The 72,089-nt window shown below is 40.9% G+C and overlaps 1 protein-coding gene across 1 annotated transcript; it reads right to left on the bottom strand.

Annotated features, from left to right (window-relative positions):
• Positions 1-30,448: 30,448 nt before the first annotated feature.
• On the bottom strand, positions 30,449-67,607 carry Mtpn (myotrophin). Its single transcript, XM_051151735.1, has 4 exons — positions 67,406-67,607; positions 51,424-51,537; positions 50,541-50,624; positions 30,449-31,798 (listed from the first exon to the last, which is right to left on the bottom strand). The coding sequence occupies exons 1-4, from the start codon at positions 67,475-67,477 to the stop codon at positions 31,712-31,714; spliced, it is 357 nt and encodes a 118-aa protein (XP_051007692.1). The 5' UTR covers positions 67,478-67,607; the 3' UTR covers positions 30,449-31,711.
• Positions 67,608-72,089: the final 4,482 nt, after the last annotated feature.

Raw genomic sequence — 72,089 nt, 5'->3', positions numbered from 1 at the left:
CACTGTGAAGCTGTGGAGTGCCCCAGAGATGCAATGCTGTCTGCAGGCAGCTCTTATGGGGATCCCAGCTCAGGTGTGTCACATGACTCCGCTGTGCTGTGTTTCCCTGCACTTCCCGCCTTTCCCTTTAGGCACAGGACCTGAAAGATCAGCCCGCCAATTGGAACGAGCCTTCTAGTGGGAAGGGTTTCTTCTTGAGGATTTATATCCTGCTCCCCAATCAGCTAGCTGCAAGACTGAGCATTGACAGGGTGGGTCACCTTCAGATGAGTGGGAAGAAGTGACTTCCGGGGGGCAAAGCTGTAGTTCTTCAGTTGTCTGACAGCAGCTGGAGGAAGCAGATGTGTCACTTATTTACTGTGGTGGTGACGTTCAGCAGGTTCAGAGTGTATAGAGCTAGAAATCATTTTTATTGTATCACCGTGGACTAAATACCCAGCAAGATAAGGCTGCATAGTGCCATGTCTGGATATACTGTTCAGGTGATGGGATACATTTGAGTTTCAGAGGGAGGGTGTCAAATCAATTTTTACTCCTGACCCCAGACAATCCTCTTGCAAAGAACCCTGAGTGGAGAGATTTATAGCTGGTGTTCAGAGACTATGCAAGTCTGTCACAAGCTTGCTTTCACATTATAGAGGGGCTTTGTTGTTGGTTTTTTTTTTTTTTTTTCTGAGACAGGGTCTCTTAGTGTAGCCTTGGTTGTCCTGGACTCACTTTGTTGTAGACCAGGCTGGCCTCCAACTCATAGAGGCTGGCCTCTGCCTCCTGGGTGTTGGGATTAAAGGCGTGTGCCACCACGCCTGGCTATAGAGGGGCTTTAAGGGTTAAATATTCCTTTTCCAGCTCCATCTAGGACAGGAGCCTACCATAGAGGTCCTCTGAAAGACTCTATCCAGCAGGGGATAGAAGCTGAGTCTCACAGCCAAACTTTGGGTAGAGGGCAAGGCATCTATGGAAGAGTTGGGGCGGGGGATAGAAGAGGGGACAAGAGCACCACAAGAAGACCAACAGAGCCAACAAATCTGGGCCCAGGAGGGCCAGTGGAGACTGATGCACCAAACAAGGACCATGCATCGAGAGGACATAGCCCCCCTGCTCAGATGTAGCTGATAGGCAGCTCAGTCTTTATAGGGGTTCCCTAGGAAGGGAGTCAGGGGCTGTCTCTGCCATGGACTCTGTTGCCTGCTCTTTGATCACTTCCCTCTGGCTGCAGAGGAAGAGGATGCAGGCAGTCCTGATGAGACTTGGTGGGTTGGGGTCAGATGATAGGGGAGAAGGGCTCCCCTTCTCTAAGGACTAGGGGAGGGGCATGGAAGGGAAGGAGGGAGGGAGGGTGGGACCAGGAGGAGATGAGAGAAGGGGCTATGAATAATTAAAAAGTAAATTTACATTTAAAAAAGTTAAAATTTCTGAAAGGGACCTGGGACAGCCAGAAGAAAGACACCAAGCACCTGCCACAGATGCCACTATGATGGACGAATGTGTGATAGAGGCATGGGAAAGATGGACTGTGTGGTAGAGAGATGGAAGAGAAAGCACAGCTGACGGGTTCATGTACTGTGGAGAAATGTGGAACTAGAGACTCAACAGCAGTGAGAAACAGGCAGATATGAGGAGGCCTTGGTGAAGTTCAGACCCAGAGCTGCCACTAAGAGCCATGTCTGGGTTCATAGTCCTGCTATAGTTGGGGTCTGTGTTGATGTTTGTGGCTTGAGTCACCACCAAAGGCCAAGCACATATATGTGGTCTGGGCTGCCGCCAGAGGCCATGTGGGTATCTGAGAGCTATTATGTCACCAGGGAACATACTGATCTTAGTGGCCTTCACAGCCACCTAAGGCTGTGGGGATATATGGGCCCAGGATACTGCTGGGGGCCATGCCTGGGTCTGTAGTCCTGTAGCAGCTGGGGTCTGTGTTGATTGATGTCCCAGCTCTGAGTTACCATCAAAGGCTATGCAGATGTCCCTGGTTTGGAATGTTACCTGAGGCATTGTGCTGAGCTGGCCCCACCTCTCATCTAGGAGCACAGTTGACCTGACCTTGATAGGGGTGGTAGTGTGGGTGTTATCGAGGTGGTAGAGTGGCATGGGAAAGGGAGAGATGCCCTCCTTGACTCAACTGTCACCACCTGCAGCAGGCCAGAGAGCTGTCTTCAAGGACAGGAGATCAAGAGAGCTGGTCCTGCCCTTCGCTGGCTGTAGCACTTGGGAGAGCCATGGGTTTGCACCTTGCCTGAGCAGTACAGTAGTGCTGACCTTGGTGGTAGGGGGTGGAGGTGAGCCAGCCCTGAGGGTGTGAGCAGGGAGAGCTGTCCCTATCCCTCATCTGTCATGGAGTGGCATGAGGGAGAGAGAGATGACACTGCCTTCCGTGAGCTGGTCCCTCCCCTCACTTGAGAGAGCAAGTCCTGTACCTTCCTTGGGAAGCACAGTTGAGCTGGCCCTGGTGGCAGAGGGCCAGGTGAGCTGCCCTGAGAAGATGAAAGCAGGAGATCAGCCTATTGCCTGCTGAGGCACTGGGTGAGCTAGCAGGGGCAGTGCTGGTGAGGGTACAGGAGAAATGTCAGGCTGACCAACTCACCTATCTTCCAGGCCTAGATCCAGTGCTTTGTGTTGGCCCACCCCAACAACCACCCCATCTAATGATCTAGAGTGTGCGATCTGGTCCTACAGATCCAAGGCTGCAGGATCTCCATGACACAGGGCAACAGCAGGCTATCTGAGAGGAGTTCCCATGAGGAACCAGTGTAGATATGTGTGCATCTATACGGCATGAGTAACAGAAGCCAGAGGCCTAGAAGCAGACTAATGACTCATTGTAAGGAGCATTTCAAGTAAATGTGTGGGGACAAAAGGTATATATACTGTGGCACACTGTGACACACTATGGCTTCTACAAGATTTAAAAAATATTCTGATTTTCTTTTCATGGGGAGGCTGTAAGGGCAGAGGGTAGAAATGAAGGGATTGGGAGGCATGGTGTGAAATTCACAAAGAATCAATAAAAAGGAAAAAAAATAAAAGGTTAAACTTTCTATGAACTAGCAATATAAGAAGAAAATCATATTTACTAAGTATATTCTACTTTGGGTCAGCTCAGAAAAACTAGCATTGCTTATGAACAACATCTTATAAACTCTGGGGCTCAAAATCCAGGCCGAGGTAAACATGGACAAAAGGAAAAGATAGTCTCTATCTTTAGTGCCCTTTGCTCTGTTCTAATGTGCAAAACTGGCATCTAGCCACAAAAGCAAATCAGCTAGCATTTTCTGTAAGCTCCAGCCAGTAAATTTGCTAGGCTTTCTGAGCCTTTGGGTCTCTATTCTTTTAAAAAATTCCCAGCGTTAGTGGAGAGCCAAAGCAGCCATGGGCACTGTGTTAATTAGCCCTCTTTCTTCCTTCTTTGTTACAACGATGGCCTACGCAAGGAGGACAGACAGCTTTATATATTTAAAACACTTCTTTAGTCACAGTCCATGAAGCTGAAAGTCCAAGGCGGAGTTTGGTCTCTTGGGAGGCCTGGGGATTGATGACATCATGACAAGAGCATACGCAGGCACAAGTTCACTTCCAAAGACGGAAGCCAGAGCGCAAGACTGGGACCGATCAGTTTTATTCTTGTAAGAAATCATTCCCTTGAGAACTGACAGGGTGGGGGTCCCCTGTCGTTAATCCTTCTGTGGGCAAAGTTCTCAAAGATCTAAAGACGTCCTTTCTCACAGCACCGCCCTGGGGGCCAAATTGCTAGCCCACAGAGAACAAACTGGAAGGCATTCAAACTCTGGCAAACTGTGTAAACGAAGGACATGCTCTGCTCTGATAAAGCTTACTTCCATGCGTAGATGTTGGACTGACTTGGCCAGAGCTTTTTTTTTACTTCTGTTCCAGGGTTTTATCCATTTGCTGCCATCTGCTGAGGGCATAGAAAGTATAGGTTAGCCTTTAGGTAATGGTTCTCTGGGTTTGTAACATTTATAACGCTCTTAAATCCATTTCCTGCTGTTATAAAAAAAATGTCTGAAGCTAGGTGACTTATAAAGGATAGAGGTTTACTTAGCTTATGTTTCTGGAGGTTGGTGGTAGAGTAAATGGGAAAGGGAGCAAGGTGGGTGGTAGGTTAGACCATGTTTGAAGAACCCATGAGATTCAGCACAGAGTGATAACTGTGGCTAAGATCCATTGCCCTAGTGTAATATCAGGACACACCCAACCATATGAAATGAGGCAGGCAGACCTGGAGGAACCCCTTGTAGAATCGGGTCTATCTTCAGGTTTTCTTATTCTCTCCCTCCTGTGAGAGGCCACAAAGTCCATTCTTTTCCCATTAATAGGAAGCTGGCAACATGTGTGTGAAAGTTCCGCTCCAGAGGTTCCATTATTCAGTGCCCATGGCTTTTGTTGGTGGCTGGTTTCATGGATGCCCATTGTGTAGTTTCTGTCAAAATTATGCATACCCGGTGTGGTACCAAGCTACACTGTTTACAGAGTTAGCACACGCTAAGCCACTGACATCACTTGGGGAACCTATTGGCTCCCATTAAAAAAAAAATAAAAGTGGCCATTCTTGCATTAAAAATCTTGAACTGATGAGTGCCTATTTTATCGGGAAACTTGAGGTCATTCTATTTCACTGATAATGTCACCTATGCCATCCCAACATTTCTTCTCTGACTCAGGGAATGCAGCATCCCTTTTGCTGATGGAGGCCCTGGCTCCCATCTTCTGCATCCCTGCCCCCCTTTCTATCACCCCATCACTTAATCTCTTTTCTCTTGTTTTCAACCTGCCTTAGCAGAAACACTGCCAGTGTCTTATCATTAAAGACCTCGTCGCACAGAATATTCCGGTGCCCTCTTGATATCCTTTCTCCTTCTAGGCTCATTCAGACTTATGTTTATTAGCCATCCCTTCCCTTCCAATTCAGTCTTTGTTCTATTGCATTTGACTTCTAGTCACACAGAAGGTGAGATGCTTATAAACGCCGGATGGCCAAATGCAATGGGCCATGTTCTCTTCTTTCATTTCCTTGACCCATCTGCTGAACTGAGCTCCACAAATCACTTCTGTCCTTCCCCCTGGCTTCCATGACACAGAAAGATAAATGACCTGGGTCCTATCATCCCCTTTGCGGGCTCTGCTTTCTTCATTCTCCATCTTTTTCTTGGTGTTCCCCAAGACGGGTTGCATCCTTTTCTTCTATTTGTACATATTCGACTCTGAGCTCTCCCTCCAGCATGGATGTTTCTCCCAAGTCCCACATCCATGTATTCACTCACCCCCTTGGGAGCTCCAGAGGGGCCTCTCTGGTTTATCACATCTATGCCCACCTATCGTTTTCTCCTCTTGGGATTCCCTGACTCAGGCGTTGTCATTCACTGGTATCTATGTGGTCATTGTCATCGTTCTCTCTATGTAAGATGGAAGCCATCCAGTCATTTTAACTTCACACAGGCTGTCTATTTCCAATCTCCAAGCACTATTTTACCCCCAAAGCATTTCTCTAACTCCGTGGCCAGTGTTCTATTGGTGGTGTCCCCTGTGCATTCTGGGAAGGTTTCCAGAGCATCTGACAATTCTCCCTGCGCCCATCTTACCTCCAACAAACCCATTAAACCAACAACATTTATGGAACATTTATATGTTCTAGGGGTGGGGATATAGTGATAAACAAAAGAAAGCCTCTAATAAACCTTCAGTGTTTCAAAGACAAGACTGAAGGTGAAGGTGACTGGTGACCTGAATTTGGGGGGAAATTGTCTGAGCAGGAACATGAGAAAAAGCCAGGCCCTGGAAGGCTTGAAGAGTATCCTGAGTAGGGAGAAGACCAGTAGAGTGGCTCTGGGATGTCTCTGTCCAGTGTGTTGGAAGAATGTCCAAGAGACTGATACAGCTGGAAGGTGTCAGGAGAAGGGGAGTGAGTGAGGCTTCCGGTGCTCCAGGGTCAGGTTGGACTATATAGGTCGTGGAATGGACTTGGGATTTTACAGTGTGACGAAGAGTGAATGGAGGATTTTTGTGAGGCTATTCCCTCCATGTGTATCTATAAACGCTGGAGTTGTATAGATCCCATGCTGTTCATAATTTTATCTCCACACTTTGTATCTTGACACCAACTACATAGCCTCATCTGAGAGTTTGTTAGACATATATAGAATGTCTTGGCAACCTGTCACAGATCACATAGTGATCTGAGATACAGTCTTGGAAGCAAGACTGGTGAGAGAGCCATTTGTTCCTTATAACCCTGCAGATGGCAAACAGTAGGCACTCACTGAACACGGAATTCTATAGAACCAATCATCGCTCCTTTGTTCTGTCTGTCTGTCTGTCTGTCTGTCTGTCTGTCTGTCTCTCTCCTTCTCCTCCTCTCCTTCCCTACATACATACACACACACACACACACACACACACACACACACACACACACATACACACACACACAGAGTTTGTGTATTTTCTCAAACAAATCCAAGTGACAAAATCACTTTCACTGGGCTGTTTTGAAGGCGTCTCCCACTACAAAACTGTGAGCACCTAATTAAGCGACATAGAGCACATTTACTTCAAATGTGGGAACTGAGGACACCAGTGGCTTCAGAACAGAGTAGATCAAATGTACTTTTTGTAAGAATTCTCTCTTCATTTCTTGTAAAGTCACGCATACAATGTAACACCTAACTTTTCTTTGAATAGGTAATACTTTGTTTAATTAAGTATTAAGAACAAACTAAGAATCAAAGGCAGGTCCTCTGTTCAATGTGAGCTATTAGCAAACAATGCATTCATGGCCATGAGCTCATTATCGCCCCTCTGTTAGTTTTTGAGGTGTTTTCAATTTTTCCAGCAAGGATCCATTAGCTCCAAATTCCTCAGCACTGCTGTATCACTCTCATAAATATGAACAAGCTACTGTATCTAAGCTGCCACATACCACAAAGTGAGGCCGAGTCCTTTACTTTCCCAGTTCCTGAGAGCTGGGGTGTGATGAAGGTTTGGGGATCTCAGGTGCAGATATTGGGATGCCTTCCTAGTTATCATGATGAGTGAGTGCCCCTCAGACATGGGGATCCACACTAAAGCCGGAGGACACCCATGCCTGGACGTGTCTCTGTCAGCCTCTGTCATGCTCAGGCTACCTAGGCTGCTCGAATTCCTTTGATTTTGATCGTTCAAGAGTCCAGATGTGTAATATGGCCCATCCTCCAGAGTCAATGCTTCCATTGCTAGGGACGGAGGACTTTCTACTGAGCCCAGCTGCCCTTTCTTCCCCAGAAACCTCAAGCGATGTAAGAAGTTACTCTCTTTTCAGTGAAGTGTTTGGACCTCCGTCTTCTCACAGTGGAGATGGAACCTAGGGTTCACACGTGCTAGGCAAAGGTGCCACCTCAGAGCTCTATCTCCAGCCTGGATCTGGAAAATTCTCGAGGGATCTGCTTTTCAGTTTGAGGGAATTTCAGCCAAGTGCAGATGTTCACATTAGTGTGTTTGTTTGTTTCTTTATTTTACATCCTGATTGCAGCTCCCTCATCCCTCGTCTCTACCCAGTCCCACTCTGTTCCCTTGGGGCAGGAGTGTGGGTTCCTTTTTTTCTGAGACAAAGGCAGATGCTCAGTTTTTAGCATGAGTAAACTCATCCCTGGGATGACGGAGTAATAGAGTTGTTCCCTCTGGCTGTTGCAGTTCTTCTTGTAGCATCTGTATGGAGCATTGCAGAACAGTGGCCTGAACACAGGCAACCGAATCTCTCCTCCTTCTGTATAGGGCACGGGGACATTCTTTTCTCCACTCTTGGTCAAATGTTTTCTCCAGGTGAATTTCTAGTGTCTGTTCCCCACAGTTTTAGACTCCCTGTTTCTGCCTTTCTTACTCTTTTATTGGGGAGGATTACAAAGCACGTTAGAGTTGGGGGTGATGGCTCATGCATGTACCCCCAATTTGAATAGGTAGCACAGAATATCCCAACTGTGGTCTGAGAAGATAGCTCCATGGTGGAGAATTTGCTGAGTGTGGGGCAGCTCTATGTTCAGTTCCCAGCATGAGGCTAAGTGAAATTTCCCATTACTCTATGGAACAGATCCACCTCCTGCACCCCTCCAGATTTCAAGGAAGGAGGACGTGTTGTCCTGAGCAGGATGCTCCTCAGCAAGACAGAATACTTACCTCTAGACGGTGGGCAGATTCTGGAGTTTTAAGGGGCTAGTATGCAAGTGACAGGTCTTAATTCAAACTGCCAGGGTACCCTGAACATGGCAGACATGCATGAGGACATGGCCCCAGTCACCTTTCTTTTACCAGCTGACCTGGCTGATCTGTCCTCAAGCTCTTATATGGATCTCCATTGGCTGAGGGAGAGGTGCTTGGAATGCTCATGTCAGAGAGTTAAATGAATTTGAGGTCAGCCTTGGCTATGCAGTGTGTTCTGCTTAGCCTGGGCTACAGTGTGACATCAGTCTCAAAAAACAAAACAAGCAAATTGGCTCAAGTTATCTATAAAACTCCAAGTACTCAGTAACAAATGGGGGTATGCTGGTCAACCCTTAACCAGTGCTGATGAGTAACATCTGCTAGTTTCCATGGTGTAACTAATTGCACCACAGCTAATTTCAAGTTCTTAACAAGATAGGATTTTCTTCCCCAAATTCCTGGAAATCTAGCGGTCAGCTTCTGGGAGCTGGTGTGAGCTGGCTTCAGAGGGCTTTGGGAGCAGGCACCCCTGTATGCTTTTGAGAGAGGAGCAAGTCATCTTGGCTCTGTGCCTGGCTGTTGGGATGTCACTGCAAATATCAGACAAGTGTTACAAGGGTGGCATTGGGATGTGCAGCCCAGTACCGAAAACAAGGATGATCCCATTTATCAGGATGTCTGACAACTCTTCGGGGCCTTTTGCCAGCAAAGTCATCATTCGCTTATGCTTATAGAAGGGCACACAGTGACACTCGGAAATTGGACTGCCAATAGGAACTGTCACACGTGGAGAAACAGACTCCTTTCCCACACAATGGATGGAGAACCCTTCAGGAATGGACTGGGGCTTGATAATGGTGTTCAGTGTAGTCTTGTGTTCATTTGCTGGAGCCAAGCTTTGATTCTGGATGGGTGCCTCTTTTCTCTAGGCAGATAGTCATCTCCTGTTGTTATTTCTGGGGAATCAAACTTTAATTTTTGTACTTTTGTAAAAGAGAGAAAAATCTTTTAGTTCCCAAGGCATGTTCAGAGATAAACTCGTATTTCATTCTTATTTAACCATAATTGAAAGCATAATGGAAGGTTGTGGGTTCAGTTCTGCAGCAGCAAATGGGCTTCCCGGAGAATAAACTCACCCCCTGGCCATGGGCTGAGTGCGCCTTAACAACAAGACTTTCTCAGGTAGAAAGGGAGCCCTCAACAAATTCTGTCTTGTAATGGGCACATGTGTCTCCAATGGGGTGGTCGAGGTACCCCTCAACTCAGCTGATGCTGTGACAACACAGAGCTTGTTGTACAGGTCACAGGACCTACTGTGAGGGCTTGGTGATGGGCAGGAGATCTGGCCAAACTCATAATCCAGCTGTAGTGGATGTAAACATGTTTTTTTTTTGTCTTGATCCCAAGTGTGGGATGTAAAATAGACTTGTATAAGGGTATGTGGTGTTTTTCTGCTGAAAACAAACTTGAGAGAACAGGTGATGTTTGTCCACTGGAAAAGAAACAAGAGGTGGGGATTTTTGGTTTTGGCTGTTCACCCCACTTCGAGATGCTCCTAGAGAGAACCGCTCCAGCGAAAGCTTCGAGGTTCTGGGTTCTGGCTGCTGTGGTCACAGTCACTTTTGTTGAGTTGGTGGCTTGCTGTTTAACGGGTCTGCTGGAATCCTCCTGACTATGCCAGTGGAATCGCTACAAGGAACTGAGTCTAGAAACGTCTACTTTGCCTGTTTCTTTACTATCTCAGATAGATGGGTTGAAAGGGAGGTATATACATTTAAAAAAAAAAAACAAAAAAAAAAAAAAACAACAACAAATAAAGTAGGTTTTAAAAAGTTCAAAGCCTACATCCAGCAGTTCCAGGAGAGCTTTGGGTAGACATTAGGTTCATGTTCAAGGCTTCCTGGAAACCTAGTGGATGACTAATCAGCCACATCTGGGCTGATTGGAAGGAAAGGGTTAGGGACCAAGTGGAACTGAGGGCAAATCTGAATTAAAGCTCAAGCTTCCCTTTGCTGTGAGTTACTTGCTTCTGTCCACAGCTTTGGAGGTCACCTTACTCAGTACACTCTGTTTCACTATTGATAACACCTCTGGTGAGCCAGCCATGGGGGGAGCAGCTGCTGTGATGTTTGGCAGGAACTTGGAGGATGCTTTTGTTTATCTCAAAACCAGCTGAAAATACTGACCTTTCACTTGGACATTGCCAGGTGTCCCATGGGTGACCATTTGACCACAGAGGGCTGGAAACTCTACCCTCACATCACATGAATTCCGTCACTATTCTGAACGTTTCCCTATGAAGAGCCATGAAGTTTGATTTCTCATGTTGAGGCCGTCAACTCCTTGACTTACTCCTGCCTGCAGTCACCTTGCTTCAAACTACCTTTATGCTTTGTCCCATAAATACCTCTAAACCCTCCCTAGGGAGGCAGGTTTGAGACCCGGGGCTTCCACCTCCTTGTATTTGGCTGCTTCACGAATAAACTTTCCTTTATGAAAACTCATCCCCTTAGTGGCTTGTGTACTGTGCACTGGTGTGGACTTCCCTCGGTAAATGAGACTTAGAAGTAGGAAATTGAATGTAGCCTCAAGCATCAGTCTCACAGATGAATGCTGTTGAGCTCAGGGGAATTTACCAAGACAAGATGAACAAGGCTGGAGTATTTCATTTTCTTAGTGGATAGACATACAAGCCCTCCAGGGATTTAGAACAAGTATGATATGTCATCTCTATCATCTATCTATGCATGTTTCTGTACCCCATCTACACACACACACACACACACACACACACACACACACACACACACACACACACACACAATTTATTACCAAAAGTAGTTCATGTGAATATTAAGATGGAGAAGTCCCATGATTTATTGCCTGCTGGCTAGACACTCATGGAAGCCAATGGATAATTTAATCTAAGTCTGAAGGCCTGGTAACCAGGGGAGATGAGAGTATAAATTCAAGATTAAGAGATAGAGGAGATGGAGTGAGATGCCCAGCTCAAGCAGTGAGGCCGGGGGTGGGCAGAAAGAGATAAACTCCTTCTTTGCCTTTTGGCTTCTTTGGGCCCTTGATGGGTTGAGTGACACTTACCAACATGGTGGAGGACCATCTGCCTCATGTAGATCATGCATTCAAATGCCAGTCTCCTCTAGAAACATCTTCATAGACATGGCCCCAAATAATATGTAACCTGAGCACTCCATGACCTGGTTGAGTTGACATACCCCTTTCACCCTTGCAAATGAAACATATCCATCCTATTTATGAAGCATGAGTAGAAATTATAGGAATAATCTGGGAGGAAATCACATTGATAGGGACCTTCCCAAAAGACGAAGATGACAGCTTATCTGTAAAGAAATGTTTTAGCGAGAAAGAGAGATATAACCAAGTGGAACCCAAGTTAGGATGCAGTTTATTATCACTATGTATACATGTGGTTAAAATTTGGAAGAGGATCTAGAGAAAGTATAAATAAAAGTAACCTGGTAGGCCTGTGAGTAAGTGTTCTACTAGCCTTTCTTTCCTGATTTTGTAGTATTGTGAAAAGACATTCATGGCAGGTATCTTTTTTATATAAGCTGGAATTACCCTGGAGAAATTGAAATCTGATTAAAAAGAAGAAGAAGAAGAAGAAGAAGAAGAAGAAGAAGAAGAAGAAGAAGAAGAAGAAGAAGAAGAAGAAGAAGAAGAAGTCCAATGCCAGGGGTGTCAGGAGAGCTGGGAAACCACTATCAAGAGAAGTTGAGTGCTCATGCACCCCAGAGCCGTTTGCTGTCAGAGGATTGATGTGTGAGGGATCTTTATGTTATTCCCATCTTATAGACAGTTTCCTAGTTCATGGCACTAGTTGGGATTGAAACATGGCTGGTGGATGGCCAACAGAAGCAGAAACACACAGAGTCATGAAGTTGGCCAACTTTAGTGAGGGCCTCAGGTCTCCTCAGGGCATGTTTCTCCATTCCTGAAGCTGACCCCATAGCCCACCAGCAGCCACATGATGCCACAAGGTACAGCAACTAGATCCACCCACCCCTACCCAGAGCCTACTCCAGGGAGATAACCTTGCTGAGGAGACTTTTGCAGCCCAAGGTCTCCCTCCTTAGTGTAGGGAGCACATTCAGAACCCCTTCTGGGAATGGGAAGGGATTGTGCCGATAGCATGGCGGCAGCCACCCCCTGGCTTCACCACCCAGTCATTCTTCCATGCCCAGTTCAGTGCTCTTCATCCTAAGCCTTCCTTTCCCAGATGGGGACATTGCTGTTGTCTCCGTGACTTCAATTGCACTGTGGGGATGCCTGATTTGACACACTTCTCTGAGGTAAGAGCTTTTTCTAGAGTTTGAGGGCCTGGTCTCTTCCCACACGACTTACGTGTGTAGTGGTGAATTCATGTCACCTCTTAGGAAAATAGGCTTAGACTGAGTAGAGTTGCCCCACTCACCAGCTCTCTGAGTAAACAAACTACCAGTATCCAATCATAGTGTTAGGGAGAGGATGGCTGCTGAAAGGCTTCTGGTCTGCTGCCTCACTAAATCTTGGTTTCCTCCTGTACTTGAAACCATTAGTGAGAAGATACACATTTGGTGTCCCTGTATTGCTTCCCACCTCTAGCCTCCACTTAATCTCACTGCTCACTAGGGCACAGAGCTGCTAAGATGGACATTGCTCACCCCTGCCTGGGGAGCTGAGAGTGAGGGCTGGGGAGTAGGAGAGAATGGAAGACTACTGTTCCTAAGGCTGAAGTTCTGCTATGTTATTTTAAGGGACTTAGAAGGATGAGTGAGTTTCTCTGACAAACTTTCTCAGGGACAGCCCAAGAAAGGGGGTCTAACCATCGCCAGAGTAAGGTAAATATCCCAAAGAGTAAGTTTCATTTTCCTAGAGTAGTGGTTGAGAGAAGTTATTGACACAAAATAAACTCCAGAGTAATACTTGACTGGGCTATTTCTTAGATATGTGATGTTGGACAAAGGAAGTCACTGTCCCATGCTAAGCCCAGTTCCATCTGTGCACAAGAGACCAGCAGCAGTGGTGCTCACATCAGTGAGTGATTAGCAGTACTGGGCCTTACTTAGTGTTATTTATTCCCAGCCATGATGAGCAATCTTAGCTGTCAACTTTATTGGGGTTCAGAGTCACTTAGGAGACACACTTCTGGGCGTGTCTGTGAGGACATTTCCAGAGATGTTTAACTGAGGAAGAAGAGCCGCCCTGAATGTAGCTGCACAATTCTACTGACTGCAGTCTCAGTTTGAATAGGGAGAAAGGATAAAGCCAGCTGAGCACCAGCATCCACATCTCTTGGAATCATTACTGTTGACTCAATATGATCAGCAGCCATCTCACACTCCTGCTACCACATCTTCCCCATCACAATGGACTGTATCTCGCTCAAACTGTAAGCCAAAACAAACTCTTCATCCCTAAGTTACTTCTTGTCACATATTTGGTCACAAGTAATGAGTGCATCACAGTTTATTGTTCATGTCAACAATTTTATCTATTTAGTATGCTGCTTCCTTCTCTCCACTAAATCATGTCTGTGTTCTACTTTAATGCTCATATCTATCTTCTAGAAAGTAGAGCTCATCAGTCTTTGTATAATGCATGGCCCAAGTCAGTATTGTCTAGATACATGTGTATGTGCATAGCAAATACAAGTTCATGACTATAGAAAGCAATAGTAACAATACGCTCATAAACAACATCTACAGAGGATTCTAGGTCTGTGTGATCTGGCTGGAATACAAACACACCTTTAATCCAGGAGACAGAGGCAAATGGATCTGAGTTCAAGGCCAGCCTCGTATAGAGCAAGTATCAGGTAAAGAAAAGTGTAGGTCCAGGCACGGTGGTACACGCCTTTAATCCCAAACAAAAGTAAAGGTAGTTTGTAGAAGGAAGCATCCATGTTTGGAAATAATATCTAATTGAGTGGCAGAAAAGGTGATGAATCAGAGATTTGACAGAATAGGATATGTCCAAGTCTCATGAGAAGAGAGAGGAAAGGGAAGCTACTTAAGATTCAATTTTACAGAGAAAGACGTTAATAGAGAGATGGATTGCCAGAGAAAGACATCAGGTGAAGATGCAACAAGCCAGAAAATGAGAAGAAGGCAGGAGATTAGAGAAGACTGTTGAGTTAGTTTGAGGCCAAGCAGAGAAACTCTGGGGAGGGGGGAGGGAGAGAGAGAGAGAGAGAGAGAGAGAGAGAGAGAGAGAGAGAGAGAGAGAGAGAGAGAGAGAGAGATATTCTAGGCCTAGATTAGATTGTTTGAGGCTAGAAGCATCTAGGACTAGGCATATGCCAGCAGAAGGAGGTAGTAAGCTTCCCAGACAACAATTGAGCCAGGAGAATAAAAGATACCTTTACACAGTGTTTTCTATATAGAGGCATGGGACACTTCTTCATTCCTAAGACTTGCTAACATTGGGACATGGTCTATGTGTATTCTATCATTGAAGAGTTTCCAAGACAAGGAGCTGACAGAGAGTGAAGGCCCCAGGCTGTTGGTGGTGTGCTGGGGCGGCGTTATATAATGCTGACTCACACCAACAATTAGTCCTTTCAAGTCATTTTCTCTCCTTTTTGATTACATCAGAAAGCATATCAGATTGTGCTGGTCTTTATCTCTGGTCTAGCCTCCAAGCTTTGAGACACCAGTGGAATTCAGTGAAACGTGGTATCATTGCTTTATTCATTGATTTTATTCTGTTTATCCCAGGTGATAGCTTATTTTTCACAATGATTTTTATTAGCAATTTGAAGATAAAAAGTGACTCAGTTTCATGTGGATATTAGCTTTTAACTCTTTGGTAATTGGGCTACAATCTGTACAACCACAGACAATAGGCATAAAGTAAGGGACTGGGGTCTGTTTCTATGCCAGTACCATGCAGTTTTAATTACGATTGCTCTGTAGTACAGCTTGAAAAAAAAATCAGAGATGGTGATACCTCCAGAAGTTCTTTTATTGTTTTAGCTATTGTAATGTTTTTATTTTCCCATATGAAATTGAGAATTGTTTTTTCAAGGTCTGTAAAGAATTGTGTTGGAATACTGATAGGAATTGCATTGAATCTGTAGAGTCTTTTTGGTAAGATGGCCATTTTTACTGTGTTAATCCCACTGATCCATGAGCATGGGAGATCTTTTCATCTTCTGATATCTTCTTCAATTTCTTTCTTCAGAGACTTGAAGTTTTTTTCATACATCTTTCACTTGCTTGGTTAGAGTCACAACAAGATATTTTATATTATTTGTGGCTGTTGTGAAGGTTATAGTTTCCTCAATTTCTTTCTTAGTCCATTTATCATTTGTACACAGAAGGAGTACTGAGTTGAGTTAATTTTGTATCCAGCCATTTTGCTGAAGATGTTTATCAGCTGTAGGAGTTCTCTGGTAAAATTTCAGAGGTCATTTATGTATTCTATCATATAATCTGCAAAAAAGCAATATTTTGCCTTCTTTCTTCCCAGTTTGTGTCCCTTTGATCTCCTTTAGTCGTCTTATTATTCTAGCTAGGACTTCAAGCGCTACATTGAACAGATATGGAGTGGCCAGACTTATCTCCGATTTCAGTGGAATTTCTTTACGTTTCTCTACATTTAGTTTGATGTTGGCTATTGGCTTGTGGTATATTTCCTTTATTGTGTTTAGGTATATGCCTTGTGTCCCTGATCTCTCCAAGACTTTTATCATGAAGGGGTGCTGGATCTTGTCAAAGGCTTTTTAAACATCTAATGAGATGATCATGTGTTTTTTTTTTTTTTTCCTTTCCGTTTGTTTATAAGGTGGATTACATTGATGGACTTCCATATATTGAACCATCCTTGCATGCCTGGGATGAAGCCTACTTGGTCATGGTGGATGATGTTTTTGATGTGTTCTTGGATTTGGTTTTGCAAGTATTTTATTGAGTATTTTTGTATCAGTGGTCATAATGGAAATAGAACTGAAATTCTCCTTGTTGGGCCTTTGTGTGGTTTAGGTATAAGAGTGACTGTGCATTCACAGAAAGAGTTTGGCAATGTTCCTTCTGTTTCTATTTTGTGGAATAGTTTGAGAAGTGGTGGAATTAGCTTTTCTTTGAAAGCATGGTAGAATTCTGTGCTGAAACCATCTTGGCCTGGGCTTTATTTGGATGAGAGACTTTTAATGACTACTTGTATTTCCTCAGTGGTTATAGGACTATTTAACTTATTTACCCAATCTTGATTTAACTTTGGTAAGTGGAATTTGGTAAGTAGTAAATTGTCCATTCCATTTAGATTTTCCAATTTTGTATAAGACCTAATGATTCTTTGGGTTTCCTCAGTGTCTGTTGCTACATCTCCCTCTTCATTTCTGATTTTGTTAATTTGGATATTGTCTCTCTGCTTTTTAATTAATGTGGCTAAGGGTTTGTCTTATCATATTGATTATCGCAAAGAATCAGATCTTGGTCTCCTTGATTCTTTGTATTGTTCTTTTTGTTTCTAATTTTTTTTTTCAGCCCTGAGTTTGACTATTCCCTGCCATCTACTCCTCTTAGGTATGTTTGCTTCTTTTTGTTTTGAGAGCTTTCAGATGTGCTGTTTAGTTGCTAGTATGAGAACTCTTCAATTTTTTTCTGAAGACAGTGATATGAACTTTCCTCTTAGCATTGCTTTCATTGCGTCCCATAAGTTTGGGTAAGTTGTACCTTCATTTTCTAGGAAGTCTTTCTTTATTTCCTTTCTGACCTAGTAGTCATTGAGTAGAGAGTTGTTCAGTTTCCATGTGTTTGTAAGCTTTCTGCTGTTTTTGTTGTTGTTGAAGTCCAGCTTTAATCCATGGTGGTCTGATAAGATATAATGTATTATTTCAATTTTCTTATGTTGGTTGAGGCTTGCTTTGTGATCAACTATGCGGTCAATTTTGGAGAAGATTCTGTGAGGTTCTGAGAAGATATATTCCTTTGTGTTTTGGTGTAAAGTTCTGTAGATCAAATGTAGTCCATTTGACCCATGACATCTGTTATCATTTCTCGCTGAGTTGTTGGCTAAAGATGCTCAATTGAAATCCCCCCCAAACTCAGGCTATTGCCAGGGCTACTGGCTGCCAAGGCTACTGGTTGCTCTCCATAAATTGACAGTAGATCTCTATTGCTGAAGACAAAAACCTACATAATTTACTGAGTAAGGAGAAGTTGAGCTGCCTACCTAGAACCTTTATGCCTACTGACGAGCGTTCATGGTGCTGGAGTGCACTCTGCACATTACTAAAGGAGAAAAGCAAACACCAACCCAGCTACAAACCCTTCAATCTGCAGTGGTGACCTGCCTTCATTATATGCTGGTGCAATAGTGGCAGGAAGGTTGTGGGAGTAACCAACCACAGTCTGATTAGATTTAAGGCTTACTTTATGAAATAGAACCCATGCTTGACATTCCCCAGGTGGCTCAGAACTTGAGACTAGATAGACCAGGGACAGAGGGAAAAACCAAATACTACTGTTCTTTTAAAGGAATATAGCAATAAAATGACTCCTAATGACATTCTGCTACACTCTTGATCAGCTATGATCAGAGAAAGCTTCTTCCTATAGTAGATGGGAACAAATATAGAGACCTATAATTGGATCATGTGTAGAGTGTGAGAGACTTTGGAACACTTAGTCCTAAAGGGGATGTTACTATCAAATCCCTCTCCTCAGGGCTCAGGGAACTGTGGAGAAGAGAAGGTTGAAAGATTGTAAGAGCCAGTGGGGATGGATGATACCAAAGAAACAAGACCTTCCAGGCACAGCAGGGCTGACATACATATTACTCACGGAGGCTGTGGCAGCATGCACGGGGCCTGCAGGGGTCTAAGCCACATAGGTTCCCAGTGCTGAGAGGGGAAGTGGACACATCCTAATCCAGAAGCTATCTTCAACTGATGACCGATCAAAAAGGAAAAATTAATTTTCTCTAACTGAGTCTCACTGGGCATACAAACCACAAAACAAACTCAATGGTATTTTTGTTGTTGCTTTGTTTTGTTGGTCTCATAATGCTTTGACTGAGCATTTTAAAAACCTTACAGGTGTTTTGCTTGTATGCGTTCCAATTTTCTGTTATTATGGAATTTCTGTGTGTGAGAGTATGTATATGTTTGTATGTATCTCTTGTGCTTTTTCTTTGGCTCTTTCCCCCTACCCCTGTTTTGTCTTAAGTCCTATTCTGGATTTCCTTTTTCTTTTTAGTTTCCTGCTTGTTTTCTAATGATAGAGAAAAAGGAAGCATGTGGAGTTTGGGTGGGTGGGGAAGTGGGGAGGAATTGGGAGGAGTTGAGGGAGGGAAATGTGATCAGAATATATTATATGAAAAAATTTTCAATTATGAAATCTAACACCATGATTTTTGACAACTGCCTATGATGTATAACTTAATGAGTGCAAATGCGATAATTCTTTTTTCCTCTATAGATTTATAGAAGAATTCAAAGTATTTCCACATCTTAAAAAATATAATACACGTGAAAGGCAAGATTAGATAGATATAGAAATGAGTGAGACAACTTTAGGGAGATAATTTTTCTTGTAGTTTTAGGGAAAAATGTTGGCTTAGCAAAAACATAAAATTCAGACTATTTTAGTACGATGTTAGAGAAAGCGACCATCAGTCAATCTGCTATTAAAGAGTATGTGAGTGTCTAATTTGCTGCTCACTATAATTGTTATTATTTCATTATTATTATTGTTGTTGTTGTTATTTTTGTGGGTGCTGTTTTCTCTCATATCTGTGGCACGTCCTGTCCACATCCTAGTTCTCTTCAGCTTCACTACTTTTCTTCACTATTTCTCACCTTGGTCTTCCTTTATATTTCCTGGGTGACCTTTTTCAAATTTTAGCATTTGTATGTATCTCTTGTACTGTTTACTTTGGTTTCTGTAAGATTGTTTTCTATAGAGCTCAATTTTTTTTTGTTCTAGGTATGTTTATTTTTCTGTTTGTTTCGAGAAAATTCTTATTTCATAGGTGCAATGCTTTATATTTCTTAGGACATACTTTTCTATTTATTTACTTATTTATTTTGGTTTTATAAAACTTTCCCATGTTTGGATGGTCTTTGTTTCCTATGCAGTTTTCATCCTTTATTCTGCTTGTGTTTTGTCTTTCATTAAAAATGTATTTCTTGAGTGGCTGTTGAGCCCTGGTTTTTACTAGGGGATTTGTAAGGAAGTAAAGAGTGATTAGAATATCCAATGGATTGAAGAGGGATTCAGAACCCTCATGCTATGGTGGGTAATCGGCACTGTCAGCTTGAATAGAGCTTGGGAGTGTCTGCAGGGGCATTTCCAGGAAGGATTAAGTAGGCTGGAAGGTCTATGCTGATGTGGCTGGATCTGCCTCTAGGCCTGTGGGCCATGGCTGAATAGAAGAAAAAGAAAAAAGCCCTGTGAGTGCCAGTCTTCCCCTTTCTCTGCTTCCTGTGCTTCTGGGAAGTGAGGCACCTCAGACTGCTGCTCCTGCTGCCAGGTGGATTTTATCTCCCTCAATCATAAGTCGCAATACACCTTTCTTTCTGCCATGCACTGAGAAAAATTCACAATGGCCAGAAGTGGAAATGAGTCTGTCAACTGATGACTAGATAATAAAAATATAGTATCTACATAAAGTCTTTTGAAGTCATAAAAAGAATGAGTTCTGATAGATGCTACAAGATGGATAGAATAGAAACATACTAAGCAAAATAAGCCAGGCACAAAAGGACAGGTATCTCATGACCCCACTTACCTTGTGTAGGAAGCGAAAGAAAGCAGAGTAGGGATTATTGGGGCTATTTGCAGAGTTAGAGTTTCGGTTGAGGGTGACAAAGATAGTGGCAACAGGTAGTGATAATAATGGTTGCAGAAATTTGTAAGTGTAGTTCATGTCAGTGAAGCATACACTTAAAAATGATCCAGATAACATATTTTATGCTGTATAGCCACATAGGTAAAAACAAACACAATAAAAGACCAGGGAAGCCCTGGTCAACTGTCAATTCTGTTTAGACTGTTTGCTAAAGGAGCCCAGGCTGCAGACTTTTGTACTGAGAGCGCCCACTCAGTGAAGGCTCCTCTAGGCCTGCCTGAAGCCCACAGGCTTGGGTGTATTTCCAAGTTTCTGTGGAACCTGTCAGTCTCAGTAAGGCTAATACTCCTCGCCTGGTAGTCCCAGCTCAAGAGACTTCTGCTACTTTCTCCAGATTCACCTCCAGGCTGCCTCCGGGGAGGAGGAGGCTCCTCCAGGCTTTAGCTTTCTAATCTGACCTCCGTCAACTCTTCTTAGCTTTGGACCATTTTCCACTTTACTGATTCCTACAGTGTTCTGATCTCTTGGGAGACAATGAAGTGAAAAAAAATGGCTACAGCTTTGAAATCATGTCTTATGGATCTGTAGCTTTATGTTTTTTGTTTAATGAAATAATTTCTTTAGCTCCTGACTTATTTATGAGCACATTAAGCTTGAAACAAATTCTAGTTATCTTTTTAGAAGTTTTCTTTGTTACTTGTGTCATAGCCAAATATATCATCTTGTTATATATATCTCTTGAATTTCATAATCCTCACCTGTGATCAGTGGCATGTCCAACTGTGTAGTTGAAAAAGGCATGGTGAAACTATTATTCCCTTATTACATAAGCAGGTTATCAAAAGCAAGAGAAAAAAATTTAAATTACATAAAGTATACACAAATTACATAAATATACACATGAACTTTCTCTCAGTTAAATTTGCTCTTTGATATATGTATATATAAAATTCTGTTTAGTCTGACTACCCTTACTATCTCCTTCCCGCCACTCCCCACTTCTACAGATCCCCTTTCCACGTTCATGCCTTTTTTGTTTTGTTGTGAGAGCCACAGCTCGTCAAGAGGACTGATTGGATGGTAATGGATTTAGCATTTATCAGAGTCTCGTGGGCTCACAATCTGATACACAACTGAAGACAATGACTCTTCCTCCCCAGTCTGTCAGGAGTTGATCAGGGAAAGACAGAATCCCATGAACACTTCCTTGTCTATGATTGGGCGTTGACAGGTCCAATTGTGTGCAGGCCTTCTACAAGGCACTGCAGGTGCTGAGACTATGTTAACAATGGCTGTATCATTCCCTGATTCATCTTCTGCATGGTTCTCTGAGCCTTAAAGGGGGTTGTATAATGTCTTTAGAACTGCGCACTCACCTGCCACTCTCAGCATCCTGAGCAGGCGTGAGTTTCTGTATTCACTTCTATGCACTGAAAAGAGAGGCTTCTCTGAATAAGTCTGAGTTACATATGGGTCTAGACATAATCAGAAAGCAGTTTGCTACCATGTCAGTTTAGCTAATCAACAATGAGTTCCCTTCTATGGCCTGCAAATTCCTCAGCCATGGGTTTTGACCACATTCACAGTACCAAGTGTGAACTCCCTCTTGTGGAGTTGGCCTGAAGTCCAACTAGAGTGACTGGTTAACCTCATAACACGTGTGCCACTACTGCCCCATTGGGTACTTGCCTGTCATGATAAAGGTCCTAGGATCTCCAGTGTCAATGTTTTTGTTCTTTGCTTTCAACTGTCATAATCTCTGAAATTGTTGTCTCCTAGAAACTTGTGTGACAAGAAAAAAAAAGTCACCCAACTACATTCCAGCTATTATCTCAGAGATGGACTATTAGGTCTGGGAAGTTGTTTCTTCCTTGGATTATATGATGTAACTACCCACAAGTGACAGAGGCTCAGAGTGGCCACAGGTTAGCAGCCATGACTCAGAGACCAAAAACGGACTTTGGAGAGGACGCAGATGGTCATCAGCAGCTGTTAGAGATTACACATTTCCTTAAAGCTGAGCCTATCTTCCATGCCTTCTTTTTGCATTCCCAAGTACATTCCTCTGCCTTCACTTTTGGGAAGGCAAAGTGCATTGCGTATTTTGGGTCAGAAAGTTGTTAAGGACAGAATATTGGGAAAAAAAAATGTCCACCCTTAGTTTGAGCCACCACAGACCTCAAGATACTCTTGTAAAAATGTGTCTCTATAAACTGTCCCGGATTTGACCCACTCCTATGATTTGTGCCACTAATTGAGCTCTACTGTACTCTTCTCCCTTGCCTTAATAATTTATTCATTTCCCTCCTCCCCCGTAGTGTGTGTGTGTGTGTGTGTATGCAAGTGTGCACCAGAGAAGAGGATAATGACGATTCAGCTCTCCCCTTCACATGGGCTCGGGGGATTAAACTCAGGGTCCCCAGTTTGGTGGCATGTACCTTTAACTGCAAAGCTATCTTACTGGCCCATATTGACTATGCTCGCTTCTGACAATACCTATTACATCTCTTGGCTTTAAACAGATGCTTTATTGTGTATTTTTTTTAAAAATGTAAATGTGCATGTGTGAGAATGTGCTGAGGTCTGAGGATAACTTGTGGGTGTTGGTCTCTCCTCCCATCATTTGGGTCCTGGGGATTGAACTCAGGCCCTCAGCCTTGGTGTTATTTTGCCACCCACTGAGGCATCTTGCTAGCCTTTCAGCTTCAAGCTTAGACTTTCTTATGCTTTACCTCTTCCCTCTCTCCTCTGTTCAGTAAACGGTCAGAGTTGTCTCTTCAGGGTTAAGGCCAAAGAAATACCCGAGTGCTGAAGAATGCCAGGGGAGGCGGGTTAGGGAGAGGAAAAAAAAAAAAAAAAAAAAAAAAAAAAAAAAGGTATTGGAAAGGAGCTGGAAGAATAGCCATCTTCTGGGACCATTGCCGACTTAGGTACACCAGTCATTGTGGGTGCTGTAATCACGGAGAACTTACCTGATAAACTAAAATCATCTGCCCTGTTAAGGTAGAAGCTATTTAAAAAGCAACCTGCACAGCTGTCATATTTGAAGACTTGGCCTGTTTGATTCCATTGGTTCTTTGAAATCATCAGGCACCTCTGTGAATAGGACCACGCTTCCTTAGTTGGCCTTTGCAGCAGCAAATCGTGTCTAGGAGAGGCTGGCAGAGTTCTCAGCACTGACAACCTCCTGGGGTAATGAGAGCAGCTCACCATCATTTATTTATGCCTTCAAAGGACTCTGGAAGCCCAGGTAACACTGGGCGGAAGAAGGAGCCTGTCATGTATTAGTAAACAGGAAGGCTGATCGTGGGAGGTGGGTTCTCTTTCCAGAGGGATCACCAAGGACTAATGGGCTCCCTGGAGCTTCAGGCCCGGCCTCTTCTAATGACTTATTAGTAAGGTTACGAAGGAAGAAAACTGTATTTTCCCCTCTTTTGCTACTTTTGTCTGGGGAAACTAAAGGCATTTCACTAGTAGCTTGTTTCAGAGAAGGCAGAGATACTGTCTACCTGGGATGGACCCAGCACACACAATTGGGTACTGGATTCTTAAAGTAACTAGTATTTATTGAGCACCTGTGAAATGCCAGACACCATGCTAGGCATGGAGGACACACAAAAAAACTCGAGGACAGCGGTGGTCCCTGAAGTGTGCAGTTCAGTCTTCCCAGGTCCGGAGAAAAAGTTTGAAGGATACTATAGCAACTCACTTACAAGGGCTTTTAGAGAATTTGTGTGCACCCTGGAGACTGAAAATGTCAAAGACAAGTTTCAGATGGCTTATGGGCAGGCAGAAATAAATAGCGGGGACAATAGCAGGAACATAAGTGCTGAAACCTGGGTGGATTAATACATAGGAATTTATTTCCCGGTGCCGGAGGCTGGGAGTCAGAAATCAGGATATAGGCAGGGCTGGGTCCCTCCGAGACTCCAGCCTAGAATCCTTCCCTGGCTCTTCACTTGTGGTGCTGCCAACCCTTGACTTTGACAGACAGCTGTGTCACCTCAGTGTCTGCCTCCATCTTTACTTGCCAATAGTCTGTCTCCATGCCTTCATGTTGTCTTAGAGTAAGCCCCCCCGCCCCCCCGGCTGTTTACAAATACGGTCACATTCTGAGGTCTTGGAAACAGGGACTTCAATTTCTTTTCTTGAGGACCCAACTGAACTGTAATGGCTGAGCTGGTAAAAGCAGGGTGCTTGTGAGTCTGAATGGAAGATTTCTTGGAGGAGGAAAGACTTCCCACTGGGAGTTTGGGATAGTACCATGTCCTACACCAGGGACGGCAGCATAAATGGAGCATTCAGCTTGACACTGGTGGCTTTTTGTGGAAAATGACCAAAAAGGAACTATGACAGTAGTCAAGATGAAATACAGGTTTTAAATTTAGGTGGTTACAACAATAGCCAACATAAATTAAGCTAATGAGTACTTTATTGGAAAGAAAAGTGTTTAGTGTTTAGGTGGCTGGGTGGTGAAGATTTCCAAGACATATAAAGCAGTTGAAGGTAAGGCCCAGAACTTGAGTGAGATGTGATCTAGGGGACCTTCCCTGGAAATGATGGAAGTACCTTAGGAGTCAGTCAGATGGTCTAAAATCCTTGTTTCTGGGACACTGTTCCCAATCAAACTCCTTTAGACCTCTTATTTAAGCCTAAAAGCAAAATGCTTTTAGATTTCTGAAAATCTAGTAAACTGCCTTCTCAAAACTGATCATTATACATGGCATTTAAATAATTTTCTATTTCATGCTCCAAACATGATTATCAAGGTTCTCAGAACTTTCTTCTGGCTCAAGGATAGGTACTCTTAGCATTTTTGATCCCCTTAATTAATACATACAGTTGAAGCTGAGTATCTCTCGAGCTGCTGGATTATCCATGGAGACGTAGAAGATCTAATTATACTTTCCTAGACTCACTGAGCATCATTGTGGGAGGGAAGCAGGGCTGAGCAAAGAGAACCTTGTAGGTTTCATTGGATGGATGTTTATGGATACAAGAACTTGGAACTGGTGCCAGAATTTCCTCTGAGTCTGATAACAGGAAGTGGTGCGCTATAGTTGTGGGCTTAGTTTGAAGGCACATGGTCCAGAATCCTGTACGTGAAATCTGCTTCTACAATTAGCTCAGAGGCTTATTAAGAAAACATACGGCCTCCTTCATAAGCAGGCAACTTCAAAGAGAAAGAGTGGAGCCAAAGCATAAATGCAATTTTTAGGGAAAAAAAAAAAATCCGAAGGGTTGAATTCACAGCATGACAACGCTCTAAACATAGTATGTTAGGAAGCACCAGGCAAACTTTAACGCTGATAGTTCTGGCAAGAGAAAACTTCCTTTTGTTCAATATTAACTTAGCAGGCATGTAAAGACATACCTTTAACTTACTAGTAAAAATAGTGAGCATCTTGAGAGAATATGCCCCAGCAAATGAAGTTGTTCTGGATGAGGATTAGATTAAAATAAAAAAGTTCCAGTTTAAGCAGCTAGACTTCCTTTTAACTTGGAACTTGATATTTTGCTTTCTTTGTACCGTTGGATATGGAGGAATTTAAATATTTAAAAGATAATCTACTTGCATGAGAAACAGTTGTCCTGTTTCTCTCTGCACTCTTGAGGCATGACACTGTCTTGGTGGCTGTCCACATTTCCACTGGGATTTTTATTGATTATTGAGAAGAATTCTACTATGAATTCTACTAAGAATTATACTACTAAGACCTTCTACTATGAGAAGAATTACTTACACGGAACATTTAAAGTTATAGAAGATGAAATGAACTGCAGGATTTATTCAAAGGTACAGTCACAAGAGGGACAAAAAGATGAAAAGCAATTCTCCATGCCCTCTGTGTTTTGGGGAAGAAATACTGAAAAACACCGCCTCCTTGGCATTTCCGTTTTGCTAAGCAAGCATGGTCCTGCTCCCAAGTCTAGTGAAGTAATGCCATCCCTAAAGAATGCTGTTGGGTTTCTGTCTGATCCCATTAGGATCATCTACTAGAGCGCTCTAGAGCAGAACTCACCCACCCCCCTCCTTCCCCCAGGCTGAAGTAGGTCACTCCCCTGGAGGGTCACTTGTCACATACTCCACTCTCAGTATGATTCAGGTCTCAGTACTACTTTCAAGTCTACTGACCAGCAAGTCACAAGCCACAGCAGCACTGACTCAGAGGCTTGCTGTGCAGATGAACGCCGACTGTTATCAGATACCTGGACGAGGATATGTAGTACACAACACGCCTTGAGATTTGTCAGTTCAAGAACTAGGAATATCCATTAGCCAGAAGCTGTCTGTGTTATTTTCCTTTGGACACTGTCCTTGCTGTCGCAGCAGCTGAGCCTGTAGTTGCTAAGGTGGATGGATGGGTCCCTTGTCCTGCTGTGTCCTTCCCAGTTGTGCTTCAACATATTTCAGAACAGCACAGAGTGACCTGTATTTGACCTGGTAGTCAGCATTTCAATGAAGCAGCGTGACTGTGTTACCTGTGTATTTTCATCTCACCCATGTAGGTTTGTACTAGTTTTACTTTGGGCTCCTTGGTCAAAGGTCAGGGACACTGGCTCTCAGGTAGTTTCATGATTCAAGCAGCATGCCTTTTCTTCAAAACTCTCACAAGTTGTGGTGTAATGGTTTGACAGCTTTAACTGAGGACAGGGTAAATGTCTGCCATGGTCAAGCACTATTAAAAGTGCAGGCAAACTTTCTTCTTTATTAGCAACTGTACTTTAATGAAGTAAAAAAAGAACATGAAAAGGGCTGATGTGTGCTAATCCAGGGACGATCACTAGGTGAGAGTGACACTGTCAAGTCAAAAGGAAGAGGCCATTCTGCAGTGCAGATGAAGGAAGACATTGCATCCTGGAGCGCCTGAACCAAGGGGCTGAGCCAGAGGAGGTGCACCCACTGCAGTGGCTTCCACTTTATATGCTGCAGGGCAGGACTCAGCCTTGTGCTCTCCTGCTGGGCTGGTGGATATACAGGTCTGCTGCTAGATCCATCTCTCCTGGAACCTGAAGGTAGGAAGTATGACAATGGTTCATGATCTTTCCCAAGCATTCCTGTATATTACCCATTTGGGATTTGTGAAATTAAAAAAGGAAGGGAGGGGCTTGGGTAAGGCACTTATCTTAGGAATTCAACTGTGGAGAGTAAAACTCTTGGCTGATCAGGTATAGCAATACTGTCCAGAACAACTAGTATGCCATACATTATTAAAAAAAAAAATAATTAAAAACATGAAGGCTCACTCTCAGCAGCACTGCACCCTTAGGTTCACAGTTAAGCCTTACACCAAAGCCCGATGCTCAAGCTCATCCTAAGATTTTTCTTGGGTCCAGAATTTCATTTTACAATGAACATCTATTTTGTTACCTCTGGGGAACCATGTCTGATGATTATCCTATTTAATGATTTCTCTCTTTATGGCTATTTTCAAGGTTCTTTCCCTTCAGTGTACATCAAAATCCCCCAGAGGTATAGCCCAGAAGTTGATTCAATAGGTGCCACATTCAAAGACCACAGGTCTTGCAGACAGATGGCCAAGTCAGAGCACTGTGCTTTAGTGTATAATGGGAAAATTCTATGTGGCTACTCTCTAAAGACAAAAGAGATTAGGTGTTAAGTTCACTCTTCTTTGCAGGCATGCCTTCTACCCACATCTGTTTGCTCTTCAAGTATTATATAGAGGAGCTTTTTCCCTTTATAGTATATTTAATCAGACAGAAGCCTCTTCTTAATAGACTTTATTTTTTAAATTTATTTTTATTTTATATGCATTGGTGTTTTGCCTTTATGTCTACGTGAGGGTGTTGGGTCCTCTGGAACTGGAGTTACAGACAGTTGTGAGCCATCCTGTGGGTGATGGGAATTGAACCCAGGTCCTCTGGAAGAGAGCAGCCAGTGCTCTTAACCGCTGTGCCATTTCTCCAGCCTCCTAGGCTTTGATTCTTAAAATGAGAATTTTATCTGAAAAAATTTCTGTGAACATCCACCTTCACCTAAAGCCACAGCAGCTAGCTACCTGCTTATACTTTAGCCAAAAACAGGGTTTGCTGTATCTTAGCACTGAATGGATACCTTAAAAAAGTTTTCTGGTATTAACAGGGTTACAACAGAATCAAACCAATTTCATATATAATCTGGTTCAGTTTTGAGATTAAAAGATCATTCACCCAGAAAAGTACACTCTAAAATCTAGGTCTCCAAGACACAGGCAGCGATCTGAGCAAAGACGGCCCATGATCCTATTCTCTTCAATGCCATTCACAACTCTGATGCAGTTAGGACAGTTCCTGGACCCATACACAGCAACAATGTATCAGAAGACTAGTACTGAAGTTTTTAAAAAGCCTCTCCATGAGTAGCACAATCTTTTTCCATTCCCTGTTTCTTTCTCCACTTATTTCTTCTAGAAGTGGGATAAAATCAGATTAAAAGCTCAAGTCGGCCAAGGTTTTCATATAGTTGAATAAAGTCTGGAAAGGAAGGAGACAGTGACTAGGGGATAAACACGTTGCTGACATGTTATCTATAGCACAATTCAAGTTTATTCCATTTGTTCTTGCAACACGAAACTTAAACACAGTATTAGTTAGCATTCGGATGTACATGAATTAGGATACTTATGAGAAACCCAACTGTGTCAAAGGGACACACTGTGGAAACATGAACTCAAATATACCAAAAATGCACAAAGCACTAGTCTTCCTCCATACTGCTTAGAAAGATTGATTGTTTCTCCATTTACAAAATAGAATCAGGACAAATTAATTTTTAGAGTTTTGCATGCAAACACTGCAATTGCTTATTTATGTAGGAGGGCGCTCTTGCCAGCTTCTTCTATACACAACCAACTATACAATATTACATGAGGAAAACAGCGGCTCAGCTGAAGGTAAAAAAATTAAGTACACATAAATTGAAGCTCCTTTATCTGGGGAAAGAAAGAAATGACTAGAAGGCTGTTTGTTTGAGCTTCCACATGCAGCAGTCACTGCCTTTCTTCTGTGCTCAGCTGGTTCTACAAAGGTGAGCTGTGCACAGAACTACACAGGATATGCAAGTGCTGTGTTAGAACTCAAATTTACATATGCCGGCATGAAGCTGTGGGGGCGGGGGTTGATAGTACACTAACCATCAACAGGCAAGATGCCTGTTTTTACTTGATAGAGTGCATATGAAATGATAGATTTAATATAAAACTATAGAACATGCAGGGTTTTGCTTTCTGAGATGTTCAGTGGAGAACAAAACTTAACCTTTATTAATGCGTGTAGTACCAAAAGCAGACATTTTAGCTTCATTTATTAAAAAATATTAACATTAAGTGTCATGAATTTCTCTGCTAAGTGGTTCAGAAATACATTATAAATAACCTAGGCTTTTTTTTTGTTTGCTTGTTTTTTGTTTTTGTTTTTTTCAAAGAAACTGTAAACCATCCTGGTCAGTCTATCCTAGTCTATGTTTATATGCTATTTTCTTAGGCAATCACTTCATAGCTATGGTTACAAAATGGCCAACAAAGGGGGCGGGGAGGCAAAATAGCCTCTACTGCATTACAAGGAACACCAGGGTAAACTGTACAAGAATCTATGGTTTCGGTACCATAATGACTATAGAAAGCAGACTCTAGTTTAGGAATGATAACACAATGTACTCTCTGCAATAGCCAACTGTAACAGAACACTTTGAAAGAAAAGTGAAAATCGTGTAAAGGGCAAAATCCAAGCCTTTAAAATAGCAGTATGCCAAGAGGTGAAAACAAAGGTCTCAAAACACCCTGTTGCATTATATTTATAGTTACAGACTGATCGAGCACCCTCCACTTCCGATCAGGATGTACAACGCTATATAGCCTTTTGGCCTTTTGGCTAAAATCAAGTGTAGGATATCCAACTCTAGTAGGCTGCACTAAGACAGCAGAGTTAGCCAAATATATCAAAGTATTTAAATTACTGTTTTGTGATTGTTTTTCTTGGACATAGAAAAATCACAGAATCAGGCTAGTTGAAAGTGAAAAAGCCACAGGATAAAAAAGAGTTCAGGGGAGAACACACACCCACACCCACACACGCACGCACATGCACACATGCGCACACACACACCAACCAATTATCAACTGATCAATTGTTATTAGCCAGGCTGACTGTTCTTGGTAATAGTTTGACCCTAGTATAGCTTGCTACATTGCCTTAAAAAATTCTTTGTTAGTTTTATTATCCATATGTGAATATATGTCCCTTATCCCACCCACTTTTAAAAATTTGAGGTACATTCAATTATTGCATGACTGCCTAAGAACGACTGTAATAGTTTTTGCAAGCCTGTGCAGATGGCAAGTCAAAAGTCAAATAAATCTTTTTTTTTCCTCAAAGAAATCTTAATACTTTAAATGTAGGCTATTGAATTTAAGGTTGTATGTTTTAATTCATTTTATTGTTCATGAAAAAAAAATTAGAGATAAGTCGAGATTTTCTGCAGGCCCTAAGAACACCCACCATTTTAGGGCACTGTATTCTCAGAACACAGAATGTATTTTGATTCGCACATGTATGCAATGCATGACTGTTAAGAGAAATAAAAACACTATGCAGGTGGGGTGATGTTGGCCCAGCAAGAATCTATCAACAGCTCAGGAAAACCTGGTAACAAGAACATTTTTTAAGGGATGAGGTTCCATCTGTCCAAACAGTACATCTCACCCCAGTGATAGCTTTGGTGCACTACAAAATCAGCATCCATGGTGGGTCTCAGAGAGGCATTACAAAGAATAGTCTTCATTCTCCAAACACAACTAAGGCCGATTCACTCAAACAACAAATGAAGAAAATCCATAGTACTAAGATAACTGTTCTCTCCTTATAAGATACTAACACGCTTATGGCTATGATTTTATTTTTAAATCTCCTTTACTACCACAAGGAGTCTCAAAAGTGTTTCAATGTTATATAAATGTCTGAGTCTAAAGGAGAAAAAAAGAAGTAAGCATACTGGAATGGTTCCTCCTTTAGGCTCCTACAATTTAACATTTTATAAATAAAACTAGTCAGTTTTATCTAAAGAGACATGAAACTGATGTGAAAGGGGAGAGAAAATCCTAAGTTTAGTCATCCAGCAATTTAGGGGTGTGCCACTGCTTACCCTATCTGAGCTTTCACATAAAGATTAAAGTCATTCAATATAGATTTTGGTCACTAACCACAGGCAGAGCTCTTAACTAGCCAGGGACCTCCAGGAGAGTGCATTCTTAAGGCAGAAGGCTGTAGCTAATTGCTTATCTCAGCACCCTAAGTTGACATAACAGCAGCCACTATTGCTCACAGCTAGGGCTACCAAATAGAGTCGGCCTTGTATAGTGAGACCTTCAACACACTCATCAATGAATTAGCTGGGGAGCTGAGAAGGTCCAATGATCCCAGTACACTGTATTTTTTGCTCTCCTTTGGGTATACACTGTCTATTTTACTGGAGATGGAAAAGAGGCTGGTTTGATCAGGAATGCCAGTACAAACCTGATCACATTCCCTGCTGTTCCTCCAAAACATGTTTTCCCCCCGGTAGTCTGATTTGTTATGAATTTCTCTCTCCCCTCACCCCTCTTAAAGTATTTAGCTGAAGAAGCTGGCAGATAGAAAGTGACAGACAGACAGGCAGCAGTGTGAGGCCACAGGAGAGTCATTCTTCCCAAGTTATCAGTCCATCCATCCGTCACTGGAGAAGAGCTTTGATTGCCTGGTTGTCAGTGGCTTCCAGGGCGGTCAGTCCATCTGGGCCTTTCACAGTCTTATCAGCACCCTGGAAAAGAGAAGAGAGCCTTCATTAACTGGCCTCGCACCAGGGCACAACAAGTGCCGGAAGGGGCTGTGTAACATAGGCCTCTTACACTCTGATCCCTGGAACCCATGTTCAGGGACTGAAGCAAGTCTGCAAAGTTGTGCTGCCCTTCACACTGTGCTATGATATGCACATGCGCACACTCACATATACATAATAATAAGATTAAAACATTTTAAATACAGTATTATTTTTCAGGTATTACAAATAATAAGAGACAAAACAACTGTCTTAGTTACTGTTTTACTGCTGTGAAGAAACACCATGACAAGGCAACTTAATTGGGGGCTCGCTCGCAGCCTCAGTCAGTGGCCATCACGGTGAGGAGCATGACAGCAGCATGATGCTGGAGCAGGAGCTGAGAGCTCACATTTGATCCGTAAGCCCCAAGTGTAGACATGAGACTGGGAATGGTATGGGCTTTGGAAACTTCAAAGCCCAACTGTAGTGACACATGGCCTCTAACAAGGTCACATCTCCTAACCCTTCCCAAAACAGTTCTACCAACCAGGGACACCAAGTATCAAATATGAATCTCCAGTGACACATCTCAAGCCCACATCTCCTCATTCTTCTCAGAACAGTTCCACTAGGCAGGAACCAAACATCAAATATGAGCCTGTGGGGCGAGCGCTCTAGTTTAAACTACACCACAAAAACACTGAAAATAGTGGATCAGCTTTTGCTTATCATATCTGTCCAATTAACAAAGTTTCAAAACAGTAATATTCCTTGGCTTCTGGGAGAGGGAAAGACTGTTTTTTAGGGTCTGGTTCCTGGCAGGTCAGCTACTTCCCAGTGGATGGCCTCACATCTAGGAATATACAGTCAGCACAGTTAGCTTCTGTGGGATGAATGCACACACACCCACACCCACACCCACACACACACGGACACACCCCCCCACCCCACGAGTGGGGAGGAGCTCTAGGGAGGAGTGGGGTAACCACAGGGAGTAAAGCTGAAGGGCCCTGCTCATCAGAGCCCCAGCTGTGCAGCTCCACTTCTCAGGGTCTCCACCATTCTCTCACCAGCCCAACATCTTTTCAAAAAGTTTCCTTTAGAGTGAATTTCTGATATGCCAACATTTAGCTGATGAAATACTTATAATTCTATAGGCTAGATAAAACTAATGTTAGTATTTTAAGTGAAATAAAAGATAATCCTATATAACATAATAAATAATGAACCAATTTGTCAACATGGGTGAGAATATTAAGGAAAGTGGTTTTTGATGCCTATGAAGTTACTGGAGAATTTGGGTGTATCTGGCCCCATCCCTTTCTTAAGGAAACAGGTCGTTTTTGTGCACTCATTTTTAGTTATGTGATAATTTCCATAGCTTTAGGTAATACATTCCTGTTATTATTTGAGTTACTAGCTTTGATTTCCTGATACAGAGATGAATCTTAGCTTACCAACATCACCTCCCTCAGACCCCTGCTTTCTTATGCTTAGGGCATCATTTAGTGCACGTCACTACTACTATCCTTAGCTGTCGTATTGTTCAAAACTGCAGCTCTGTGCAGCCCTTACAAATAGAAGGAACTGCAGGTAGTAAAGTACAGTGATATATCTACGCTTACAGCCTGGGCCTTCCCAGTCTTATTCATCCATCTGCAAACAACAAACTTTTGAACCTATTTGTTACTGTTAGGGTAAACTGTTAGGGTAAAATGGCAGATGGATTTGTCCTGAAGGTTACAGGGTCTTTGTTCTGTCCTCCTCCCATGAGTACTTTTGTGTTCCTTTGGCCGAAAGGTGGTGTGTACCTGCCTCCAGCTTGCTAGGTTAGGGGTGAAGGTGGCAGTGGCGGGGCGGGGCTTGGGAACGGCACACACACTCTGTGCACATCTCACGTAGTCTAAAGTTAGTAGGACATACAGCCATAGTGCCTGAAAGAGGAGTGAACTATGAGGACTGGTTGTGTGATCATGTATAGGACTAAACCCTTAGGTTTTCTCTCAAAAAAGGGAAGAAAAGTAGACATAGCACACAACTGGCAACTGACATAAGCTTCTCTAAAAATACTTTGGAATAAGGTAGTAATGTTCTCTAAGTGCTGAGTTCACTGGGTGTGAGGACAGTCAGATTCCTAACTCAATACACCCATTCTCAGGACAGGGCCTCCACGGTCTCTGCTGTTTGGTCTGCCCCTCCTTCCTCTTTTTCCAGCTCCCTCCACCCTCTCTGGCTGTTCTATATATATTCCCCATTCTTTACAGATTGCCACAGCACTTGCTCACATGCTTTTCATCCTTTATTCCTACACGGAACAGTTTTATCCTAAACTCGCCTGTCATTGTTTTCTACAAGTTTACTCCTTTTCAGTGTTTTCTCTCATGGCGACGAACACAGCAGGAAATGTGAGCACACTATGAAGCCTTTCTTGTTGGCCTTCCATGTAAGCAGTTACTAAGTCTGTACCGTCTTAACACTGCCCACCCACCCTTGCTCCTCCACTGCAATCATTATTTCCAGGATCTTCTCAATATTGAGATGCAACAGTTTCCTAATAGGTTTTCCGTGTTTATCATGCAATTCAGACTACACACATCTATCTTCCTCAGACACAATGCTGACAACCTTCTTCACCGTCCTAAGAAGATTGAGTGGCATCCTCAATACATGAGAATGACGACAAACAACAAAAAGCCACACGCAGTCTTCTTACTGTCTGCTTAATTTTCATCAACTTGACACACCTAGAGTCACCTAGGCAGAGGTGCCGTCTTGGATTTGAGTGCCTGTGGCTATGTCTACGAGAGATTATCTTGTGGGTGGTGCCATCCCTAGGCAGCTGGGGCCCGAGTTGATACTGAGCACGAGCCAGAGACAGACAGAAAGCAATGTTCCTCCAGTTTCTGCTTCAGCTCTTCCCTTTGAACCTGCCCTGACATTTCACGGTGATGGACAGTGACCTGGACGTATAAGCTGAATAAACCTTTCCTCCCTTATGCTGTGTTTGGTCATAGTGTTTATCACAGTAACAAAAATCAAACGAGAATATTACTTATATCTTCTTTCTTGCTAAAAACTTTCTACTTCACATTATAGCTTCTAGAAAACCCAGTGTAGCCCCTGGTGTCGCCATCTTGTACCTGCAACTTCTTTCATTGATGCTTCTGCCTCGAATTCTGCCTCAATTTCCTTTTATACTGTTTTAAATTAATTAATTTTTAATTTTATGTGCATTGGTGCTTTGCCGGAATATCTATCTGTGTGAGGGTGTCAGACCATTGTGAGCTGCCATATGGGTGCTGGGAATGTGAACCTGGGTCCTCTGGAAGAGCAGCAGTCAGTGCTCTTAACTGCTAAGCCATCTCTCCAGCCCTCCCTTTTATACTGTTAAGAAGACACTCTCTGAGCTTCTGAGCTCCTGCTGACTGACTGTAGAGTTATGTTAGTGTTACATGGCTTTTAATGCTACCCTTTACTGAGCACACCATTCCTTGGACTACAAGAGTACTTGACTTCTTTTCTCAGTTCAAGAGTTTACAAATCAACTCTTGCCTAAGCAATCAATCAATCAAAAAAAAAAAAAATCACAACACTTGCTGTTATATGTTTTCCTTTCCCCTTCCTTGAATGCCTACCTTAAATTTTAAACCTCACTTTCCCTCCCTATCTATCTGCTTTGAAATTTATCTATGAAGTATCACAAATCTTTCAAATTCAACATCTAAATAAAACTGACATCCATCCTTACAAACTTGCTCCTTTACCACAGTAAATATGTTAGCAGGAGCCAATCCTATTAGTCTTGCATTCTCAAGGCCTTGCAGAAGGCCCCCAACAGGATGACGTTGATGAATCTTCAAAGTAATATTTAATCATGCTATGCTTATTCTGCTTAAGAGAAGCATATATTTTCTACCCTAATAATGAAACGTTTTAACATCACAAAACCGTTTTCTTTCTGAAATACTTGTTACTATCTGGAATTAAAATTTCTGCCTTTATAAAATGAGGTCTCTGAAGCCAGAGAATGTACTTTACTTTGTTCTCCTATATATTCCTGGTGTTTAAATGAAAATAAGTATATTTTCCTTTATTTGATATTAACCAATTGAAAATGCAAAGGGACAAGAAATTACTTGCTCTTCTACTCAATTAACTCATATTCAGTTATTACATTCTATAAAGTCTTTCTGAATCGCCCAGGCAGTTGGCTCCTGCTTTTGTTTGTTGATAGCATGCTGTTCATTATACTGAGCCAAACACTGTATCCTGGCTCTCTTGAAGGCCAGTGGAACTTCTTTGTGTATACTTTTCCTTTACACATAGAGGTTGAAAAGAAATGGAATTCTAAGGCTCCCTTGAAGCTAGAGGTGGCCATCTGGTACAACTTCAGCTTCCCACATGCATCGCCTTCTTTCTTCAGTAAAAGCCCAGAACAACACTCTCAACCCTTTTCTCCGTTTCCTTTCCAAACACAGATAGTCCTTGCAGGTGCACTGCTCATTCTGCACCGATAACGACCATGGGGATGGCAAGGTGCACATGGTGGGCTGATGATTACACACACCCCCCCCCACACACACACACGCACACACACAGACACGCACACACACAGACACACACACACACGCACGCACGCACACACACAGACACACACGCACATGCACACACACACACGCACACACGCACACACGCACAGACACACACACACGCACACACACACGCACGCGCACACACACGCGCACACACACGCACACACACACACGCGCGCACACACACACGCACACACACACACATGCACACACACACGCACACACACAGACACACACACACACACGCACACACACACACACACACACAGACACACACACACACAGACACACACACAGACACACACAGCGTGTGTATGCTATGCTACTCACTGAGCTACATCATCAATACTCAAGAAACATTTCCAAGGCAATTCATAAGTTAACTCAACAAATATTGATTTGATCTTTAACTAAGTGCCAGATAGAGCTTTGCTAATTAAAACTTCCAGCCACTCACTCATTTATAAGTAGATGATGGCTGTTTTGATGCCATGGTGGCAGAGGTGAGTAGTTTAAAGACTATACAGCCGAAGAAGTCTCTCTAGCCCTTTCATAGAAAATATTTGCTATGTTGTAGGGCACTGAGGAGAGAGAAATGATTTCTCCTATGTCAAAATCCAACTGACAACGAAAAGGATCAAATGTATAAATATATCAGGGGAGCAAATACTGTTCTAAAAACAGAACAATCAGTACTTTCTCTGATCCTCAGAGTATTCCACATCATGAAGACTACTAACTGGGTGCATCTGTTCACTAATTTACTGGTATAATGCTGTGGATCCAGGTCTTCAATGTATGTCTCTGAATTTCACAGCTAAGAGTGAGTCTCCATCTGCACTACACTGCCTGTAGCAATATACCCACTGTGTAATGGAGAATGGCACACACTAACTACAGTACTGGTTGAAAGCTTTAATTTACCCGGTGGGCTAAGTGTTGCTGCTACTGTCTGTCTCAGGTGTTCCTTTTCTTCCTACCCAATCAACTCTAACAAATTCTTAACCTTTTAAATTTGGTGTGTGTGTGTGTGTGTGTATATGAATACATGCGTGTGCAGATGCCAGAGGTCATTGTTGTATGTCTTCCTTAACTGTGTCCTACTTGTCTTTTATTTTTTGAGACATGATCTCTCACTAAACCTGGAGCTCACCAAATGGCTAGTATGGCTGGCTAGTGAGCTCTACAGATCCTCTTATGTCCATCTCCCCAGTAGCTGAGACTACAGCTGAGCACTGGTATGGTTTTCGTGTGGGTACTGGGAATCTGAACTCAGGCCTTTTATGTTTTTACTGATGTCTCCCCCTCCAGCTCCAACTTCACTTAGCTTTTAAGAGTCAAGTACTTCAAAAGCATTCCAAGCAGCTACCACAACTTATGCCTATAAGAGCCCCCACCCCGAGCAATACACAGTAGAGCAATGTTGTACAACCTTCCATTTTATATTCTTTCTTATTGGGATACAGTGACCAGCTGTAGATATAATGTAGCTATAATGGTGTACATTTGTGCTCTGTTACTTCTTGATAAATTAGATGTTAATGTCTCTAATGCAAACTTTTTGTTAGAAGAACAAAAATATTTGAAGGTTTTACATATTTTTTTCATGAAAATAAGATGGGATAAATAAAAATGCACTTTTAAATTGTTTTCTCCAAGGACCATTCAGTATTGAGCTCTTCTAGTAGCTGAAACATTTTAAGTTTTAGATAAAGGTGTATTGACCCTTGAAACAAAGTTCTTTGATGAAGCACATTTGAGGAACCCTTCATTCCTGCAACAGCAAGTCTTCTCTATTCTGATAAGTCTATCCATCCTGACTAGTCTTAGTATTTACTGACAATGCTTCTGATGAGCAGGACAACCAGGACTGCACAGCAACCTTAAAGACCAAACTGAGTTCTACAAAACACCAGCGCTGCTGATTCCCAGGTGAGTGGGATCCACACTGTATGGAGCATGGGTGAGTCCGACCCGACTACCCAGCTAACCTACAGAAAAATCCCGGGGGACAACCCACATTAGCTGCCATCTTGAGAAAGACTGTAAGACATCCTTGCAGCTTTGGGCTCTCTTGCCCGTCTGCTGCTTACTAGATCTGGGAGAAAGAGGAGACAGGCAGAGAGAGTGCTAGCACCAGCCACAGTCCACATTAGCTGCCATCCTGAGAAAGAATGTGGGGTACTCCAGCAGCTTTGGACTCTGGTCCCCCTCAGCCACCCAGCTGCTTACCAGCCTGGCCCATCTAGGGTACAAAACAGATAGACAGAGCTGAGTCTGGCGTGGGCCAAGACTGATATTTGCTGCCATCTCAAGAAGGTCTGGGAGGGGAACCCAAGCACTTCGGGCTTGGATCTCTTGCAGGCCCCAAGCTGTATCCTGGCCTAGCCCACCTGGAACACAGAGCAGATAGGCAGAGGCCTGTCATCTCAGAAAGGACTGTAGGGAACTTGAGTGGCTTTGGGCTTGGAAATCTATCAACCCACTCCTCTTCTGCCTGACCCAACTGAGATAACAGACAGGGAACCCAGCTGAGCTGGTAACACCCACCATCTTGAGGAGGTGAAAACCTAAATGAAATGGACAATTTTCTTGAGAGCTACCAACTACCAAACTGAATCAAGATTAGGTAAACAAATTGAGGCAGTCATCAAAAGGGTGGCAAAAGCAGCAGCAGCAGTCGTCGCCACCCAGGACCAGATGGATTTAGCGCAGAATTCTACTAGACCTTCAGAGAAGAGCTAATACTAATTCTCTTCAAACTATTCCACAAAATAGAATCAGAAGGAACATTACTAAACTCATTCTATGAGGCTACAGTCACCTTGATACCTAAACTACAGAAAGACTCAACAAAGAAAAGAATTTCAGATAAATTTCTCTTATGAACATTGCTGCGAAAATATTCAATAAAATACTCGCAACCCGAATTCAAGAATACATCAATCACTATCATTCACCATGACCAAGTAGGCTTCATCCCAGGCATACAGGCATGGTCAACATACAGAAATTAATCAATGTAATTCATCATATAAACAAACTGAAAGAAAAAACCCCCACATGATCATCTCCTTAGATGCCGAAAAAGGATTTGACAAACTCCAATACCCATTCATGTTAAAAGTCCTGGAGAGAGCAGGGATACAAGGCACACACCTAAACATAACAAAGGCAGTATACAGCAAACCTACAGCAACATCATACTAAATGGAGAGAAACTTAAATCAATTCTACTGAAATCAGAGACAAGACAAGGCTGTCCATTCTCTCCCATATCTCTTCAATATAGTTGAAGTCGTAGCTAGAGCAATAAGACAACTAAAGGAGATCAAATTGGAAAGGAAGAACTCAAAGTATCACTCACTATTCACAGATGATATGATAGTATATATAAGCGACCCCAAAAATTCTACCAAGGAACTCCTTCAGCTGATAACACCTTCAGCAAAGTGCCTAAATACAAAATCAACTAAAAAAAGTCAGTTGCCCTTCTGTATACAAATTGCAAACAGGCTGAGAAAGAAGTCAGAGAAACTACACCCTTCACAATAGTCTCAAATAATATAAAGTATCTTGGTGTATTCTTTAACCAAGAAAATGAAAGACCTGTGTGAAAAAAACCTTGAAATCTCTGAAGAAAGAATTTGAAGATTTCAGAAGACGAAAAGATCTCCCATGCTCATGGATGAAGAGAACCAATATACCAAAAATGGCAATCTTACCAAAAGCAATCTACACATTCAATGAAATTCCCATCAAAATACCCAAACAATTCTTTACTGACTTTGAAAGAGCAATTCTCAAACTTCATATGGAGAAACAAAAAAACCCAGGGTAGCTAAAACAATCCTGTACAATAAAAGATCTTTTGGAGGAATCTCCATTTCGGATCTCAAGCTGTACTATAGAGCAATAGTAATTAAAACAGCATGGTACCGGCATAGAAATAGGCTGGTTGATCAATAGAATTGCATCAAAGACTCAGAAATAAAGCCACATACCTATAGACATCTGATTTTTGACAAAGAAGCCATGTCCATAAAAATGGAAAAAAGATAGCATCTTCAACAAACGGTGCTGGTCTAACTGCATGGCTACATGTAGAAAAATGCCAACAGATCCATATTTATCACTCTGCACAAAACCGAAGTCCAAATGGATTAAAGGACCTCAACATAAAACCAGAGACACTAAATCTGCTAGAAGAAAAAGTGGGGAAGAACCCTGAGCTCATTGGCACAGGAGACAACGTCCTGAACAGAACACCAGCAGCTCAGGCTCTAAGATCAACCATTAATAAATGGGACCTCATGAAACTGGAAAGCTTCTGTAAGGCGAAGGACACTGTCAACAGAACAAAACCACAGCCTACAGATTGGAAAAGATCTTTGCCAACCCTACATGCCACAAATGGCTAATATCTAAAATATATAATGAACTCAAGAAATTAACCACCACCAAACCAAATAACCCAATTAAAAAATGGGGTACAAAGCTAAACAGACAATTCTCAACAGAGGAATATCGAATGGCTGAGAAACACTTAAGGAAATGCTCAACATCCTTAGTTATTGGGGAAATGCAAATCAAAATTACTCAGATTCCATCTTACACCTATCCGCATGGCTGAGATAAAAAAACTCAGGTGACAGCACATGCTGGCGAGGATGTAGAGAAAGGGGAACATTCCTCCATTGCTGGTGGAAGTGCAAGCTTGTAAAACCACTTTGGAAATCAATCTGGTGCTTTCTATGGAAAGTGGAAATGATTCTACCTCAAGACTCAGCCATACCACTCCTGGGCATATACCCAGAATGATGCTCTACCATAGAAAAAGGACATTTGCTCAACTATGTTCACAGCAGCTTTACTTGTAATAGCCAGAATCTGGAAACAACCTAGATGTCCCTCAACTGAAGAATGGATAAAGAAACTGTGGTACATTTACACAATGGAATACTATTCAGCTATTAAAAACAAAGAAACCTTGAAATCTGCAGGCAAATGGATGGAACTAGAAAACATCATCCTGAGTGAGGTAACCCAGACCCAGAAAGACATGCATGGCATATACTTACTCATTAGCAGATATTAGTCACATAATACAGGATAACCACAACACAATACAGAGACTGATGCACCAACCATGGACCATATATGATGTGGACCTAGACCCTCTTCTCAGAATAGTCTCCTTGTTGGGTCCCACAATATGGAGAGTAGGGACTACTTCGGACATTGACTCTGGCCACCAAACTTTGATCATTTCCCCCTGGCAGGGCCATAGAGGAAGAGGCCACAGGTAGTACAGATGAGACTTGATACGCTGAGGCCAGAAGTTAGGGGAGGAAGGCTCCTATTTCTGAGGACTAAGGGAGGGAGGGAAAGGAGATGAAGGAGGGAGCTGGGGGGATCAGGATATGAAGAATTTAAACTGCAGAACAAGCAGGTAATTTATATTGCTAATCCTACTATATGGGAATTGCTCTGAGACTGGCTAAGACCCGAATGTCTAGGCATAGACAATGGTTCTTGTTGGCTACAGAATCCATATGAATTATTATTAGATCCTATTCTTTGTATGGCATGTATGAAGATTTACAGATATATTTTTTCTGCTCATACAAAGAGCAGAGAACCAGCCTCAATTGTTCTGTGCATCATCATGCACACCTTATACATTTAAAATTTTAAGACTGTATAATGCTTGTGAAAAATATGTTTTCAGAACAAAAGAACTGGACACTGACACTGGATCAGACCTGACAGGATGCATTCCTCTCAGCATGCTGACACTGACATCCTGCATCCTTCATGTTCCAGCACCAAGTACTTCTGTTGCTGCTCCTTATCAGAACAATACAGCTCCCAGGACAGCTCTGAAGAAAACTTCTGATTCCAATTGGTCCAGCATTTCAGACTGTCTCACACATTGCTCTAATTAAGCCTGGAATTTCTTAACATTTAGAAACTGGACCACAAATGCTATTCCTAGATTGTTTAACCATTTTCCCCAAATTTATTTGGACCCCTACAAAGGTATGATTCATCCCAAATCAGCCAGAAGAAACCTTAAAGGAACGATGCTCCATTTTCTTTAAGGGGAGTTGGGTAGGTTTTTGGTTGCTTTCTTGGGCTATAGAGGGTTATTTTCAATGGGAGTTAGTTATCAGTTATCATTGGTCTTATTTAGAGAGAAAACAAGGTTGGACTCAAGGATGTCTCTCTTTTCCTTTCCTTCCATTCTTAGGTTTGGAGATTGGGTTGAAAAGAAAGAACAGGGTAATACAGAAATATATAGTCAAGATAGTACAAAAAGTAGATTAGTGAATCTACTCCTTAACTTAATGCCTCAATTGTTACTCACAAGGTTATTTTTAATTCACTGGTATAGAATTTTGTATATGGATGCAAAATCAGTTGAATTTTATATACAGTGGTGTGGAATTCCAGTGTAAGATTATTCTTCACACACATTATATCTACTTCTACTCTACTATGTGGTGCTGTACCCATACAGCTCAATTGTAAGGCAAGGGTTACTCCCCATACTTTGAGAGCGCTATTGCAGGCTGTTTAGGATAAGTACGTTATACAAGTTAATTGTTAGTTGATCAAGTCATGGTCATATCAATCACAAGAATATACATCCTAGGTGTAACAGATAGATAGGATTCTATAGAAAGATAAGGTCTTCAAAAACCTCAGAGACATACAGAATATGACATCTAAAGATGTCTTTTGTTATTTCAAAGATACATTACACTGACCCTACCTCAAAGAAGATTATGAGCATCAAAGAACCTCCTAATGGAGATGGCTTCAAATGTAGCAAACCAACTATTAGACAAAATGTCCCCATTTCTGCTACAGACAGAATACTGCCTAAAAATGGACAAGCTTGGATGTAGGCAGAGTTGATGGCCAAACCCTGCCAAGACAGGGTAAGCAAGTCCTCAGTAGTTCCTACCTCACAAAAATGTCTGTCAGATAATATTGGGCCAGAAGGCTGAAGATGATGCTCCAACGTTATAGAGAGTTTTGGGTGACTGCTCAGGTAGCAAACTATCTCCATCATCTTCTCATTTGGGAAGCTGCTTACTTGTACCCCCTGTATACTCAGGTAATTATTTTTACTCCTTCTCAAGTCTCTGATGGGGTTGAAGACCAGATAGTTTAGTTTTATAATTAAGTTTAGTTGTTAAGATGTTTTTAGGTCTAGATAGATGTTTTAAGTCGATAAAGATGAGATATGATATTGATTTACATTCAGAATTTTAGATGCACCAAAATAGAAAAGATGTTCTCTTCAAGGCTGCCAAAACCCAAAAATGTAACATTTATAATAATTCCTGATTGTTTCATGGTTCTTCTTGCTATAAGTAGTTTATTGTATGTATGTGTAATACAAATGAATATGTAAAAGATAAAAAACCATTTAATAAAAAAAATAAGTTAAGACAAGCTTTGCCATTTTACTATAAAACCAGCAGAAAGTGAACTAAGATACCTTCTTACCAGCTGTGTGAACTTGGGCAAGTTTCCATACTCTTCTATGTAGTTTTCCCAACAGTAAAATATGCCCTTTCCATCATTCCTAGTTAGTAGGGCTGTTGGGATACATTAAGTGACCTCATCTATTTTATTTTATGTTTTGAGGCAGGGTTTTCTGTGTAGCCTTGGCTGGCCTTGTATACCAAGCTGGCTTTGAACTCAGAGATCCACCTCCCTTTTCCTCCCCCAGTGCTGAGATTATAGGCTTGTGCAACTGTGCCTGGAGACCTAATCTGTTTTAAACACTCAAAACAGAATTTGCACATTGAGAATGTTACTTAGCTGTGAGTTACTTTATCCTCTTATGGACTGTACGAGGTGAGCACTGGACCCAAACGGATCACTGTGAGTTCAAGGCCAGCCTGGTCTATAAGCAAGTCTAGGACCACCAAGGCTACATAGGGAAACCTTGTCTCAAAAAACCAAAACCAAAACCAAAACAAACAAAACAAAAAAACAAAAACAAAAAATGAGATGTTAAGGAACTTGTTCAAACCAGGAAGTGAAACTGAGAAGAAATAGGTGTTACAGTACACAGTACATGCATGTCACCAGCAGAAACCATCTACCATAATACTGTACTCTAGTTTGAAAGAAATAAATGGATGAAAATAGTAAATTTATAGTGGTACATTTGTATATAACATTTACAAACCCATCAGAACAGCTCTTCGGTCCTTACAGGGTAAACTGGTTAACTAAAGGATGTTGCTAGTTTCTTTATGGTGCAATCTCTTCTTAAAATGAGGCAATTGAGAAGGGCATGTTGAATTCTTTAAGTAGCCCTAAAATTATTTGAAACCAAACTTATGTACTGAGCTAAAGTTAGTGAATAATTTGAGTAAAAATGACCCTCCCTTTGAGCTCACCTTATTTGCTTGTCTACAAGGGCAGATTTTAGTCCTATCTTGTATCTTATGTATCTAATTTTCATTCCAAGTTACAAAATATACCAGACACTTTCCTGGTGACTCAACTGTGCAGGAACTTGAAATTGACTTTAAGTTTCATGCCCAAGGGGCTGCTTGCTCAAAAGAGAGAAAAAGAAGAAGAAAAAAGTAGAGAGCATGTTTATTAAAAACATCAATGGTTAGAACTGAAAAATCCTAGACTAAGGTGACCAAGATTCAGAAAGACAAACAGGAAAATTCATTCTCTCTCCAATAGAGATCCTAACTCATAATTTTGTTATATTTATGTGAGAGTGAGGATGTACAGAGGCCCAGAAACTAGAAAGGGACACAAGACAGAAAAATGAGGCTTTAAATCCCGAGGGTTGAGGGGAGTATGATAGTTGTCATGTGGTAGTGGAAGCAGAGAACACTGGGGTTCAAGGGTTTAAGGGGGGACAAGGCACATGGTGAGGAAGACGTGAGGGGTGGGGAGATGCTTCACTGAATGAGTACACATGAAAACACCGTAAGGAAACCTACTACATCTGTAAGCTCATTTTGAAAAAATCCAACCCTGCTAACAGAGAGGATGGTTTTGTTTATTTTCTTAGCCGAACAATTAAAAAAAAATCTTAAAAAATCAAACAGCTTACAGAGTGATCCAAAACAGTGGTGAACCACTGAAATTACAGCTGCAGAGTAATGGGTTGTTATTTCTCTCCCTGCCCCCTCCTTCCATGCTTATAAGAAGACTTCTTAAGAAGTTAAGTTCTTTGCCATAGTATGAGAAACGAAAACAAAGTTTCTTTGGACTTCTTCCTGGAAGATAAAGCCTTCAAATTCAAAATATAATTAAGTAACAGAATGATAGTTTATAAAAACAAATTAAAAAAAAAAAATTAAAAAAAAAAAAAAATAAAAACAAATTAAATATGCTATCTGTTTTTACAATCTAAAATACAGTAAGAATACAGTACTTTGAACTTTTAATTGAATTTTCATTTCATGGCACTTTACTTTTTTATGCTAGGATCTAACATGTCCATTTAAAAGAATTCCTAGTCCTACTGTATTTATTTGATTTTGGCTGTTTGAGACAAAGGTCTTAACCTATAGCCCAAGCTGGCCTCAGATACATCTTCCTGTCCCAGCATCCCGAGTATTGGGATTACAGGGACGGGTCACCATGCCTAGCTCCTATTAACTTTAATAGCAGTGCATATCACATAAGCAATGCAGCGTGCTGACAAAGTAACACTTAAAAGTGACTGGTAAAAGAAGTTAATATTGGCACATGCTGTTAATCCCAGCAGAGGCAGGTGATCACTGTGAGTTCGAGGCCACCCTGGTCTACAAAGTGAGTCCAGGACAGCTAAGGCTACACAGAGAAACCTTGTCTTCAAAAACAAAAGAAGTAAACATTTAGGGTATTTTTTTCAAAATATCATATACTAACATGGAATTAGAAATATTTTTCTTAGGGTTAAAGATCAAGGATACTGGACTACTTTTAAATCCTTTATTATCACTTATTTAAACTCTAAGAAATTACATAAATTACAAGGGATTTTAAAAAAGTAATAATGAAGAAAATTTATTATCTCATAAATAATATAAGAAATGTTCAACATGACAGTGTAAAAGTGTTACAAGCAAACTACTAAGTATTTCTCTTGGGGAATTTTTTTTTATTACCTTGAAAGTAAACTAAAATGTCATACTACATGTAACTTGAGAATAAATGACTTTGGGGCTTATAAAAGCCCATTTGCTAAAAAATATTAAGAGTTCAAAAAATATGACTTTACTATCAACCCTCTTCAAATAATGTGCTCATGCTGTTATTTTGGTATTTGAAATAGGAACCAGAAGAGTTTAGTAATGAACCATGATGATCCCAGATGAATGTTTTATGAACTCTTTTGGCTACATTCAATCCTTTCAACAGTAAGTGCTGTGTCCAAAATGACACACATTCAACTCTGGAAGAAACACCTTGCCACTTAAAGTTAAAACTTGAAAATGGTACTCATTATACAATCTAATATACTTGTGAGATACAGTAGGGGCTGATCAGTAAACTACGGTCTAACTACTTGTTTTTACTCCCCACTCACTGATGGAATACATGGAGCTGCTATTGCAAAATAACGACTAAGATCACATGGTTTGCAAAGGCAACCATCCCCCATCCCTCAGAACAAACCCTGGCATATACGGCATATATGCTTGTTAGTAGCGTGGACTGGTCTTGAACTCTATGTAGCCTAACTCTACTTTCCAAGTACTGAGATTACAGGAGCCTGGCCTATATTTTTGCAGCATGGCTCATATTTCACAGAATTTCCTGGTAAAGATTTTTTTAGGGCAAAAAGGAGAACTTTATTTAACTGAGATAATTACAATTCTAAATGACACATGATTACACCACAGTCTATTTTTGCTTTGATAAAAACAGGCAGAAGCATAGTGAGCTTGGCCCTTAACCTTGATGCTGTCACCATTCTTTTCTCACGGGTGTCAGTATCCCACACTCACTTTACCAGTGCTCTGGAGTTAGCTAATATTCGCTTTGTATTTTCAGATCTGCTTAGAGTTACTCACATCCTAGTTTTTCTTCCTGATTCTTTCTTGCATTGTGCTTCTTCTTGAAGCACATTCAACTTCCATGATACCTGCTGATTAGGATACCAAGTATGTCTGGGCTTGGATCAGCCTCTACCTTCTGTAAAAATCCTGTCTACTATACAGTTGAAAATGTTTTCTTTGACTCTACCTTGCTCTCTGTGTTTTAAGGGTTCACTATCATTTCTTGTCAATGAATCCCCTTTGTAATGTCTACTACAGACATTAATTAATTCATTAATTTAAAAATTACCTTTTCAGTCGGTGGGAAAACACACACACACACACACACACACACACACACACACACACCAAAAACAAGCCCGCCCGCCAAAAAAACCCCAAACAAACCAGGAGGAGATGTCATGTGGGTAGACTTCAGTTTTGAAATAGAGGTCTGATATCTGTAGATCTCTGCATTTTTCTCATTTATGAGCTTAGCAATTAAACATTAGTCTGCATGTCTATCTACAGGTATGTTCCATGCCTTACAACTGCTCTGATGAATCCCAAAGGCATTTTTCAGTAGTAGAGAGAACACAGGCTGTTGAGTCATATCTTGGAACAGATTTTGAATCTGTTAAATTTTGTTACACCTTCAGGCAGATAGATGTGCTTCAGAGAGTCTCCTTATCCATGAAAAGAGGTAATGCTTGTGGTATCTGACTTGAGAGAAATTATTACTTAGCAAATATAGTTTGGATTCTAGCATTTTCTTTGTTTCTGTGACCTATTAGTTGTGATCACACTGAGTATTTCTAAATTGTTGCTTATTATTTTACCCTTTTCTTATGCTAACAGTATACTAGCTGCATAAGAAACAAGGAATGAGAATGATTCTGCAATCTATAAAGATTCTAGTGTTGGTGAAAGGCAGACTTAGACTGAAATACTGACTGTATCTTTTAAATACATTGGGATAGCACTATTTTAGCGATTAACAGTTTCTAAAGGAGCACCATTGATTAAAAAAAAAAAAAAAGCTCATGCAATGAAAAAAAATCAAAGTAACTAATTTTGAGAAAGCAGAACTAAAAGTTTTCCTATTGCTTTATAAAATGTTAAAAAAAGTTCGCAAGACACCAGTCTCTACACAACTGTAACTAATCTGCCACCAATCAGAATTCTCTAATGTCAATTACTTGACAACAAAACAAGGCATAGACCCAAATGAATATGAAATAACAAACTAGTTAAGGCAACTCGGAAATTTGGCAACATGGCACATATTTATAAAGCATTTATTAGGGACACCATAGTATAGCCTAATACAGCATTTTAAGAATTCTTTTATTATATTCTTTACCAATGGAAACCTACATATCTAAATGAGTTGAAGAAGCATATTTCAAACTAAAGAATCTAGAACAGTGACTGGCTCTTCTCTAGGATAAGTATGTCTTGTTTTGTTTTCCTATGAAGGAAAACAAGTATATCAGAAGAAAAAAAAAAAGTTCTATTTATAGTTCAAGAAATGGCTAAGAGGAAAGAATATGCTGAATTTAGTAAATTATCCTATCTAAAAGGATCCCAGGGGTTTTTATTTTCAGAGAACAAAACACTTCACTGAGCAGAGCAGGTCAGTGAAAGAATGAATCCCCCACTGTCTGCAGCCCCCATTCTTTAACTATTATACTTAGACAGAAGACAGGAGGTGGCCATGGACATTCAGTCAATGCTGAGGAAGAAAACATGAAAAAAAAAAATCATGCTATGTAGTGTATAAACTGTGCCTCAACTACACAGTTACATGAGCCAGGAAGACTTTACTGAAGTCTATCTAAACTGGGTTTAAGTATCCTTAATATAGATGGCTTTAATTACTATTGGAATAAATCGTTCATGAAATTTCAATCAGTATCTGTAGCTTCTAGTGATAAGTCTTTGAAACAGAAAGGAAGGAAGGAAGGAAGGAAGGAAGGAAGAAAAAAAAAGAAAGAAAGAAATTCCCAGGGATGAAACCTGACAATAGTGCATGGAAATCTTTGAGATCACTTTATCACTGATACTAGAGTGACTATAATGGCTGAGAATATCATTTTCATTTATTTTGGTTTTTGAAGGTCTGTGTTATTTATAGAAATATATGGTAGTTTAAAATGTTAATATACATACAGAAAACAAAAGAATGGAAACTGTACATTTACATATACCTAGTTTTTGTTCTCTATGAAACTAGAATTCAACACTAATGTTATAGGCCATGCTATAGAGCTCTAAGGGGGTAGTGAGTAAGTTAAGATAAAAATGCTTTATCTTCGCCAATTCTCTGTTATATTAAAACTCAATCAACAACAATGTAAAGCCCATCTTTGGTGTTAGTTATTAATAAAAACGACTCTTCACTGATTATATAAATATTGTGTCAGGCACTTGACAAACCTTTATACACATTTACCAATTGAGTTTCTTCTTTTTCCTTGATGCTTGCTTTTAGCAGACCATAATCAAAGACCCCAAGTGGAAATGAGGCTATCATTCTCTATTGTACGGTCATGAAATATAAGGTTGGTTTCTATGGAGATTTCTTCCCTTACAGCATATAACACAGCTAGAATGGTTGCTACTAATTGGTTATTCCTAAGGGTAAATTCTGCATCACACCTTATATTAACAAAGATGAAAATATAAGAGAACTCCCAGACTCATCACTATCTCAATCACATCAACAAACCAGAGAGAGAGCCTGTTTAGTAAAACATCTCTGATATCTTTCTCAGTACAGACAACAGAAGAAAAATGTAAAATTCCAAACCCGAGTTAAGTGTGGGCCATTACCCTGTGGCAGTGAGCAAATTGTACTTCTCATCCACAATGATGGCATCACTAATGCTTGCTCACATAGCTGACTTCTTTTGCTTAACAAGATTTTCTTATAAAAGAAACTAGGCCAAGATCTTTAACTATCACAAACTGGAAGCAAACAGTCTGTAGCCAGTGTTATAACTAACACTTGTGTAGATCGCGACTGTGGATACTGCCTCTAGTCTTCTGTCCCTGCAGCCACACTTAGCTTAAATAGTTACAAAGTAATGAGGGTTTTAAAATAAGGGGTAAAATGAACATTGGCCTTACCTTTGACAGAAGCAATTTCACACAGGACACATGACCCTCATAGACAGCAGACAGGAGAGGGGTAATATGATGTTTATCTGGAGCCTATAGAACAAAGAGTAATTTCACCTACTTAAAAAACAAACAAACAAAACACCACACCCTCTTTCTACATCTAATTCGGGAATTCTTATGACTATTTAAAATTAATACCCATTTTCTTTTCTGAACAAAAATACTTCCAGAGAGAAATTTTTGGTTTCTTAAAAATTATCAAGAAGCCCAAGTCCACAAGTAATGCTTTTTCTGGGGAGTCAGTGTGGATCAGAAATCTGACCTAAGAAATCTGACCTAATCTCAAATCTTTTATTTGCTACGGATGTGATAAGTTAGTTTCTCTGAACGTATCTTTCCCACTACTGTAGAAATGCCAGAGTGGTTCAGAAAGGAAGAAGAGGGGTACAAATGCCAATGAGGAGGCAAGAGAAGACTGCCAGATTGGGCCAACTGACATGGTGAAGAGTTATCGCTTTCACTATCATGATCACCAAAAGAAGTCCCTAAAATGCTAGAATTACAGAGGGCTCAGGTCAGGAGATGACAGCTCCTGCCTGATGACTTCCTCACACTTGTCCCTTAGTCCAGGCTAGTGTAGCCTGTCACTTCAGGGTCCTACGACTTATTACATAGCAGCACCTACTACCTACAGTGTTAACTTGCCGAACTTTAGAACTGGAAAAGCAACAGCTAAGAGAGAGACAGCCAACAGTTCATTAGCAAAAAAAAAAAAAAAAAAAAAAGTACAGTCTGTATAGAACTATATTATTTAAAGTAACTATTTCATTTACCTACAGTAAACAATTCCTTTAAGCCATATGACAAATTCCTAGAATGGCATACATACATTAATATCTGCTCCTTTCAGCAACAGAAACTCCAGGATTTCAAGCTGTCCACAATCTGCTGCATAGTGAAGAGGCTTCCTCCCACCTTCTAGTGTCCGGTTGACATCTTCTCCCTTTTAAGAGCAGCCAAACAAAAATGACCTTTATATGGATAAGAGACTGAAGAGGGAAACAACGAGGCATCTAATATATTGTTAAACTTCTTAAAAACTTTAAGAGTTTCAAGAAAATTTTATGTTTTGCAAAGCCAAATGAAAATGTAAAGGAGTCACATTCTGCACAATAGCATATGACACTTAAGTCATGACTAGAAAAGCTGAAAAGAATATACAATAATGCTAAATGCAATGAAATATATCATTGTGTTCCATTACTTCTAATGAGTTCAGTCAGCAAGCTGTCAATATGTAACTGAAGTCTGTAAGTACTGAGATTTTGTATTTACTACGATATGTATTATCAGAAATAACACTTGTATAAAATCCACTTCATTCTTTCAGTATTTACTAAAGTGCTGTGGTAATGCAGGCACTGGGAAGGCAATGGTGAACAAAACCAGGCATGGCTTCCCATGCACGTAGTTTACCCACTAGTGTGTGGAGATGGTCTAATTTGAAAACATTAGTGCTCTATAAACAACAACGAAGAAGCTCATGGTCACATGGATAGCAGAAGACTCTGGCTTCATCTTGATAATAGGGGATATAGTGTTAAGACATTATCTAGTGTTGTACCATGCTATATAAATGATTTTTAATATTCAAACTATCCTAGGAAAAGGGACTTTTTATACATCAAATGTAAAGCTAAAATAATTTGGCCTGTTTTTATTTTTTAGATAAATAAATAAATAAATAAATAAGTAGGGAAAAACCTCCAACCTATCAATCAAGAAGCTTATGATTATATTCTTATGGCAACTAACTATATAATCAACATACACAAAGTAAATTGAAGACATGAAAAGCTTAGTCCCACTTTTCTACCATTCTCCCAATGAAACTAGGAATCTAGAATGAAGTATGTTGGAAAACATTTTAGGCTCGTACTTAATTGAGAAATTTAGAATGTAGTTTAATTAGTGACAATATATGGTTCAATTAGTAACACTGTATAGATTGAATGTCATTCACTTTCTACAGTGGCATGATGTTTTTAATTAAAACTTCCTTTTAAAAGGAAAGTTCAGATGCTACAGAGTAGAAAAATGCCTAAACATATTTATTTTCTCAATAACTACACTATTCACTTAGCTTAGCTTAATCAATCCATCAAAACAAACTCACAGCCATCATCATCGGCTCACTCAAGGCCCTCAGTTCTCACTGTTGTCACTTAGTCCTTTCCTTCCTTCTCATTAATGTACATACTACAGATTCCTCGAGTTCAAGATTTCTTTTATCTATATCACCTTTAACAGTTAGGTATAGAGTGCTTTTGCTCTTTATCTCTTCCTTATATACAGTTCATCACCACTAAACACTAGGCAAATTACTTATGTTCTGTGTGTATGCGCTTTCATAATTTAAGATGGAGATCAAATTACCTAGCTATCACAGCACTGTTGTGGGGATTAAACTGGGTAAGCCAAGCACTCACCCCAAATATACAATTCAAATATATTGTCTCTTTAGAAGACTGAGTTTCACCAGAAATTAAATTCCTCTTCTGAGTTAATGAATAAAACAACCTTTTGTTAAGACTTCAGCTGAAAACAGTGACTTATAACAGGTTGTTTAAGTCAATACAGCCAAACATAGTTTATGATGAGGACATTCCCTGAAAAATGTGAGATTCAAGTGTTTTGTAGCTGGCTGATTTTGTTGAGCAAACATCATAGAATGTACTTTAAAATATGTAAGAAATGTACTTAAAAACTATGACAGCTATCAATCAACCTCACTGGTGTTTGGTTACAGAACCACCATGTACATATGATCTGTTCTCAAATGGAGCATGTGGCATGTGGCACCTGATGGTGACATGTTACAACAGGACTTAAAATATATGTATATAAAGACATGCACATAATATCTTAAGAAAATGGGTAGGAAAGTTAGTGTCCCAACTAATCAGTGTTCCAGAGACTACTCACTTCCTAAATCTTAGATTCCTTAATAGTAAGATAGAGTAAGAATGCTCGTACCCTCCACAATGTTTAAAGTTTAACATCTGTCTGTTAGTCCATCTGTTCATCCATCCTATCCATTAGTTAATCAGACAGGGTCTCATGCAGCTCAGACTGTCCTTGAACTCACCATGAAGCTAAGGACGATGGGAGCACAGGCACACACACCTAGTTTTATGTGGAACTGAGGACAGAACCCAGAATTTTGTTGTATGAAGCAAGTACTTTATGATCCAGTCTGGGATCATACGTGAACTAAGACAGTCCAAAGCTGGGTTAGAACAAGTTTCTGCAGAGTGGTTGAAAATAATAAATATACCGCTTAACCTAATATACAATGTTTAGAAACAAGTTTAAATAATAAAGGTGATTTGCTGTACCTTACATTCAGGTCCACTCACAAATGCAGAAACCAAAATCAACAAGGGACACTGATGAGATCAATCCCTGATAAAAGTTAGCTTTGCTCTATTATCATTACTTCCTTCTCATGTCAGTATTATCTATATGGACTCATATGAAATACAGCAATAAATGCCCTTAGTACCCAGCAAGACGCTTTGATTGAAAGACATTCCTCTGAATCATGATGCTGCCTTCTTAACGCACCACTGTGAAGAACCTGACACACAGAGCGGGGTAAACTTTCTCCTTCGTACTTGTATTGCAGTTCTTACTTCAGCTGACAAGCGACAACGCTGCACAGACTGTGTGAGTGACCCAAAGGAAGGACTCCCCAGATGGGCCCTTTGCAAAGCAACCCTGAGGAGATATAGCATTAAATGCATTAGGAAAAGTGAAAGGCTTTACGGCAATGTCCTTTCCAAATTCACCAAATAAATTTGGGAAAAAAGCAACTTAAAGCAAGCAGGACAAAAGAATAAAGGCCAGGGCAGAAATCAAATTAATTGAAATCAGGACGCCACAGAGAGAAATCAAAAGGTGGGTGATGCAGGACGACCAATGCAACTGATCAACCATTATGAAACATGAACAGGAATAGAAGGGTAAAGGCAAATGCCAGTATCAGACTCTACAGATGACCTCACAAGGAAACTTCCAGCCTCATGACAGACACACTGCTGCTAAATGTTACCAAATACTTAAGGAAGTCTTCAAACCTATTCTACACACTTCCAGAAAACAGAATGGATGAGAAGCTACATCAACTAATTCTGACATCATCACTAGTTTTCCTAAGCAAGACAAAGACATTACAAGAAAAGAGCCTGCTTTGAGACTCACACCCTCTGAGAAGTTAGGATCCCCTCCCCCAAGTTACTGAAGTCTTATATTTTCCTTATATGCCTACTTCCTATTTTCTATGAAGAGAGAGGTACTAAACAGTGGAGAAGAGCTCTGTACAGAAGCTTCAGGCTTCTAGTCAGGGAAGTGCTGCTGTCTACCATATGTGCACCAATGAGCTTTTGGGCCTTAGTCGGTGGCACTGCACTGACACTCGAGTCATCTACAGCTACCCTTTTGCTTTCAAAGGTATAGGTTCTTGGCAATTATGACAGTCTCAACTTCTCTGTTTTCTCACCTCCTAGACCAAGAACTAGTGGCTATGAAAACAGTTCTTGAAAGATAAAGCGCTACAAATGGCTTTGGCCATATACTTAACATCTGACATAAACTGTTTTTACAAAACAGATTTAACACACTAATAATAATAATAATAATAATAATAATAATAATAATAATAATAATAATGATGATGATGAATTACTTTCAAAGTAAGAATGTTGTTTTTAAAATGTATTGTTACTCTGATTTTTACTTATAAAATTAGGGAAAGGTTAGAAAAGATGAGAGTTGGTATCAGAAAGACATACTACCTAGACTGATTTAACTACACAAACATTTACTGTAAGTTAGGCATAGTTTTATTTTGGTTGAGATGAAATAGGAAGTCCTGTCTTAGTCCAAAAAACTAGTTGCCTTTTGGGGAAAGTAGGCATGTAAAAAATGAGTGCCAACCTTTTCCTTGTTTTGTAAAAAGTTAATTAATTGTTATATAAATAAAATGTGAATCACAACTAATTTAGAATAATGAATAGTAATTCCCACAACTATAATTTACTTAATAGGCACAGGCTTAATTAATATGATATACAATAATGTAGCCTCTTAAATACTTCTAAGCATTTTGAAGGATAGTTCCTTATTACTAGTTAAAATCATGACCACAGTGATCACTTTTGACAGTTGAACAGGGTACTTATCTCAGATAGCTTCCTAATTGGGGGGTATTTCACTGACAAATTACTTAAGGAAGACTTCAATAGTGGACAGTGATGGCTGTGGATCTTGCAGGAAAGAAAGTAACCACAGAACGAACAGACTATCACATTTAAGAATGAAGATTACAAAATTTGGTGAATGAGGACTTCTGGGATTCTTATCCTAGGACCATTCAGTTCTGCAAGGAAATGCGTATGTATATGTATGTGTATACTATAGGTTTTTGTTATTTATGTATCAGTATCAATGGAGTAAAAAATAAAATGTGCTAGAAAAAATTTAAGTGTAAAGAAATTCAATGTTTACCTGTTGTCAAGTATTTTAAGCTGATAAAAAGTTTTAAATATCTACCTTTCTGACCTACAATTTAAAAAAAAAAGGTTTTTAAAGAAGAAATCATTAAGTTAAGACCCTGATAGTATTCCCCTACTTATGCATTTACTTCAACTTAGGGTTTTTTGTTTGTTCAAACTAACCAATTAAATGATTCAAATTATGGAATAGTTTAAAATTTTATACAGTCAGTCTGTTTGCCAACTGTTAATTTTTTTTTCTTTAGAAGGTAGAAGGTCTAAAAGTAATGAGACATACATTTTATAACTAAAATACTAAGTTGCTTTTTTTTTTTTATGGTTTTATTCTTTTATTAACACATATTATTTGTACAACAATAATTGTCACATTTGCCTGTGCCCATAGCTTCCATTCTCCCACACACACATTTTTCCTATAATAGTTTTACAGTTTTTTTTTCTTTTTAATTAATTTATTCTTGTTACATCTCAATGTTTATCCCATCCCTTGTATCCTCCCATTCCTCCCCCCCCCCCCATTTTCCCATTATTCCCCTCCCCTATGACTGTTCCTGAGGGGGATTACGTCCCCTATATATTCTCATAGGGTATCAAGTCTCTTCTTGGCTACTTGCTGTCCTTCCTCTGAGTGCCACCAGGTCTCCCCCTCCAGGGGACATGGTCAAATGTGAGGCACCAGAGTATGTGAGAAAGTCGTATCACACTCTCCACTCAACTGTGGAGAATATTCTGACCATTGGCTAGATCTGGGAAGGGGTTTAAAGTTTACCTCCTGTATTGTCCTTGGCTGGTGCCTTAGTTTGAGCGGGACCCCTGGGCCCAAATCTGCCTATCATATTGTTCTACTTGTAGATTTCTAGGACCCTCTGGATCCTTTTATTTTGCTGTTCTCCCATGCGTCTCTCATTTAGATACTAAGTTGCTTTTAAAGAAAATTTTTATTTGTGGTATAAAACTAGAAGTTTAATAGCTAAGGGCAAAGCTTACCAAATTACAAAATATACTCAAAATACTATGGTTCTATCTCAGTTTGAAAAAAAAAAAAAAGAAAAGAAAGATAAAAACGTAGCTTCATTTATAAAATCCAAACCCAGTGATCCATAGTTGGAATTCTTTCTAAAAAGTTTTGCAGCCTGGAATGTATGTGCTATCTAATGTAACACGTTAGAGATCTAAACAAGTGGAAAGGAGGAAGTGGAGAGAAAGACGACTTCCTCCTCTACCCCCCATCATTTGTAGTTCTCAAATATTCAGTGCATAATGATGTGAAAGGAACAGGAATGCTTTTTGGGGATGACTCAGATCTGAGCTGAAATCCTCCAGTCCGTCCATGATTTACCTGTGAGAGCTAGGGAAAGTTACTCAGTTCCCACTGTAAGATGAGGGTAAGGATTACCTGTGTAGTTAAATGATGTGTATCTCTATGTACATTGCTGTGTTGACTATACCTATACAATACTCAAAAAATGCACTTTTCTCATAACTGAAATTCTTATTTGAATTTGTATTTTACAGTGTTGACTCTCTATTGAAACCAAATATAAATTTTTCATGGATCTTATATTATCCACTTTTATATTGCTTTTTATTAACAAAATGTAAAGCTACTTTCTAAGTTTTATCCACATTTCATGTATTTAAGAAAAACAATTTATTCAGAACCCACACAATCATCACATTTGCTGTTTTCTTGTACACTCAAATGAGCGACCCCCCTGCCCCAAAGAACACATACCTTAGAAGCATTAGCTTCTGCTGTGTTCATGCTTACCTAATACAATGGCTGGCACTGTAGGTGCTCAGCTGTTATTTGCTGAATTAATTATGAATGAACCAGTGAAAACTGTGCTAAGTAGTGTTCTCTTTCACTGCTGAAGTTAGAAACCAAACCATGTCATGGGACTGGCACCAGAGCTAGGGAGAGAATTCTAGAATATTTTCCTGAACATTTTAACATCAGAAAAGAGTCTCTAGAAATTCCTTTCAGTTTAAGAACTCAGGCTAATTTCTATTTGCACATTTGGAAATAAAGATTCTCAACGTTCAGTTTATAGAACAATCCCACTTCTTCTCTTGCCTAAGGTTCAAGTTCACTAGAGACTATGCTTTTTAGTTTAAAGAAGTTTAGTCTAACTTCCGTCTCTTCCCTTTACTCATACGTGGCTTCTTATGCTTGTTCTCATTACACTCCTTCATCTAGTATACGAAATGAATTTTTGAAAACACCCTCAAAATAAAATTTCTATTTTTTATCATTATTTACTTTAAATGTCGAAATCTTGAAGATAAAGAAGAAATTTAATCTATTGGGTGCATACATTTTTCCCACTTCAGATTTATGTAAAGATGAACAATCTATGCATGGCTAATGGGTCAAATCAAGCCTGCTGCCTATTTTTGGTCAGTAAAGTTTTATTGGAACTCAAGCAGCACATTTAACTCTTTGGTTGTTTACATATTATCTATGCCTGTTTCTTCACAACAGTAAAGATAGAGACCATATGGATGACAACTCCTAAAATATGTACTAACTGGTCATTTATGAGAACAAAGCCAAGTCTGCCAGCTTTTTGCCATAGCTTCCTCTAAGCCTTCCTTTAGCCAACAATCTTCCCAGACAACATAAATAGCAAATATTACTGCACAGCTGCAACGTGTGGAAGCTGCTCTGTTAAGACGCATTTACTGTCTCTTCAAAAACTGCATAAAATATGAGTTTACTACATCATGATCCTGTTTCAGATGAGAATGCTGAGGCTCCAATAGGTGCTTTTATGTTGCTATTAAAAAAAAAAAAAAAAGACCAGAGGCAGGTGGATTGCTGTGCGTTCGAGGCCAGCCTGGTCTTCAAAGCAAATCCAGGACAACCAAAGCTAACACAGACCCTGCCCCCAAAAACCATACAGACAGACAAACAAACAAACAAATACAAACACCAATGATCCTTATCCTTGCTAAGGCATCAAGTGCAAACCTTTACTTCCAAGTTAGATGGATGGTTTTGAAAACACAACTAAAATTCCAAAATGATGGTCACAAGACAAAGTCAACACTGGCAAGATACGTAAACAACTACTGTCATTAAAATCATGGGGAAGTGCATAAAGTTCAACCGAGTTTAAAACAACCAAGAGTTTGAGCACTAAGGGCAATTTCTAAGCAAAGAAAGCGTATCATTTACATTGAGAGGAGGTATATATAGTAAACCAACTATGAAAAAAAAGGGCTAGCTTCTCCAAAGACCAATAATCCAAGTCATATTTAACTAGACTATATGGGAATAAGAGAAGTGTGACAATAGCTGGGAATACAAAGATAATTTCTATCTTTAGAAAAGTCAGCAAAACCAGGAAGAGCTGGCAACTAAAAATGAGCAACAGAAGCCCTTTCAGATTGACTAACAAGTGTAACACACTAAACAAGACACCAATGCAGCTCTCAGAACTGCTGAGAAATGCTAAGACAAAAGGCTTACCGTCAAGAAATCAAAGTTAAAATCTGTCACAAGAACAACATGGACAAGAGATGGCCACTGCTGTGGCTCTTTCTAAGCCAAGTGTTTCTTGTGGCCACTGCATCCTTTACTGCCCTCTGTTGTGCTTACATTTTTATATTCAGCTTTAGTCAGAAGCATCTAATTAGTCATATTTGGGTTTTGAGGCCATTTCCTGTGCAGGCAGGAGAAAGCAATTTGTTTCTTGGATTCTGTTGTGGTGTGGGCCAGGCTTCACATTTCATCGAGATTCATAAGGTACAGCAGGAAACTCCACAAGATCAGGAAGGGGCGTCAGTGGCTGGCAAGCCTCCACTAGACACAGCAGCCCACACCAAGACTGACAAATGCTTCTAGGAAAGGAGAGCTGCCTCGTTCTCAGAAGCACTATTTAAATATATAAACAGTACTAACTACTCTACACCTATAAATGCACCTTTTGGCTTTCTTATTTTTTAAAGCAACCATTAAGGCAAAACTTGAACTCTCATTTTCTCTCCTACTTTCTCTTCTCCTGTCTCGGGCTACTGCCTACTACGATTTCTTTCTCAAAATTAGAATTTGTCTGTTAACTCTGGTTCCAAAAGTTAAAAACAAAAACAAAACAAAACAAAACAAAACAAAAAACTCCATAGTGCTACAACAAGAAAATTCTGTATGAAATGCAGAGACGCCACACTGGTGTAACTGCACAAGTCAGGAGCTTTGTTTAATAAAAACACATGAACAAAAGCTTGAATATAAACAGTGATAGGAACTTGGTTTGCAATATGGTGGTGGGAGAGGTGATGAAATTTTGGGTACGTGTGTGTGCTTGCTACTATAAGGCTAGCTCTCAGAGAAGACCACCCGAACAGCCTGGGTCTGGCCTCCTTCAGCTCTCTAGCCTAACTTAACTGTCCGTTATGGCTGGTTCTTTACCTCTCCCCCCCCCCACTCAATCTTGCCATACACTGTGAGGTGACACAGCAAATACCTTACCACATCTGAGCCAGTGCCAGCTCCATGTCCATGAACCTTCAGGACTATGAAATTAAGCCTCTTTTCTTAATACTAAGTTAGATGCTTTAGGGAGGTCATTTTAGCAATGTTAAGAAGCTGACTGACACAAGAGAAATTTACCATGCAGATGGAGTAGGACAAAACCCCCAACATTACAATACAAAGCATGGCTAGTATAAAGCACTCCACTAGAAAACACAATAGTTAATGAAAAAAAATCACTCACTTCAGATTTACGAAGTCTTAATTGAAGTCCCAATTCTACTAGCGAGGTCCTGGTGAAGGCCTTTAACGTCCAAGTCTTCCTTATATAAGAGTGAACTAGATACTTTTTGTTGTTTTCAAACACTCTTAAAATGTAGCAGAGTAACGAACTTCACCATGGAATTTTCACATCTATGTATCAATATACTTTGTTCTAACTGTTCCTTTCTCCACTGTACCCCATCATTGGCTCATGTCCTTTATCCCATTCCCTCCCTTTGCATTCATGTCATACAGATCCTATTGTCCTCTTTGTCTCAATGTTTCTTCCTTCTCACAGGATCTCCCTTCTGGTTTCATGGCCCATACACAATTTAAAATCTGTTACATATGAGAAAACAGTACTTGTCTTTCTAAAATTTGCTTACTTCACTCAACATAATGATTTAGTCTCACCTATTTCTCTTCACATGTCACGATCTCACTTTTCCTTATGACTGTATAAATTCTATTCTGAATATATATATTTTCTTAATCCATTCATCTGTTAATGGATATCCACGCTGATGCCACTTTCTACCTCTTGAGAATAGTGGGAAAACAAACATGGATGTTGAAGTGAACTAAGTATCTTTTAAATAGCTTTGCCTACAAACATACTTACAAATATTAACAACAGCTAATAAGCATTGAACATTACCATGTGTGCTGGCTAGTTTTATGTCAACCTGACACAGGCTAGAGTCAGTTGAGAGGAGGGAACCTCAATTGAGAAAATGATTCAATAAGGTCAAGTTTAAGGGCATTTTCTTAATTAGTGATTGATGGGGGAGGGCCCAACTCATTATGGGTGGTGCCACCCTGGGCTGGTGGTCCTGGATTTTATAAGCACGCGGAGTAAGCCATAAGAAACAAGCCAGTAAACAGCACTTCTCCATGGCCTCTGCATCAGCTCCTGACTGCCTTTCTGTTCCTGCCTTGTCTGTTTGGCTTCTCTCAATGGACTGCGACTCTGGATATGAAAGGCATATAAACCTTTTCCTCAAATTGCCTTTGGTCATAGTGTTTCAACACAGTGATAACAACCCTAACTAAGACATGACAGGCACATTAGATAATTCAGCAAACTACACTCCTATTTTACTACTCCAAATAAGTAACAGAAAGGGACTAAGAGCCAAGTCGCAAGACTTTTGTAGACCAAGTAGCTAAAATTAAGAGATACACTTGAGAATATTTACATGACAAAAGGTCTTAATTTGTAGAACTCACACAAATCTATAAATTGGCCAACTATATCATTTTTTAAAAAAAGAACAAAAGGTACATATAGGAAATGGGAGCCAGATGTGGAATACACCTTAACTGTAGGACCAGAAAGACTGAGGCAGGAGGAACCTAAATTAAAGGCCAGCGTAGGCTATGTACCAAGTTCCAAGATAGACTAAACTAAAGAACAACACCCAAATCCAAAGGTGAGAGAATGGCATGCGGGTGGGGGTGAGGGGAAAAAAAACAGGGAAAGAACACAAATGGCTAATAATGTTTTACAATGTTCAATCTTTATTGAAATGCAAATTAAAGCAACAGACTTCCAATGGCATACTACCAATTTTCTACCTACCCAATGGCAAAACCAAAAAAGTTTGATACTTAGGACTGCTTACGGTATGTTGTCTGTGTGTATACAAATCTATGAAACTCTTTAGGCTCAAAATATGGATCCATTCTAAAAGTAGTTAAAATATGAATGTGATCACTATAATATTGTTTAACTACAACATTAAATTGGAAGTAAAAGGCTTACCATAGATAATTCATTATACCCTAACCATAGAATAGAATATTTTGCATCATTTCAGAGTAATTAATTTCAGTATAAAGTATCTTTAAGAAAAATTAAGGAGTCAGGCTCGGTGGCACACACCTATAATCTCAGCACTCAGGGAGGCAGAGGCAGGCAGATGTCTGTGAGTTCGAGGCCAGCCTGGTCTACAGAGTGAGTCCAGGACAGCCAAGGCTACACAGAGAAACCCTGTCTGGAGAGGGGTGGGGTGAGGAAGGAGACCCAAAACAAAAGAAAAGATAAATTAAGATATTAAGGATAGCAAGTGCAGAGAGTTTAAAGCACTTTTAAATGGGGAAAATAGATAAGTACGTGAATTTCCAATGTTTTTCTGATACTAACTACACAAATGTTTTTAGAATGGCTAATTCCGCTCACAGTGACTGGGAGGGGTCTTCACCTTTTAGTCCCAATTGCTGCGTTTCTGACTCTGTGTCTGAATTAATGTGACTTTGCCTCCCCCCAACATGTGTATGTTGTACTATTTGCAAATACACCTGTGGGCACACATGCATGCACACAGGCGCTACTGCATGCTTGTGCATGAGTGTGTGAAGGCCAGAAATTGATGACAGGTATCTTCTTTGATCATTCTCCACCTTACTGACTGAAGCTGGGTTTCTTATTTAAACTCAGAACCTCCGGATGCACGTAATCTAGCTAGGCAGTTTTTACAGAGATCCTGTCTTTGAATCGTGGGTGCTCAACTCCAGTCTTCAGGCTTGGGTAAACGGTGTTCTGTCTGCTGGGCTATCCCCTAAGCTCCTAATTTTACTTCTTAAAATTATTAGCAGGGTAGAGTTATAAACTAATTTTTGTCTCCTGTATATTTTTGTTGAAAGATCCTTTGTTTTATTCATCTGAGAAAAGACAAGCTTTAATAGAAAGTTAAGTTTAATATTGTACTAAGTTTTCTGTGTTTCCTGATAGCACCTCCAGTTCTCAGAAGCCTACAGAAGCTTTCTTACAGGCTCACCAGCCACGTTGTAGAAAGAACAACAAATTGATAAAGTTTTAAAAGGCATGTTTTAAAAACAAGATGTGTTAAAAGATAGCCTGCTAGTTTAAAAACATTTTAAAAAGTAAACAAAATGACATAAAGCAATAGACAATAGATGTAAGATGACTGAATCTGGACCATTTTAAAATTGACTATTTTTTTTTTAAAGAAAAGTGAAAAAAGATTCCAGTAAGTCTTGCCAATTCTAAAGATTAAACTTGATACCTTCCTTGGATTCGACGGAGCCTATCATTTCACATGGTACACAACTGTTGCTGTCCAAGCCTGTTAATGTGTCAAAGGCAGATGTAAGGAGAATGGGGGCTGGAGAGAAACCACAGAGAAAGGGAAGTTAGAGATCTAATGTGTAGTGTTTCCCAGCCAGTGAAACAGAAGCACACGTGAACAAGAGGCTCTCAGGGCTGCTCACCAGCCCACTCCCCAGCACTCCCCAGAAGGAAGCTTGGATTCTCAAAGGCTGATCTCTAATAGTCAAGGGAACCACTACCATCTGCCCCAACACATCCCCTGAGATTGTTCAGCAACGAAGGCCACGAGTATGTGAAGGGTTAATAGCAATTCTGAAAGCCCTACAAAGCCCGTGAAAGCGAGTTCAACTTTCAGTCCTACCATCTACTCAGGAACAAGACCTTGGACAAATTAATCTTTACCTATAAAGTATCTAAAATACAGTCATGGGTTGGTTCTATAAGTAAATGAAATAACATCTGTATATTACATCATAATGGCCAAATATATAAAATATTAAAAACATTCTTTTCCAAAGTGTTTAATCACTTGTGAACAGAAATCTCAGTAACTTAGCTACCCATTTTTTTCCTAAGGCCAGCAGACACAATATTGCCTTTTCCTGGATTGTTGTTCAGGATCACAATCACAAACATAAATAAATAAGAATATGATTATAAAAAATAATTTCCACAAACTGCCAAATAATCATGTAACAGACAAGACATGTAACTGAACAAGACAATTTGGTGAGAATTTAAGTTTATCAGATATTTCTAAACTGTTACACTTAACCAACCCCTCTTCTGTCTGTCTGTCTGTCTGTCTGTCCGTCTTCATTCATAGTCATGACTAAGTTCTTTCAGCAAGCCTCCTGTTTTTTTAATGTGCTGACTCTAGGCCTCAGTAAGCTAAGAAAATGGAAAAAACACAACTGCTTCGAAGCATACTGATACAGCTTTTTAAAAATATGCATGCTTTAGATTCAGACAGTCTTTGGTTTAAATCCAAGTTGGGCTAGTCTGCAACCTTGTCAAATTATTTAACTCCTCCAAACCTTAATGTCCTTGATGTGAGGATGGAAATATTGAAATAGGATGGTAAAAAAACATAAACTAAAAAGTGAACGGTAATTACTATTACACACTGTGAAGTTTATTAAAATCATAGCTAAGGGAATGATTTCTTACTAGGAACATATGCTTTTAATGTGTGACACTCCTTAGGGTTATACAGGATATGGAAATGAAAAAGAATATAGCATCTACTGTCCAGAAGCTCAGGGCCTAATGAAGGACAGACACGAAGCAAAATCACTGAGACGGGGCAAAAGCAACAGCATAAGCAGAGCTCCCCTTCAAGTTGAAATGATTTTTGGAAGAAGTGATGCTATTTAGGCTAAGGGGACAAACATAAATTCATCAGCTTGGAGGTTAATTTGTGAAGCTGGCTTGGGCAATCAGGCTGTCAAAGCACAGGGACAAATGTATTACAAGAAATACAAGTCAGGGTCTGGAGTTTAGCTTTCAGACAGGTGAGAAAACCAATCCCTCAACACATCACAATGGCCCAGTAGACCAAAGGAAAGAGGAGTTGGAAGTAGAGGAGAGTCACAAGGTGTAGAATGCACCCCCAAGCTGGAGAAGAAAGTTCATTGAGAAAAATAGCACGATTAAGTAAATACGATCCCTTCAGCTAACTATCTAAGGTGGCCAGCATGGGGAATGGGCAGGCCAAATCAAGAAAACAGTGTGGGCTGGAAAACTGCAGCAACTAACATGAAGTAGTGCTGAGACTGGGGAGGGAAGCAAGGCAGTCTGGACAGGTAGGACAGTGCCCCAATTTCCAGTTTGGACGAATGGTTCAGTCATGAAGTTGTACAGTAAGAAGGCAACAGAAACAGTTGCATGCATGTTGTTTTTGTAACTGTAAACTCAAGTGTTTATCAGTGTTGTGTATTTTATTTTATTTATTTATTTTTTGGTTTTTCGAGACAGGGTTTCTCTGTGTAGCCTTGGCCATCCTGGACTCACTTTGTAGACCAGGCTGGCCTCGAACTCACAGCAATCCGCCTGCCTCTGCCTCCCAGGTGCTGGGATTAAAGGCGTGCGCCACCACGCCCGGCTTGTGTTGTGTATTTTAAATCACCGAAGTTTGAGCAGGACAGCAAAACCAAGAGCCGCTGACTTTCACTTGGAGGGAGTAGTGTGGTATCCCACAGCTAGGTGATGGAGTCTTTTACCCTACACTGGAAGAGGCGGCGATTCAGGTTTCTGTCTGCTACTAGCTAAGGCAGTTCAGAAGGCAGCCTGCCTTAAACATCCACTGCAGACAGCTGAACAAGGCAAACACATGTGCAAAGTCTAAATTATAAAGGCATTAGATGGAGAAAAACTAATCAGCATTGTACAATTCTGTAGATGAAACGAAAACAAAGCTGCTCCTGCTTGCTTCCTAGCACAGGCCGGTGAGGCAGGATACCACTGCTCACACCTTTCGAGAAATGCAACGTTGACTGCAGGGTCACACTTTTGGAAGAGGCCCAGAACGCTCACAGTTGTCTTAAAATTCTACTTTCAGAAAATAATTCAAAACAAAACACCAAACTAAGCTAAGTTCTTCTTATAATTACAAGAAGGTACAGTTTTAAGATCCAAAGGCGGTTTAGCTTAGAACTTAAGTCCCTCACAAAGTAGGTTTCTATGAATCTGGGTTTCGCTTTGAATTTGGCTTTCTTTAAAAAAAAAAAAAAAAAAAAAAAAAAAAAAAATATATATATATATATATATATTTTTTTTTTTTTTTTTACCCCAAATACAGCGTTTTTAGACTGCAGTGCTACTTACTACACACATCGTACTTCAGATGAAATCATGGAGTACCCAAAGTTGCAATGCTTTCTGAAAAACTATTCAGAGTCCCTGGCTACTTCAGATGCCAAATGATAACCATATCACTCGAAGGAAATCACACACACACACACACACACACACACACACACACACACACACACACACACACACTGTGTGGGGGGAGGAGAGGAAAAAAAAGGCCACACCCAAGTTAAGATTTCACAGTGAAGTGACACCAAGTTTCAGAAATGTCACTAGGGCTATTTGGGGCCCTTAATTTCACGGTTAACGAATGCGTCTCAATTCCGTCCATAGCCACCAGGGCCCCGACGTTCAAGAAATTGTTCCTGATTCTAAGTACTGGGGTTACCTCTCAGTAACCCGCAGGTCTAAGATGGAGAAATGCCTCATTCAAAGAGAGGTTCCAGCCGCGGCTGGTGTCGAAGAAGCAGCCTCCAACCATCGACAGGGACTACCAAGCCGCCGGTCCCCCGAGGGGGGTCAGAGAGGCCACTGCCGCCTTAGCAACACAGCGGTCACCTGGCACCGAACGGCCACAGAGTTCCAGGCCCTTCCACACCCAGCCGTGTCCCCCCTCCCCGCGGCGGCCCAGCCCCTGGCGCACCCACCCGGCGCATCCCCCGCTCACCTTGGCCACATAGTCCTTCACCTCATCCAAGTCTCCGTTCTTCAGGGCCCACATGAACTCCTTGTCGCACATCACTGCAGCGGGGTGGGCCGGCGGGCCGGGCAGAAGGGGGTGGGTGTACGCCCGACGTGGGGACACGAGGAGAGGACGTTATCTCAGGCCGCCGCGCGGGGCGAGGCAGTGGGCCGCAGGAGACCGCTGGGGAGACCGCTGGGGCGGGAGAAAGTTCCTTCGCAGCCGCCGGGCCCAGCAGAACCGGTTCCGCCTGGCTGAGAAGAAGTAGGACGTTTACACTTCCGGTTCACGCCCCGCTAGGACCCGCCTCCGACTTCCTCTTCCTCTTCCTCTAGCTAGAACGCTCTGCTTGGTAACCCCGCCCAGGCTGCTTACCTCCCGAGGGCCACTTGTGCGCAGGCGCGTTCGTCCTGGCCTGCCAACGCGGAGGAGAGGCGTGGTCCAATGTGTGGGGCAAGAGGCTGAGTGGCTCGGGTCCTGGAGGTCAGGAACTTCAAGTGCTAAACCTGGGAAGGCTACAGGGTTTAGGGTAAGAGTATGACACCCCCGTGTGTCACTTCGGAGGGGAAAGTTAGTCTTCGACGGCTCACTTTCTAATAATTCTAATAATTTATAATAATAAAATAATGGCAATAAATAAAAATGTGTTCGTTTTTAGATCGTTTCTGTCTCGCTTTTCCATTTTAAATCATTACAAAGGAAAAAAACCCACTCTCAAAAAACTTTTATTGAGAATTTTATCTATGCTAATAACATGTTTTGATCAAATAGAGTCCCTATTCCCTCCCCTCTCTTTTCTTCCCAATCCCCTACTACTTTTTCTTCTCAACTTTAGGCGACCTTTCTCCTTAAAAGAAAAAAAAAAAAAAAGACCTTTTTGTTTATGTGTATGAATGTTTTGCCAGAATATATGTATTTATGTGCACCACCTGTGTGCAGGTGCTGGAGGACGCAAGAAGAGGCATCAGTTGTGAGGCTTCATGTGGACCGTGCCCGTAACCAAACTGGGGTCCTCTGCAGGAGCAGCAAGTGTTCTTAACCTCTGAGCCATCTCTCCAGCACTTCTCTTTTTCTTTTTTGTTTTGAGCCCACTGAGTCCGCTAGAGCTTCCTGTGTGTGCATGCGTGCATGGAGGGCCTGCTTTGTTTCGCCTTTAGGCCTCACACTGAATTCCTATTTTTAAGACATCTTTGATTGGGTAGGGCTGCATCATTCCTTGCTCCTTTCTCCTCCTCCCTCCCCATCACCACTCCTGGCTTTTCTCCTTCCTTAACTAGGCAGTATCATTTGGGACAGGGGACCCTCCCATTTGCCAGAAGGAAAACAAAAACCAAAACCCAACCCAAAAAACCCACACAATGTTTGCCCAGAAGGAAATCTTCAATGAAAGTTAAGATGATGTCAATAAGTTTATTTTTTACTTGTATACTTATGTGCATATGTACAGATGTATGTATGTATATATGTGGGACAGATGTGTTACAGCATCCATGTGGAAGTCAGAGGACCACTTGTGGGGAGAGTTCTTTATTTCTACTGTGTGGGTCCTGGTGACTGGGCTTAGGTCACCATCAGACTTTGCTGCAAGCCATCTTTACTGGTTGAACCACCTTGCCAACTCAACAATGTGAATTTAGTACATTAGTACGATGCATTAGGTTCCGTGGTAGGAAATACTTGAACATTGAGGGGAAAAAAATTACAGGAACTATTATGCATATAGACTTTTATTTAGTATTCAGTAAACAAAGAAACCAAAGTAGTTTACTTTTGTACCACAAAGTACAGAGGTTGGAAGCACCCAGTCCCAGTGGAGGGCCCAGAATTTTAAGTATAGAATGTATTCTGGCTGACTTTGTGTCATCTCCTGCAAGGTATCTAGCAGTTTTGCAGCAGCAGAATGCTGTTTGGTGAGTATGTGTGCATTCGCCATCATTTAACGACAACTGATAAAGACTTCTCATGACAAAGAAAACCTCTGAATAGTTCAGAGCAGCTTACGTTGTTACTCTCTTCATTTTAATCCTGATGGTTGAGAACGCAAATCTGTAAGTCCAGCAATGACACCTTTCTGGAAGGAAACTTCAGCTTAAAAAAAAAAAAAAAGTTGGGAGGTGAATTTCAGTTCCTCACAGACCTACCCCAGTGATGTCTGAATTCTAGGACATGGCAGCTCCTGGGTCATCTCTAGCCGAGACTTCTCCTGTGTCATGTACTTACATTCAGCACTTCACATGGGCGTCTTAAGCTTAGTATATTTAAACTAGGATCTTGTCTCATAAGTTCTAAACTAACTCTCCATACTTCCTGGTTCTACAAATGGCCTCAGCGACCACCTGATCGATCGCCAAACCCAGAGTCACGAGCATCACAGTAGCTGTAGCCGTTCCCAACTTCCCCCTACCCAACCTTTAAAGTCCCTCAGAACAGGTTGAAGCTGGTTGACTATTTGGAGGTTTCAATATTGATCCCTACATTCATACATTCACCCAAGCAGAGAGAGAGAGGGAGGGAGAGGGAGGGAGAGAGAGAGAGGGAGAGAGAGAGGGAGGGAGAGGGGGAGGGAGAGAAGAGGAGAGAGAGAGAGAGAGAGAGAGAGAGAGAGAGAGAGAGAGAGAGAACGAGAGAGAGAGAGCCCTTTAACTGATCTCATTTTTACTTTGATCCTGTTTCTGGTAAATTGTCACAGAGAGTTACTGTTTTAAAGCACAAAGCATTGACTCCTTGTTGTAAGCGGTCAGTAGTTTCCTAGTGTACATCTTGTTTGTATATCCATCGGATCAGGCCCTCTGTGATCTCCCCTGGAAAATCCTGTCCTATGACACTCCCTCCACCACTGATTCTCGCGTTTCCAAATATCTTACCTTACGTCATTTTTTAGGAAAAGGCAGCCCATGGCCTTCATGTATGTTATTTCCTATCTAGGATTCACTTTTGATTCTTTCTGCTTCTTTTCAAACCTTGGAAGATCTGCATGCAGATGCCACCTTTAGTGAGGCTCTAAAACTACTCACTTCAATCATAATAGCCTTTAAAAAAAAATATATATATATATATGGTGTTAGCCCAAAGATTTTTTTCAAATTATTTTTTAAATTTACCTATTTTGGAAGATCTTTATGGTAATCAATAGATGCTTCTTTTTGTCTGTCAATAGCATTCTGGGCACAAGAGAGAATTGCTTTTCCTGGATTCTTTGGAGTTGAGTAATTTCATATGACTAATTTTGGCCTCTTCCTGTGAGCACAAGTAACATGAATCGCTACTAGGCTGGCTAGTTCAAGATTCTTTTTTTTTTTTTTTTTTTTAAAGATTTATTTATTTATTACATATACAGTGTTCAGCCTGCATGTACACCTGCACTCCAGAAGAGGGCATCAGATCCCATTGTAGATGGTTGTGAGCCACCATGTGGTTGCTGGGAATTGAACTCAGGACCTCTAGAAGAGCAGCCAGTGCTCTTAAACTCTGAGCCATCCCTCCAGCCCTAGTTCAAGATTCTTTAGAACCCACGTTTCCCTTCTCCAGTAGCAATGCACAACATTCAAGACAGTGATGACATAGGCAGGTAGGGGCCCCGAGGGAGCAGATACACAGAGCTCTCCCCATCCTATGATGGATATGTAGTATAAATGAGATAATTTATTGTTTCGAACCACTAAGACTTGGATGTTTATTCCTGGAGCAGCATGGAACCAATCTTGATTAATAAGGAAATCATTTCCAGTTTGGGGAAGGAGTGAATAAAACCAGTGAACAAATTACTTTGACTTAGGGACCAGGTAGTACATAGAAGAGGAAGTGATAGAAGTCACAAGGATGGTGACTCGTATTCACAGGAGCAAAGGATTGGGAAAGACTCGCATGGGAACACAGTAAAGCCTGGAGGCAGATCAAGGGTGGAAACGGAAACAGTACAGGAAAAGGTCAGCTTAGAAAATAACTGTCCAGTTGGCAAATGAAAATGCAAGTGACCTAAGCGATGCCTCAGCAGTTAAGAGTGTGTACCGCTCTTGGAGGAGGGAGCTCAGTTCCCAGCATCCAGGTTGGGCAGTTTGTAACTAACTGCCTGTAATTCCAGCTCTAGGGATCTAGCCCACTTGTGTCCTTCACTGGCACTGGCACTCATGTATACATCCCCCCCCCCCATATAGGCAGATACATAGTCAAAAATAAATATTTGAAAAACGAAGCCAATGATAGGGAGTCCAAAAATGTGGAAATATGAACAACTAGAAGAGACGAGGGATGTAAGTGATGTTCACTTTCTGCTATTAAAAGGGGGGGGTGGAGAGGGGGGGAGGGAGGGAGGGAGAGAGAGAGAGAGAGAGAGAGAGAGAGAGAGAGAGACTGGTTAGAATGTAGACTTATGGGCAGGGTCACATTGTAGATTAGAGCAGTATTGCAGTGAAACCTTTTCAGTGGGTACAAAATAGTACATGTATTTCTAGCCTAATAGGCTGAAAGAAGCAAATACAAAATAAGCAAGAAATGACAGTAGGATTAGGGCACATAAAGTGCACTTGGGCCAACTGTAGAAATAGCTGACTGAAATTCTGAGAGCGAGGCCAGTTGCCTATCAGTCATCTTTATAGAAAACTGTGGATAGTCTTGAAATGGCTTGGGGCCTCTTCCTCTGAGTACAGGAAGTAGTTTGAGAAAGTTACTT

Source organism: Acomys russatus, chromosome 10 (assembly GCF_903995435.1).
Source record: "Acomys russatus chromosome 10, mAcoRus1.1, whole genome shotgun sequence".
NCBI lineage: Eukaryota > Metazoa > Chordata > Mammalia > Rodentia > Muridae > Acomys > Acomys russatus.
Note: the sequence above shows the minus strand (reverse complement) of the source record. Positions and strands in the feature narration are given on the sequence as shown.

Coding starts and splice junctions, on each gene's coding strand:
- Mtpn (XM_051151735.1), bottom strand. CDS start 67,477: ATGTGCGACAAGGAGTTCATGTGGGCCCTGAAGAACGGAGACTTGGAT. Junction 50,625..51,423: donor TGAAAGGAGCAGATATTAAT/GTATGTATGCCA, acceptor TTTGTTCTATAG/GCTCCAGATAAACATCATAT. Junction 31,799..50,540: donor TGAAATTGCTTCTGTCAAAG/GTAAGGCCAATG, acceptor TCTCTTTTCCAG/GGTGCTGATAAGACTGTGAA.